The sequence below is a fragment of the Benincasa hispida genome, chromosome 9 (genome assembly GCF_027475165.1).
Source record: "Benincasa hispida cultivar pf3 chromosome 9, pf3_genome.v1.1, whole genome shotgun sequence".
Lineage (NCBI taxonomy): Eukaryota > Viridiplantae > Streptophyta > Magnoliopsida > Cucurbitales > Cucurbitaceae > Benincasa > Benincasa hispida.
Window position 1 is genome coordinate 76768065 of NC_143486.1, and position 72089 is coordinate 76840153.

Sequence of the window (72089 nt, forward strand, 5' to 3'; positions counted from 1 at the left end):
ACCTACTTAATTAGAATTTAATATCCTACGAGTCTTTTAGGCATACATGAGACTAGTCAGGTGTGCACAAACTATTTCGAACGTCCACAAATATAAAAAAGAAAAAAATTAATTTCATAAAATGTGAAAATTGAGGACCAAATTCTGAATTTGTTTGTAACTTTTATATAACGTGTGGATTAAGAAATTCTCATGAATGGAAAACAAGTAAACCCAACCGATGTAATAAATACAGATTTTACTTATTTTATTGGATTACACAAATATAGCTAATTAAGTTAATGACCAAATATTCCAACTTGTATTTTTTAATCCATGTATGGTAACTACGAGGTTGTTAATTTGGTTTTGGTCGTTGATTCAAACATGCAGAGAAAGAATGAGTTGAAGTTGATTTTGGTTTAGTTAATGCTGCATTGACGGGAAATTAAATGAGCCTCCACCAAGGAAACAACAGTCAACTATTTGTAAAATGACCAAACAGAAACAAGTTGCCATTTATTGCAAAAAAAATTTCCGCTGCTTCATCATGCTTACCACCCACATTGTTACTTCACCATATGACTTCGCTCTAATCTAAATCTTTTGGTTTTTTGGACAACTTTAATTTGCATTCTTAATCACACATAAAAAGAAAAACGCTTCGATAAATGACAAAATTTGTATTAAAGGTCAACTAAGGGGATGCAAATACCTTCTTTTTGTGTTGAAATGCAATTATTTAAATTGTATTCGTATTTATGTTATTTACATTATTTACGATTATGTTATATAAACCCTTTAATTCTACTAGTATCTATAAATTTGTAATATGATATTCTCTCTAATAAGGCTCTCCCCCTCTACTCATAAACGTAACTAATACACTATTAGTGAACCACATAAATTTCTATATTGATTCTCTACTGCTTATATTCGTCAACATCATGACAACTTATTTGAACATTTTTCATTTAAAGTTCATTTTAAGAATAAAACATCTAAATTCATGCACAGAAGAAAAATTAGCTTTCAATTATGAAATGAATTAATGTTATTTGATATTGAAAAAGGTATATCAGTAAAGATTTGAAATGATGAATTAGATAAAATTCGATAAAAAAAAAAAAGAATTATTAATTTAACATTTGGTCAATAGAGTCAAGTTACTAAGATTAGCTTCCGCAATTTTCAAAACTTAATAGCAAAATCATTTGGGAAGTGAGTATCACTATCATCATGAGAATAACAAAGTTCTTGCGCCTATCCTAGTGGCGGACCCCTACATTCCACTTAATTAGATACGATTTTAACCATAATAATTTTCCACTTTCACTTTTATAAACCCTTTTTGAGACCCTTTTTTTCAGCTTTTAATACACTTTTCTTTTTCTCTAATGATTTTGTAAAAGAAAATATATATAGAGAGAAAAGAAAGATTCTGCTGGACGTGTTGGTGCTCCTAATGCAAGCCTTTATCCCATTTCCTAGATGGAGAGAATCATAATTCCCTACTACTTGACATTATAAACTACATTGACTCGTGTATCGCACAATTATAAAGTCAAACCTACTGAGTTTCAACTTTGGCATGCTTGTCCTATATTTGCATCTCTATTTTCTTCGAGAAGAAAAAGAACATGATAAACTAAACTAATCTTTGAAGAAAATGGTATTACACTAGGATTAAATTATGTCTTTAAAAGTATCTAATTCGACAATACACATTATGTTTCATATTCTTTTCTAAATATTCATGTATATCCAACCAAACCAACTAGTGAAAGGTTGGCAAACTCCATCGCATTTAAAATGCATAATTCGATCCTACATAAACCTCAATTTATGATGTCTTTGGTTTTTCTTTCTAGTAACGGTATATATATATACATAAATCAGTTGTCCTATAAATTATTATTTTAAAAATTATATTAAATACATACTCTATTATCCAGATTTCGAAACCTATCAAATCTTTCATGTTACCTATTAAAAACAAAAATTAAGAAAGAAACATACTCATTCCATGTGCGAGGTGACATTTGGTTATATACGGCAAATGTCCCCATTACTAAAACGGGCTTCAGTGCGTAGTCAGAGAAAATACTTCACAGCAAATCAAAATAACAAGTCATTAAAAGAATCCAAAAGCTCCTTTCTTTATTGCTGGAAAAGGTTCATTGACATACTAAATCTCATTCCCGCAGTCATCTTGAACAGAGTGTCATGGTTCCATAACGGCATGTGAAAGAATATGCAGTTTCCGTCGGGTACCCAAATTTAGAAGTTATCACAGTATAAAATGTCCAAGAAGTTCGTTACAGCAAGAATGGTGATAGTGTCAAATAAAAACATCTTTCAACTTAATTTCGGCCATACAATATGCTAGCTTGTATTCTGCAAAAACTTATGGACAACAGGAAGTTACCTAGGTTGTGGTTGCATTGATGTTTAACCTTGAGAATCTTTCATGACAGCTCAATTATGTTCCTCTCCGAAAGAAACCCATAGCTTGATAGACATTATTGACAGTAACATCTGCAATACTTGAAGCTTTCCTAGCACCTTCGGCCAGGACTTCATCCAAATACGCTGAATCAGATATAATTTCCTCGTAGCGGACCTGCATAGTAGAAATTCAAATTGAAGATAAAGAATGAATCATTTATGCTGACCATCACGGATAAACTTAATACTCAATAGCATCCGAGGAAGGACTTGTAGTGCAAAGGTTCGGGATAAGTGAAAGAAACGGACGCATCGACTGGAAAGAAAAAAATGTAATAGTAATCATCTTTGGCACGTAGGAATAAGTTCAGACAGCATAAAATCAGTTCTGAGACTGGCATGTTCTATAGATTTTTAAATAGTTAAAATCACTTTTTTTTCTTGGTCAAAAGGGGTGTTTGAGGTAAGGAGTAGAATAGTGAGGAGTAAGGAGTTATGAAGTTTAGGAAGTTGTGAACTCTCGGAACCCACAGTATATAGAGTTGATAAGGTATAAATTTGATGTATTTAGTGGTGGGACTCACAAACTCCTTGGGCCCAACAAGGAGTGGAGTTCACAACTCCCTACTTCTCTACTCTACTTCCAAACTCCTTGGACCAAACACACTCTAAAAGACATGCATCTAATCCTTCAAAATCATTTTAATGTTTGGTTTTACACTTTTAACATGATTTACATGTCACTAAAGCTGATTTTGAATGATTAAATGTGTTCTGAAGTAATTTTGAACATGTTAAAAGTGATTTTGATCATTTCAAAATCATTCTCAAATATGTCCTAGGTCTATGAGTCTATCCCGTGCATTGTATGAATATTACATGATAAATATTTTTTAAAAAATCAATAAAAAGTGCAACTTTTATTGAGAATAAATGAAATAGAATACCCTAGGAAAATTTAAATAAAAGAATGCAAGAGGTAAATATAACCAAAAGGAAAGCTTAGGCCGAGAAGAAGCCAAAAAGCAACAGAAATTAAATGACATTGAAAAATAGAAGTTATTAACAAGGGGCGCCAATTCAAAATAATGGGAGTAAAGAATAATCGCTATATGGAAAGCATTGAATCTAGCCAAGGCCCAAACCTCCCCTCTGAGGCAACCCTTACATAATCGAAGACTCTTATTTCTCAAGCCAAATGTGTTATATAAAGTAAATACAACAAACATCATTTGGTTAAGCTCGCAAAAGCAAATACCAAACTTATCTATTAATAACTCGAAATAGTTGAAAAAATAGTCATGGGTTTATAAGAAGAGAAGGTAAACATTATGATCAAAAGAAAAAAAATTCAATTCAAAGTCATTAACATTCTGAAATCTGATATAAAAAAAGTAGTACATTTGAGTAAAGAATTTGGGATAATGCTAGTTAAAATTTACACTCATCTATATAACAATAACACAGATTTTAAAGTTCCTATCCACATAGTAATCACCAACTTCAAAATATTAGTACTAGGAAGAGTTAAAAAATAATTGGTTCACAATTATCGTTACTGAATGGAAAAACGTAAACAGGGTAACATACTTTTTTTTTCCCAACTAATAAGAAACATACCCCTTTTTTTTTTTTAAACTAATAAGAAACCAAACATTTATGGCCGAAAGGTACAAAGGGAGAGTGATATCCAGTCAATCAAAAGCCAAGAGTGCACAAAAAGTTTTGCAGTTGAACACGAGAACCTTCTCTCTCTAAGATGATAGCCAAATGGCTTTCGCATTTCTCCTGAGCAAAAATCTCTTTGGAACAGGGTCATTGCCAGTAAGTATGATCATCATCCTTTCGCGTGAGGTTAAAGACACATGTTGAAACCTATGGAAGGATATTTCTAGGGAGCTCCATTCTTTTGTCTCCTTTGTTCATTGTGTCGTACGTGAGGGGAAGGAAACATATTTATGAGAAGATCTGTGGGTGGGGAATAGACTCCTCTGCTTATGCTTCCTCGTCCTCTTTCCTTAAAAAGCTGTCTATCTTTTTAGTTTGGACAAGGAGCTCACTTTCATTTTCGTTCAAGTTTTGTCATTCTTTATCCAATACGGAAGCAGCGAATGTGGTTTATCTTTTGTCTTTGCTCGAGAGTATAACTCTAGGCTTGAGAGAAGTGATTTCCAAGTGCGGAATCTCAACCCTACATAGGGATGCTCGTGTAAATTTTTTTTCCATAGTTCGATTAACCCTTCCCCCTTAGGTGAGTCAATCGTTTTCTATTCTTTAAAGGATTATGACCCCAGGTAAAGGAAGCAGCGAATGTGGTTTATCTTTTGTCTTTGCTCGAGAGTATAACTCTAGGCTTGAGAGAAGTGATTTCCAAGTGCGGAATCTCAACCCTACATAGGGATGCTCGTGTAAATTTTTTTTCCATAGTTCGATTAACCCTTCCCCCTTAGGTGAGTCAATCTTTTCTATTCTTTAAAGGATTATGACCCCAGGTAAAGTGAAGTTTTTTACTTGACAAGTTTTCTATTAACCCTTCCCCCTTAGGTGGTCATGCTAACACGATGGATCAGCTTGCGAAGAAGCTACTTCACTAGTTGGATCGTTTTGTTATATCCTCTGATGAAATATGTAGGAAGACTTGGACCATATTCTCTGGAGATATGATTTTCAAGTTTCGTCTGGGATTACTTCTTTCACATGCTTGGTTTCTTACTGACTCGACATCAGGACACCAATGTTATGATCAAGGAGTTCATCCTCCATCGTCCCTAAGTATGGCTTGACGAAGTGTGCTATTTTATGAGTTCTTCGAGAGGGCAAAATAGCATGGTGATTAGAGGGATGGAGAGGGATCTTAATGATGTTTGGTACCTTGTTAGATTCTATTTTTCCCTCTAGGCTTTATCATTATTTTGTATCATTGAAACCCCTTTCTTTATTGAGGTTCCTTCTTTTGTGAGCTTGGTTTTTTGTATGTCCTTGTATTCTTTCTTTTCTTTTTTCTCAATGGAAGTGGTTGTTTTTATCTAAGAAAAGTGTTTGCAGTTGATATGGACCAAAAATTAATTTAATTAGATAAGGTAGAAATACAGCTCTAAAAAGCCTTTGGAGTGAAGAACATCCCAACAATCTTTGAAGTCTCTTGCCACATTTTTTATGATAAATTGAACTTCTAGTGACTTGACCTTTCTGCAACACCCATTCGAACGGGTTTGATTGCTGAAGAGCTGGACTAAGGAAAGTAGCATATTTAGAAAGAGATATATTGGGGTTGGGGCATCTTTTTTGCATCACTTCGAGAATATTATAAATATGATACATAATTTGGGAGCAAATATTGGTCACGCTTAAAGATTAGAACATAACAGTTTCAACATGCGAGTGATCTGATCTCCCAAAGTAATACTTATGTACGTAATGACCAACAATATTTTCCTCACTTTTAAACAAAAAAAGGGTGCAGTTGTGGCACATGCAATACAAACTATACCCTCCAACCTCTAACTAGCCTACTCTCCTTTAGGGGTGTAATCGGCTTGGTTCGGCTCAGTTTGAGACTCAAACCGAACTGAACCGATTAGACTACTATACATATATTAAGAATCGGAACCAAACCGCCCATTTATGTAGACCAAACCGCTCAAACCGAGATTTATCGATCCGACTGGTTTGGACTTGCAGTTCACCGGTTATTGAATCCTGCAGTGTTTGCCAATGGTTATGCTGGAATGTGCGTCTGGTTGTTGTGGGCCTCTATCAGATGCAGCCCGCTTGAAGTATATTGCAAATGAAAAAAAAATGTGTGAGACAAGCCTCGAACTCGCGACCCACTAACTTCAAATAAGAGGGGCTCCATCCAGCTGCGTTACGAGGTAGCTTTGAATACGTGTCTTGAAATTTAATATAAATAATATCGGCCAGTTTCGGGTTTATCCGGTTTGGGTCATGCAACCCTAAAATCGGCCGAATTTCATCGGTTTTTTTTCTATATGCAAACCAAAACTGCAAATCTGAACCAGTTTCAAACTTAACCGACATTGGTTTCAGTCAGTTTGAGCAGTTTTTTCGATTTTCAGTTTTCGCCGTGCACCCCTACTCTCCCTTAAATAGATTCCTTCATATCCCCCTTATATGCATAAAGCAAATGGGAGGTTTCTTATCGTACTAAGCCATCCAGTACCAAATTTGAGTAGAAGTATCCTATTTGCTTCAGGAGGGTGGAGTTTTATTTGTCAAAATTTTGACAGTTTGCACTTAGCTGCCCTCCTAAGAATATCGAAGATTGTCTTCCATAGTTGCTTTCAAGTTGGTGGTGTGGTAACAAAGAAAGATTAATTTAAATTTTTTAAAAAAATCCAGTAGAGCTGTTCCTTGGCTCCTTCAAAAGAAAAATCTAAAATATTTTCAGATGGACCAAATTCTTTTTTAACTTTGGACGTGGCAAAGTACACATCCTCAAATTAAAGTGATTTACCCAAGTTTTTTGCAACTTCTCTAGATTGGAAGAGCCTTTCATAATTTCATGGCACTCCTCTTCCGCAACTGACCATCTTGTCCTCAGCCTCTTCTTTGTCTTCAAATACATTTTTCTTGTTTCCTATCAAAAAGAGCTTGAGATTTGAAGCAATCAAGTCTTCCTGGCATCTCTTGACCATACTACTTTCAGGCAGAGTTCATACTTCATAGAGCCTATTTCTGTGTTCCTTTCAACAAATTTTACCTAATTGCTTCCTTTATTTGCTTCAAGGTCCGGTAAAAAAATTCTTTCCAACATTTCCATGCCACTAAATACATCAAGATTCCGAGAAGCAAACTCAAACCTGGATAGGATGGAGATGATCGACCAAAGTATCAGTGAGAAGTGTTTTAAATGTTCCCCAGTTCATATTTTCGCACTCCTGCTTAACATCCTGAAATGGAAAATCTTATGAGAACAAACTTAGAGAAGGTTCAAATTTCAACAGCTTGTCTAGATAGAACACCTCTTTTGCTTTTCCAGAAACAAGTTGGTAAATTGTAAGAAGATTGTTGCATTCAGGTCTTTCAGGATTGTCAAATTCCAACCTGTGCAGTCCACCAGAGACGAGATAAAAGTATTGTAGAAAATTTCAATACAGAAACATGTCAAAGAAACAATTTTTAATAAATTGTAGGAAGCAAAAAAGAGCATTATATAAGCAATCACACAATAATATTTAAAGCTTTTGGACTAACCCTGGAAAGGAGTCAGTTTTGCAACGTTTTATCTTGTTGACTATTACCTACATTGTAAAAAACAATTCACATCAAATTAAATCAAGGAAATAGAGAATAAACGGACAACCAAAGTTGCATTATACATCAGAAACTTAATATGGTAATTTCAGCTTCAAGGATTAGAAAATTAATATTGCACCAAACTAAAGTGCAGCAGTAATTTTGCATGTCCAGTACCACTTGAATTGAATGAATTGAAGTGTCAGACAAACAATAGTCAAACTGTAAGCAACAAATCCAAAAAATAGAATACCCCTGAAAGCACATAACCGGATCAACTTACGGTATTTTCAAGAAATGAGAAATGAGTGGAAGATAAAAAATGAACTGTTGGCATTGAAATGTGAACTAAAGAAGGTATACATTATAATTTGTAAAAGGAAATAACAGCCTATAAAAGATGATGCTCATGTATCAACCATACTCTAGAAAAAAAAGAGTCCCAACACGTCATCCAAGAACTATTTGATGTAGATATAATTTTGTTGAAAATAGAGGATTTCACCATTTAATCCTAAGGACATTTTAGTAATTTTATCTTCGTCCTAAGTTGTATTAGGGTCTCCTACCAGTCTACTTATATTTGTGCCCTCTCTTGTACGTATTATCATAAAATAATAAAAAGTGTTCAGTATCGTGGTTTTTTCTCCCTATTTTAGGGTTTTCCACATAAAACATTGTGTGTTCTTTTCTTCTTTTATTTTCATCATGGTATCAGAGCATGGCGATGAAACCCTAACCGTCATCGATGAAAATCAACCAGGGGAGTCACAATCACCACCAGCAGGCAACAATGGCATCACTACCGTCGACATAGCCACCGTTGTACAGGCTACCGTGGAACAGTATTTTCAGACGATGCTTCCACCACTCCTCTAACCTGCGCAACAGCCAAGTGAAGCCTAGTCCACCGCATTCCCAGTCAAGCCAATCCAGCCAGCCATGCTCCCGGTCGAGCCGAGAAGCCTTCAGACGGCGCCGACCCAGCCAGCTACTGTTCCGATCGAGCCGAGCTACCTCCAAACAGCGCCAATCCAGCCATTTGCCTCAGCCCAGCCGGTTCCACATGTCGATGCCTTCGAACAAACCCAACTCCAGTTGATCCCAGCCAAACAGACCTACCCTAGCCAATCCATCACCCAGCCAATCCATCACCCAGCCGAACCCTGACTTTAGCCAATCCATCACCCAGCCGAACCCTTCAGACTTCAGCCAATCCATCACCCAGTCGAACCCTAGCTTCAGCCAGTCGCAGCCCAACCTTCAGACTACTCCAACCGTCTTCAATCAAGGCTTCAACCAGCTACGCCGTTGTTGGTGGTCTGGTTCCGATGGCTCTAGGCGATAGTAGCTATCCCCCAACGGTGTCGAGCGGCGGCACCAATAGTAACCAACGGAGTAGTTTTGAGGGTGGAGAGTCCTCTTCACCATATCTCGGACAGCAACCCGTGCAGACAACCACCATTGACCATATGGGTTCCATTTCAGGAGGATAGGGCACTACAAGCCCCATGAATCACAAAGATCTAGCAATAGTTCACCCATCTTCAACAACAGATAACAGCACTCGAGGCAGCCCTCAGGACAACCACAAATATTCAGTCAACCCTAGTCCACTCAGACCTTTCTTCCAATCTACCGATATATTCCAAAAATCTGGTAAATTCTTTCCCTTCTTTACCCACAGCAAATATCTTGTCTGGTTCAATGGGAAATTCTGCAAGATTTACTATTGGGGAAAAGTTGAATGGCCAGAACTATTTCTCGTAGTCTCAGTCTATCAAGATGGCTCTTGAGGGACATCATAAATTTAGGTATTTAACGGGGAAGATACCAAAACCTAGGCTTGATGATCCTCAAGAACGTATATGGAAAGGAAAAGACTCATTACTTTGGTCCGTGTTAGTGAATAGCATGGAACCACAGATAGGCAAACCCTTGTTGTATGCTGCAACCGCTCGAGATATCTGGGATGCTGTGCAGAGGCTATACTCAAAAAGACAAAACGCGTCACGTTTGTATACGTAACATAAACAGGTCCATGAATAAACATGGAATGATGGACGTGATATTTTATTTCAACAAGTTGTCTCTACTCTAGCAGGAGATGGATCTATGTCGTGAAGTTGTCTGGGACTCTCCCAATGGTGGAGTACATTATTCAAAGATTGAGGAAACAGATCGAGTTTATGATTTCCTTGTTGGTTTGAATTCAAAATTTGATACGGTGCATGGTCGGATATTGGGACAGCAACCAATACCCTCCCTCATGGAGGTTTGCTCAGAGGTTCGTCTTGAAGAAGGCAGGTCCAGTGCCATGAATAACCTTCTTATTTCTCCAACAGATTCCGTTGTGTTTAATGCAAAGTCATCTGGACTTAATGGTGATAAGCAGAATAGTAAGCCTCCTCCAGTGGGTGAACACTGCAAGAAGCCGTAGCACACTATAGATCAGTGTTGGAAGTTGCATGGTCGACCACCGAATAGTAGACGACGTCAATCACATGATAAGTCAAACTCGGGACGAGCACTTATGGGTGATTCAACAAATAGTAATTCTCAACCTCAATCTCAGATGAATAATCAGTATGATTCTAGTGTTGTTGGTTTCAGTGTTATTGCTCAGTCAAGTACGATTCAGTCTTTTGGTCTTATTAGTATTAATAGTAAAAAGTCGTGGATTCTTGATTCGGGAGCTACGGATCACCTAACCAACTCATTTGATCAATTTATTTCGTATCGTGTGAATGCTGGTAATGAAAAAATTGGGAGTGCAGAAAAGGTCATCTTTCCCCATTTGAGGGTTTGACCTTGCAAGATGTGTGTTACATGACCCAAAAATATCCTACAATTTATTGTCTATCAGTAAAATTACAAGAGACCTGGGTTGTCAAGTTGTTTTCTCACCTGATACTGTTTTATTTCAGGACTTGAGCTCGGGGACGACGATCGGCGACACGATAAGGGGCTCTATTTCCTTAATGCTGATGCTTCCTCTAGGAACAGTTATAGGGCTAGTTTTGTTTCTTCTTGTTATTCTACTTCTGAAAAAGATTTTATGTTATGGCATTTTCGTCTTGGTCACCCTAGTTTTCAATATATGAAATATTTATTTCCTCATTTGTTTCATAATGTTGATGTTATCTCCTTGAATTGTGATGTGTGTATTCGTGGTAAACAACATCGAGTCTCGTTTCAATCTCAGCCTTATAAACCATCCAAACCATTCACTCTTGTCCATAGTGATGTTTGGGGTCCTTCACCCATCACCACCTCTACTGGCAAACGTTGGTTCGTGACCTTTAATGACGATCACAATCGTCTTACTTGGGTTTTTCTTCTTACTGATAAGTCTGAGGTGTCACTGGTGTTCCAACGGTTCTATACCACTGTGGAAACTTAGTGTAACATGAAAATTGCCATCCTTCGGAGTCACAACGGGCGGGAGTTTTTTAACAATACCTTTCGTGAATTTTTGGCATCTAAAGGAATTGTTCATCAAAGCTCTTGTGCTTACACTCCACAATAAAATGGGGTCGCTGAACAGGAAAATCGCCACTTCATTGAGGTTGCTCATTTCCTCATGTTGTCTACCTCCCTTCCCTCTTGCTTGTGGGGGAATGTTGTCTTAACTGTAGCGCATCTGATTAAACACATGTCTTCACGAGTTCTAAAATTTCACACTCCTCTTAAGTGTTTCAAAGAGTCGTATCAAACCACACGTCTTATTCCTGATGTTCCTCTCCATGTGTTTAGGTGTGTTGTCTTCGTCCATACTCATGGCCCTGATCGCACTAAATTTACCCCTCGTGCCAAAAAATGTGTCTTTGTCGGATATCCCCTTCATCAACACAGATATAAGTGTTACCACCCATCATCCAGAAAGTATTTCGTTTCGATGGATGTTACCTTTCTTGAGGATCAACCCTTCTTTCCCATTAGTCATCTTCAGGGGGAGAGCTCTAGTGAAGAAACTAATTGGTCCAACTCTTCGATTTCATTAGAATCATTCGAGTCACTCCTTGAACCTATCCTGAGTATTAACTATGTCCTACCTACCAAACAAGTCCCGTGGATAACATCAGGAAGAATCTCAGGAAGGAAATGGTGCCACCTGTTGTTTCTCCAGTTTCAGTCCATGAGCCGGACCCGACATCAGCTCAAGGTACTCATACCCCTCTCTAATGATATTGATGTTTGTGCTGAGAGTGATATGTGTAATAAGGGTGAGAATGGAAAAATCTCTAACAGTACCGACGCTTGCACCAAGGAAACCATGTGCGATGCTGATGCAGTTGAAAGTGACAGGTCTAAGGAAACAACCCCAGAAAGTGATACTGTTGCTGGTGAGGAAGAGTGTGGAAAAAGTACCAGAGGGTGAAACTCTACAGCAAGAGGGTGAAACTCTACGGCAGGAGGATGGATGTAGGGTTATTGTTGAAAAGTCAGACAGAATAAAGAGTCATGATGCCTCTCTTGATCTTCCCATTACTATGAGGAAAGGTACTAGATCTTGCATTAAGTACCCTATGTATAGTTATCAGTCTTACTGTAATTTGTCCCCTAAGTTCAAGGCTCTTACTACAAGCCTAGATACGATAATAATACCAAACAGTATACATGTGACAATGGAGATTCCTGAGTGGAAAGTTGCGATTATAGAGGAAATGAGAGCTCTTGGCAAAAATAATACTTGGGATTGTGTTTCTCTTCCTAAAAGGCATAAGACAGTTGGATGCAAGTGGGTGTTCACTATAAAATATAAGTTTGATGGAACTCTTGACGGGTACAAGGTTAGGTTGGTTGCTAAAGGATTTACTCAAACCTTTGGGATAGACTACTCAGAGACATTTTCTCCTATAGCAAAGCTAAACACCGTCTGTGCTCTTCTGCCAATGGCCGTAAACAAAGACTGGCCGCTCCATCAGCTCGATGTGAAAAATGCATTCCTTAATGGTGAGTTAGAAAAAGAAGTCTACATGAGTCCCCCTCCGAGTTTTGAGGCTCAGTTTGATCGCCGGGTGTATAAACTAAGAAAGTTCCTGTACGAGTTGAAACAATCTCCAAGAGTGTGGTTTGACAGATTCACTACCTTTGTTAAGCCCTAGGGTTATGCTCAAGGGCATTTTGATCACACTCTATTCACAAAAAGGTCGATATCAAGGAAGATTGTTGTTCTTATTGTGTATGTAGATGATATTGTTTTGTCAGAGGATGATGTCACTGAAATTGTCAGGCTTAAAAAGAAAATGGCCAAGGAATTTGAGATTAAAGACCTTGGGAATTAAGGTATTTTCTAGGAATGAAAGTAGCACAGTCAAGAGAAGGGATTTCAGTTTCTCAACGGAAATATACACTTGATTTACTAAAAGAAACGGGTATGACTAGATGTAAGCCTGTGGATACTCCGGTGGAATTTAACACTAAGCTTACTGACGCTATTGACAAAGTTCCTGTCAATAAAGAAAGATATCAGCGTCTAGTAGGGAAATTGATCTACCTATCCTATACTAGACCGGATATATCCTACGTTGTCAGTGTGGTGACTCAATTTATGCAAGCGCCTTACAAGGAGCATATGAAGGCTATGGAACGCTTCCTGAGATACTTGAAAACTACTCCTGGTAAGGGTCTGATGTCCAGAAGGACCGACAAAAGATGTATTGAAGCTTACACTGACTCTGATTGGGCAGGCTCTGTTGTAAACAAAAAGTCGACGTCTGGGTACTGTACCTTTGTGTGGGGTAATCTTGTTACCTGGAGAAGTAAGAAACAAGGGGTGGTTGCTAGAAGGAACGCTGAAGCAGAATACAAAACTATGAGTTTGGGAATATGTGAAGAAATCTGGTTGAAGAAAGTTCTCTCAGATCTCCATAAAGATAGAGATTGTCCGATGAAGCTCTATTGTGACAACAAAGCAGCATAAGCATAGCAAATAATCCAATTCAACATGACAAGACAAAACACATGGAAATAAATAGACACTTCATCAAAGAAAAACTGGACAGTGGCAGTATCTGTATTCCATACATTCCTTCTGGTCAACAAGTCGCAGATATTCTCACAAAAGGATTATTCAGGCAAAGCTTTAATTTTTGTGTTAACAAGTTGGGTCGTATTGATATCTATGCCCCAACTTGAGGGGAGTGTTGAAAATAGAGGCCTTCACCGTTTAACCCTATGGACATTTTAGTAATTTATCTTTATCCTAAGTTGTATTAGGGTTTCCTACCAGTCTATTTATATTTGTGCCCTCTCTTGTACATATTATCAGAAAATAATAAAAGGTGTCCTGTATCGTGGTTTTTTCTCCCTGTTCTAGGGTTTTTCACGTAAAACATTATGTGTTCTTTTCTTCTTTTATTTTCATCAAATTTAATGAAGCAACATGAAAGATCGGTTAATTAATTATCCATTGCAAATTACATCATCCCTAGACAATAAAAGGTTACAGCATTAACAGGTAGGATATATCTAGTTAATGGTCATGTAACTTTATTCATGTATGCAGCCAATGGCTTTCGTTATATCTACAATTAATTTATTATCAACTAACTAAATCAGTTATTGTCATATATATAACCATAGTAGGCTCCAAATCAAGAATAAAAATTAGGGAAGAGATCTTGATCCAAGAAACCAACTTCCAGGCAAGAAACATAAAGAAAAAAGATGAGCTTAGTTACATCTTTTGGGTCAAGAAGATTGATTCTGGATTGATCAGAAGGAGCAGATTTTGACATCTGCAACATGAACCATAAGGGACTTAAATAAGTTAACAGGGAGTAATACTATCCTACTCGTTCAAATAAAATTAATCATAACCTCAACAGAACTTTTTCCAAACGTACCTTAGAGAGACCATCGGTGAGGGACATAATTCGTGCACCAGCTGGAGGTATAAGTGGCTCAGGAACCTACATTAGGATAACAATTGAGGACCATTTCTAGTTGCACGAGGTATCATGTTATCAAGTAGAGGAAGGGAAGAAATCCACCTTGAAAATAACCCCACCTCTCCTGCATTAATTAGACAAGAAGCACAAGCAATCAAATAACTTTTCTTTTCCATTTGGTCCCCCCTTTTTGTGGGTTGTGAACAGAAATAGTCCAGTATGAAACTTAGATGACTCTCACCCTCCTAATTTCTTCCACTTCCTTCCACCATATAGATAATTAACACGCTCAGCCAGCTCACGAGTCAACTCAAGATGCTGCTTTTGATCCTCGCCAACAGGAACATAGTCTGACTGCAGAGATGTTTTTAGAAATTACATTACACACTAATATGCTCCTCTTTATTTGGATAAGGATATGAAGTTTCAAGAATATGGTGAAAGTAGACCCCTGTGCAATGGATGTTACACCTATATACTCCTTGTCCTTGTAGTTAAGAGTATATAGAAGACATGCTTAATTGATCTTAACAAGCTTAACAATATCTAAAAATCTACCCAATTTGAAATAGTTATGCATCATCCCTGCATGATATGCTTTTTGGTAAAAGAAATATTTTGTTGATAAATGAAAGATCCCTACATGTTATGCAAATAGGTAAAAGATAAGAATATAAAATACAATGCAATACAACAAGATGCTTGATAATACATATGGTAGAATTATGCATTTAAAAGACATGAGAAAAGATAAGATAAACATCAGAATAATTGGCAACCAAAAAAATGGTAAAATTTCTTAATGGCTATTATCTATGGAAATGCAGAAACAAGTTTCACTCTTCTGAATTTCACAAATTAACATACAAAGGCTATATGTCAAGGAGACCACCTGATATAGAAGAATATCAGAAGCCATAAGGACAGGATAAGTGAGAAGGGCAACGCCAACATTTTCATCCCCCTACAAAATCCAAACCAGATCAGTGGTATCAGATACATTGATTTTTGAGAAACCACTTCCCAGTAAAAACATGAGGAAAGCATGACAATTATAAATTTAACACACAGCTGATAATGACTAAGGCATCAAATTTTCCTTTCCGTATTCCAAAGATGGTATAATTGCTAGTTTTTATTTTCTCTTGCTTTTCAGAGAAACTTTAAGTTTTTGGGCTTTCAGACAAACTTTATACATCAACCTCTTTGAGAGGTATAAAGTCTGTCAATACGAATCTCTTCTTAGTGCTTGTAAGCCTTCCACTGACAAGCTGTTTTTTCATTATATGCACAATGAAGACTTAAAAGAAACACCCGTTTCTAAGCAAGTAATTTGGAAAAGATGACAGAAATATCATATAACCATAGACGCACCGCCTTGCGTGATTTCTCCTTAAACTGGATCATCCTGTTCAGCCAACCAATTGGCGTGGCTGAACTAAGTAGCCACATCAGCTCTACATGAGCACGAACATGAGACTGAACAAAGACAGAAGCCTGCAATATAATGCACTTTCAATTTCATTCATAAATATTCCATAGCTATACGCATTCTAAATGCTTTACAAAAGAACCACATAAGAATCCCTTATGTGTGAGACACACACACACACAACTTCGACATTTCTAGTCATAGACACACGCACCCTACACACCAAACCTTGGAGGTATCTACACCACATGCTAAATAAATGGCGGCTGTATCTCTTGTTGCTTTATGTAATTGCTGAGTATCATAAGGTAATGTGATCTGGAAACAATGAGAAGTATAAAATAAAAAATGTAAGCTACAATTGTCGAGCAGATGAAAAACTCAAAGATCGATATAAAAAAGTTCTTTACTAAAAGAAATACTAAATTCCATAAAGATTACAATTAAGTTTTGTCTTGATAATGAACACATCTTAAAATTAAATCTGAATGATAGGCATTCCAGTAACAACCATTCATTTTCTAAACAACCTTCTAAAAAAAACTCCAAATTAACTACTAGGCTCTATCAAGAAACTTATTCCTTTTTAATTAGAACATAAATGATGTTCTTTTTTTGACCAAAATGATGTACCCAATTTGAAAAAAGAGAATATGAGGATTATGAAAAAGGTGTTTTTCTTTTTTTGACTTTGACATTTGCAAGGATGGGGAATCAAGTCATGGACCTTTGGGATGATAATTAGTACCATATCCACTGAGCTATGCTCAGATTATGAAAATTGGCATTTGTTTAGAATTGCACTATTCCCCAATGGTTCGGTTTTCGATCAATGGGATGGAATTACTCAAGCTCGGAACCACACTTTCAGAAGAGCTCTTAAGGAAGAAAAGATTTCAGATTTTCAAATTTTGTTGAGTAGGTTACCGCACAAACAGATCTCGACTTCACTTGATGCCAAACGATGGTCTTTGGACTCCCTCAGGTAAATTCTCAGTTAAGTCACTATCTAAGCAACTTATTGCAGAAACTCCAACGGCTAAGGATGTGTCTCGGGCTCTTTGGAAATCCAAAGCCCCAAGCAAATTAACATCCTTGTTTGTATAATGTTTAATGGCTCCCCCAATTGTTCTTCCACGCTTCAGCATAAGCTTCAGCATCACTATTTATCTCCCTCTATTTGCCCGTTGTGTATGGTTCAAACTTCAGAGTGAGGATTTGCAGCATCTGTTTTTTTTATTGTGTTTACTCTCAAGCATTATGGCAGAATTTATTCTCATATTTTCAGATTCAGTGGGTTTTTGGCAACTCTTTCTAGGAGAATATCACTCAAATTTTGGTTGGTCCTCTTTTGGCCAATGCTTCTCAGATTTTATGGTCCAGTGCAGTTAAAACTCTCTTATCTTAGATATGGTTTGAACGTAATCGGAGAGTTTTTCATGATAAATCTCTCCCTTGAACTTGCTCACTTGGTGTTTTCACGATATTAGTTTGGATTGGATTGCCTTTATTTTCTCCGTTTAATCATGTTTTATCCTTTGATGTATTTTCCTTTAAAACATGTTTTCTGTATTTTTTTAGCATTAAACTCTTTTCATTATATCAATGAAAGTCTTGTTTCCTTTTTTTAAAAAAAATGGAATAACAATGAAATGAGATAGCACCTTGCATCTCCCACTTGACAAGTTTGGGTATCATATAAAGAACTACAGGCCCAAGCATTATGTCTCTTTCAATTGCTTGCTCACAGCACATTCAGTCCTTCCCGATAGCTGAACCCACCCTAAAATCATTCCCAACCTCATTTGATTTTTAAAATAATGCATTCAACCACTTTCATCAACTTCTTCAAGAAAGTAAAATTTCTTGAAGTAGAAGTTCTGATAATTTGTAAGTAGATACCATACAGAGAGAATCACATGAAGTATTGAATGACCACTCAGCCAACAAATAAAACCCCAAGTCACAGCAAGACCAACATGCACGAGGACAGACATTCTGCTAAAACCATGTGGCGCTAAACTGAGGTAGCCAAAGAATATGAATCTGTGCATAATTCACAGATATGAAAACAGTAATTGTCTTAACATACCGCGTGGAGATCCACAATGAAGAAGAGAGTATCATATGTGTCCTGCAAAACAGAACGGAAATGAATAGGGTAATTCTACAACAATATGAGAACATATACATTTTATGTTTTTTTTTTTTTTTTTTTGCCTAAGAAACAATTTCATTGATTAAATGAAATATCCAAAGATACACAAGGACCCCCATCATAGGGTGTACAAAAAAAAACCATTCATAGGAAGTGCAAAAGGTGTTTCCAATTTGTAACGAGGAAAGAAAAACTAGGACTGTGTATAGCCTGTAAATCTTTGCACCAAAAAAAAAGCATTGTGAATGATGGTATCAATAATATCCTTTATTGTCTTGGCCTTGTCCTGGAAGATTCTAGCATTTCTTTCATCCCATATCTTCCACAAAACAGCACAAATGATACTTAACCAGAGATGTTCTTTACCAGCTTTGAAAGGAGTCCAATTGATTAGTAGGTGAGGCCAACTTTGTAAGTCATTTGGAAAAGCCACAGACCAGTTGAAGGCAAAAAAGACTTCCATCCATATCCCTCTAGAAAAGGGACAGTCAAAGAAAACATGCTGAATAGTTTCATTGTTTAGTCGACAAAGGCAGCACCAAGAGGGAGATAGGTTGATCCATGGGCAACACTTTTGTAACCTGTCCAAATGATACTTAACCAGAGATGTTCTTTACCAGCTTTGAAAGGAGTCCAATTGATTAGTAGGTGAGGCCAACTTTGTAAGTCATTTGGAAAAGCCACAGACCAGTTGAAGGCAAAAAAGACTTCCATCCATATCCCTCTAGAAAAGGGACAGTCAAAGAAAACATGCTGAATAGTTTCATTGTTTATTCGACAAAGGCAGCACCAAGAGGGAGATAGGTTGATCCATGGGCAACACTTTTGTAACCTGTCCATAGTGTTTAGACATGAATTTATGATTTCTCAAAGGAGGAATTTAACTCTCTTCGAGTAGGGACAGCTCCACAATTTTCTACAAAAGATGGCCAAAGATGAGTGCGGGTTGGACATGAGGGATGAGTATAAAGACTTTGTATTGAAACCAGTATGGTTGAGTTTCCATGTCCAGTGGTCCTTTCTACTAGTAAGGTTCAAACTTGGAAGGAGATGGGTAAGAGCAACCCATCCCTCTATCTCATCGTCTTTGAAATTTCTTCTAAAGTTTAGGGACCAAGAACAATTTGTAGCATTCCAAGCCTCTTTAATAGAAGTATTTTTGGAGTTAGATAACCGAAAGAGTATGGGAAAAGTCTGTTTTAGTGTGGAACCAGCAAGCCAAATGTTTGTCCAAGAAAACTATAGAGAAGCCATCTCCAATAACACATTGGATATTCCCATAGATAAGATCCTTTTGATGCAAAATGTATTTCCAAGGGCTTCTAGTTGAGATGCGTTTGTAATCGGCTGCGTTGAGATCAATATGATGTGACCTGTATTTGGCTTTGATTAAAATCCTCCAAAGGACTTCTTTCTCCAAATGAAAACGCCAAATCCACTTGGCAAGGAAGGCTTTGTTTTGTTGTTTAATGTCAGTGATCCCCAATCCCCCTTCATCCAGAGGTTTCTTCAATTTATCCCATTTTAACAAATGAGATAGCTTGTTGTCCCTATGACCCAACCATAGGAAATTTCTAAAACATTTGTCAATGGCATCAATAATTTTTCTAGGGGCACGATAGAGGGATAACTAGTAGATAGGTAGATTGGATAAAGTTGCTTTCAAAAGGGTTAGTCTACCTTCTCTGGAAATTGTGTTGCCAAAAGTGTAGTTTTTTGTCTATTTTGTCCAAAATCGGTAGCCAAAAGGTTATTGTAGTTGGTTTTCCATAAAGAGGCAGACCCAAGTATGTGGTAGGCCATTTCCCCACCTTACATTCTAATCTTGTTGCAATAGAATCCACCCATTCATCTTCAAAATTGCTACCTAAGAATTCAGATTTGTACCTATTGATGTTGAGTCCAAAAGCATATTCAAAAAGGGTGATCAAATTGAAGAGGTTTTCAATCTTCCTCTCATTGTTGATGGAGAAAAGTAGTGTGTCATCGACAAAAAGGAGGTGATTGATGTTTAGAGGTGAACTTGGGATAGAGTATCCGCTAATGAAGCCTTTTGCATCTGCCAAAGTGAGGTTTCTACTGAGACTATCCATGATGATGATGAAAAGAAAGGGTGATAATGGGTCATCTTGTCTAAGGCCCCTAGTTGCTTTAAATTTCCCTCTAGGTTTGTCATTTATAATGATAGAGAAATTTGTGGAGGATATGCAACCTTTGATCCATTATCTCCATCTTATGCCAAAGCCTTTTACAATTAACAACTCATCAAGGAAATCCCAATCCACTTTGTCGAAAGCTTTCTCAATATCAAGCTTGATGGTCACCCCTTTAATTTGCTTTGCATGCCAATCTTCGATGATTTCATTAGCAATCAAAGATGCATCCAAAATTTGTCTACCTTCCACAAAGGCTGATTGGTAGACCGTGATCGTAGATGGGGGGATTTTCTTGAGGCAATTCGATAGAACACATGCAATAATCTTGTAGAGTCCCGTAGTGAGGCTAATAGCTCGATAGTCTCCCACCTTCTTGGCATCAATTTTCCTAGGGATAAGGCATATATAAGTTTCGTTCACATTGATATTGATGATTCCATTCTCAAAAAAATCTTGGAACACTCTAATTAAGTCAAATTTTAGAATGTTCCATGATTTTAGAATTCTAATGTGAAACCATCAGGCCCCAAAGTTTTGTTAGTGCCCAATGCCTTTATCGCTGTCCAAATCTCAATTTCTATGAAGGGGGCTTCCAAGGATCTAGCTTGTTCCTTGCTAATAGGATCCCACTCCAGAGGATTTGGAATAAGTCGATTACCTGGTTTTTTGGTGAAGAGATCCTTGTAAAATGTAATGAATTCAGCCTCTATGTCGGTATCTCTAACCAAACTTAAGTTCTGGTCATTGAGTCCTCTTCTTGGCAGCAGCGTATTTGTGAAAAAAGGACGTGTTTTCATCTCCATTGATCAACCAATTTGTTTTGCACTTTTGTCTCCACTTGATTTCCTCGTTTGCATTTAAGAATAGGAGCTGATTTCTAATCAAATGTCTTCTATCAGCAAGATTGCAAGTGATGGGGCCATTTTTAGAAATGATGGCCAATTCCTTTTGTAGAGTATCTCTGTGTTTCAATGATACCAAAAGAGGATAAATTCCATTCTTTGATAGCCAACTTCAGCCCCTTTAACTTGTAGTTAAAGCCATAGCCAGGGTGCCCCATTAAAGGATGGTTGTTCCACCAAATTTCAACAAATGGGAGAAAACCTTTGTGGTTTAGCCACATATGAAGGGTGCAAGTCCCCATTTCTGGTTTCCAAGTGTCAAAAGAAGGGGGAAGTGGTTTGATGTTGGCTTGTCCAATCTTTTCATGGATGCATCAATGAATTTTTAGATGATAGAATCAGAGCAAAGAAATTGGTCAATTCTTGTATGTGCAGGAGGCATGTGAAAATCAAACCAGGTAAATCTTCCATTAGTGAGATGTATGTCAATGAGTTCCCAATGATCAATAAAAGAGTTGAAGGCCAGTATATCTCTATTTGGCCTGCAACCATTAGAGTTTTCGTGGGGCCAACGAATGAGGCTGAAATCGCCCCCAATGATCCAATTTTCATCCACAAGGAAGAAGAGATCATAAAGCTCATGAATAAAATACTCCTTTTCAAACTCATATGGAGGGCCATAGACACCTGTTAACCAAAATTTGTAACCATCAGCTAGAGTGAAAAGGATAGTGAGAGAGTATGCACCTTTTGTAATTGATGAGGCACTAAAGGATGGAGCGTTCCACATAATGAGAATGCCTTCGAAAGAGCCATTAACATCCACTGAAGTCCACTCAATCCATTTGGAGCTCCAAAGAGATTTAATAAAAACAAGATCAATATTGCGGCTTTTGGTTTCTTGGAGGATAACATTGATGGGTTGTGCTCGGTGATTAGTCTCTTGATGATGGCTCTTTTCCTCCACAATCTGAGGCCTCTGACGTTCCAAGAGAGAATTAACATTAGGATGATTGAGAACTCTCCCTCATCAAGGCCTTAGCCTTCTTATCATAAGAAATGGAGCATTCCAATTTCTTGATTTCACGTTAGCCCCTTTTTTGCTTTTTTGTAAGTTTATTCTTGTTCTTTCTTGTAGGTATCGATCGGATACAGAGGCTACAATCTTCAAACCAAGGTGCCAAAGCAGCAAGATGAGTCCTAGGATTCATGGGAAATGAGTTATAATAAGGTGGTAGGGAGGAAAAGAGGTCTTGCCAATGCAAATCCTTGTGACTGGGTGATCTAGGGGCACTCTCATGAGGACTAATGAGGTAGCAATCGGAATCAATTTCAGAAGAATGAGGGATGATAGTTGTGGAGCATTTGTTGCCAGCAACGAAGGTAGTTGGCTTATGGTTGATAGTAACATTTTTTGGGTCAATGTGTGGGATTTCGGATGGGGATGGTAGGTCAAGGTTTGGTTGGAGTGTGGATGAGGTGGGATCTATTGCTAATTTTCCAAAATTGGGGATAAGATGTGGGCTAGTAGGGTCCAAAAGCGTGGAGGTTGGGACAGAGGATTGTTATGTGGGACCCGAGAGAGAGTTGGAGGGTGTTGGGGCCAAGGATGGGTTCAACGGAGGTGTTGGTGAAGGACAGGTGGGTCCCATCTGCTTGATCGAAAAGGGGATAGAAGGGTTGTAGTTGAAGGACAGGTGGGTTTCCTCTAGTAAGTATTATTAACCAGTGGTTTATCAAGCGTTTGGTTGGGTTTGGAAGCAATGTCAATAAGCAGGGCAGATTTTTGGTTGATAGTAATAGGTTGTTCTGTATTGTCAACATCACAATAAAACCTCTGTGCGTCTTCTCGGTATTGTCAACCTCACAAGAGTACTTTTGCTGTGTAAGATTATCATCAACGGAAAAATTTGAAAAATCCTCTTTCTTTGTGCCCTTTTTTGCCGGAAGTTTGGCCCGTGTGACATGGATTCCAACAATAACCCCTATATGATAATCTGCATTAAAATACAGCTAAGGCCGGAGATAAAGATGAGAGGAGCAACACCTTAGCCTAAAGGAAACCAGAGTGGTTTTTTTTACTTTGAGACTGATCTCCATCATATCCATTCTGTTGAGGGTCATTTTTGCCACATCAATTAGTCCTCCACAAGCTTCCCCAATATATTGAAAAGTTTCCATGTTCCATTTATCAATAGGGAGGCCTCTCACTTTTATCCATCCTCCATAGGAGGGGACAACTGTTCACCGTGAAATTCATTATGTCTCCAAGGAAAAAAGAGGATTTTGTAAGAGTCAATCTTCTGCCATCCTTTGTAATTCCCAAGGATTTTTGCTTGTTCCATATCTTCACATCTCATAATGGCCTTGTTGGGTTGAAAAAGGGAAAGAGATCCATAGGCCATGATTTTCACTTGAATGGCTATGAGAATTTTGTACCGTTCATCATGAAAGTTTTTCCTTATGATGACCACAATGTTGTGGGTAAAGAAAGGTGCCAGGGTCGAAGAGGACTTAGATGGTAGAGAAGAAAAACGGTGGTAGTTGGTTGGTTATTCAATGCTTTTGGCATCTTTTCTTTCTTTCCTTTGTTCTCTTTCTTCTCTTTGGTGTTCGCTTCAGTCGTTTTAAAGAGGGCTCCCTTGTAGGTGGGTTGTTGGCCAACGTTAATGTGGTTGGTAGAGTCAAAGATATAAAAAGAGGTGAGACCTGAGAACTGTTTCCAACCTTTATCCTGTTCACCAGAAGGTATAACAACGCGATTTTTCCCTCCATTGTAGTTTAGTTTCACCAGTCCGAAGGAGAAGCCTCTCTTGCTCGTGATTTTTCTACCTAGATGACTTGATCATCAACTCTGATTTCCTTGAATTTTTGGTTCAATTGTGCAATAAGGAGGGCTTTGATGGTCTCTGTGATCCATCGAAGAGTGCTCCAGTGGACAAAAATGGAGAAAGATTTGTCTTTTGTTTTCTCTGTTATGTAGATTTTGGTGCCTCGCAATGATGGGTCAATATCGATAAGGAAAATTTTCTTTTCAGTGAAAATCTTTTGGGCAGGCTGCGGGAGGGTCATGTTGAAATGTTGGTCAATGGCTAAACAGGAAGAGCCTGGCAGCAAACGCCGTCGTTGTATGCCAACATTATTTCCTTAAAATTTTTTGCATCTCCTTATTCCATATTCCAGTTCAGTATTTTATGTTTTTTTCCTAGGAAAGTCATGAAAATAAATAGCAGGTATTAAGAAGAAAAAGAAAAAAACCTGTGCACTTCAATAATGTATTCAAATTTCACTATAACTAATATGTGGGAAAAATGAATGATGACAAGATCGAAATAAATTTCTCAGGCTATTTCTCAGAGGATCATAGAGCTAACAAATTTATAAGTTATACATTGTTTGCATATAGATATAATTCTTCATTCTCTTTTAATCCTTTTCATAGATGAATCATTAAAAACCTAAACCTAGATTCAAGGTCCTGAGTACGTTTTGAAAGCTCAAGACAGAAGGACAGTTGGTATTGATTTAACTTGTTCGAGGGAGGAAAAAAAAAACCTATCTTTAGCCTTACGGAATTTTATTCAAAACCAAAAGAAGGAAAATGTGTATGCACATCATAAATTCCAAATATAATTTCAAGAGGTAATTAGGTTAAGGAAGTAGCAATGAGCAATGGTAATACAAGAACTAAGTCTAACCATTATTACTTCAAAAGTCACATTCAAATAAAGTCTTTCAGGGAGCTATACATAAAGATAGTAACATTATTCTACAAAGCATTGGTGGAGAATACAAGCAAGAGATATCATAGTAAACTTGCAAATATAAGGCCATGTGAGTATGGGAAGTAATATAAACCTGAAGTGAAATCCAATTCTTTATTGCACCTAGATAATTACCAAGGTGAATAGAGCCGGTTGGCTGAACACCAGATACTATCCGCTGTCTGACAAAACAATACTCAACTTGGTTTAATTGCACGACAAGGCTAAGTACTCCCAAATAAGTATATATACACGACATATACATCGATATGTACAACATACTAAAACCATCCATAAACCAAAAAGAGACAACGAAAAATAAGGGAGCAATGTGAAATGAAGAATATTAGAAAGACTGCCAATGGGATGTTACAACTCCTAAGCACCTACATTATATTGTCCACTGGTTTTGTTTCTTGAATCCCCCAAAACGCCCCATACATATGAAGATATTGTCCATCACGTACCCATGATCTTCCCCTTTCCTACCCCACATGAGACTTTGGTTGCACTCCAAAACATTATGAATCTCAAACTTGATAAGGCAGAAGTCAGAAATCTGATCAGACTTGGGACAAGCAACACTCCTCCAAAAGTAATATCCGATGCAACCCTACAGCAGTTTGACAGTCATTTTCCCGAAACCAGCAGTTTGACAGTCATTTTCCCGAAACCAGCAGTTATCTGGTGCTTATCTTACTCCTTCTACGAAATTCCGTAACAACTTGAAATTTTATACACTCTGGCGAACAATGAAATCTCAAATAACACGGTAGATTCAATTCTCTATCCACTACCAATACTTAGTATTACAAAAACGAAAGAAATTCGAGGTCGAATATAAGAATGCAGTATAAGTAGAAATTACTTGATGGAACTGGGAGGACGCTCTGGCGCAGCAGGTTCGTTGAGGGAGATACCGCAACAACATCGAGAACTATTTCCAATTGAAGACCGATGAAGCGGAAAGATTGAATGAGGCTTGGTGTATTTGCTCCCAAAAGTAGAAAATGTTCTGCTCGAAAGATGAATCCGACTAAGAAATCAACATTCGCTGCTACATTTGATATTGCCTGTATATGTGTGCGATAAAGAGAGCAGATAAGAGAAGAAGTACGTACAGAGAAGGTGTAAAGCGAGGGGACGACTGTGAGAGGACGAGAAAGTGAGAGAGAAGGGAACGACCCATCCTCGTCTATGTGCTTCAGTCTTCACAGCTCAGGGATGAGGTCCGTACTGGTAGTTTTATACTGCACGTTGGCGTAAGTACCACGCGCTTCAAAAATTCTCTCTTTGGCGTGGGTGTGTCTTTTTCTTTTTTAAAAATAAAAATAGCACAACCGGTGCTAAAAGAATCTGAACTTTCAATTATATCAATTGTTTTTTTTTATAGTTTTCTATTAGTGTTGCAATCAACCTCTTTTATTAAAAGAATTTTTTATTTATATATAACTCACATAGGTAAAAGATAGCAAATTTATCCAAGTTTATCCTTTTTTATCAATGTGAGTTATATATAAATAAATAAAATGATTTAACAAAAAGGGATGGTTGTAACCAATAAAAAACCATTCGAGAGATAAATTGATCAATTTGAAAGTTCAAAGATATTATTGTAACTAACCTTATAGTTCAAGGGTGGGTTGTGCTATTTCCACTTTTTTTTAGAATAAGAATTGGTTTTATTATACCACTTATGCTATATCAAAAGCATTCTTTACAATTAAAGTTAGAGTTGACAAGAGAAATAACAAATTTTAAAGTTTCATTTGGAAAAATGGCAAAAAAGTTTCAAAATTATAAAAATAGCAAAACGAATTTATATAATAAAAAATACTAATTAATAAATGACAAAACTATCCTAAAACAACAAAATTAAGTACAAATGAAAATGCAGCTGCTTCAAAAACAACACGAATATCACAAATACACTCTATCTAGACATTCTATAATCATAAAATACATGGTATCTAAACATTCGCAAAATTAAAAATCACCCAATATGGTCCTTTATGCAAGGGAAGATGACGAGCAGTCGATAAAGGTCATTAGACACTCATGGATGTATACAACAATGGACTTCCTCCAAGGTGAGAAAGAGCAAAGTTGATTTCACTAGTAAAGTTGTTGTTAGCAAGTGAATATGTGAAGGAATTGCAACTTCATGACGATGTGACCATTGGAAGTATGATTGCGTTTGACACCAAACCAGTTGTAGAGAGTTTCATCATCTTCATTCCATGTGACTATTTTGCTCATTTGATCTTGAAAATCAACTTTAAACATTATCCATCCCATAACATCATTGTTGAAAATGATGTTTAAAGTAGAAACAAAAGCTAGAAAAAATGTGTGTAAGCGAAAAAAAGGTCGGCAAGCTAGGGTGGTTGTTAAAAGCTAGCCAAGATGATGAAATTCAAGAAAGAGTTGCTGAACCAACGATCAAAGACACGAGATTGCAAAGGAGAAAATGAGATTTTGGGGCGCTGATAACTGGTAAAAATGCAAGTTATTGTAGCCCTTTATTTAGAATTATGAGGCTAACAAGTAGAATATGTGGTAATAATTCTAAGAATTCACGTGAAAAGTGAGCTTGAATCGATCAACATTGAAAATCTCGGTTAACCCAATATTATTCGTTATTCTGCGTCCAAATGTCTATTTTTGTAGCTATCACAGAAATCAATCGCATGCTATGAATCCCAGTCCATCGCAAGGGTGATCGCGTACGCTCATCGCATGGACGATGCGGCTATCAACTGCATGCGTCCATCACATAGAGGTTGCGGCTACAAAGCAATAACCATAATAGAGGGATGAACGTAAGGGTGGTGGAATGCAACGACACTTCGGAAACCAAGCATGAACGCATACCTTGGGAGTATCAAAAAGATGATGTTGACATTTCACCTACCACGCCGTTAGTGTTGGTTTTTTGGCCCTTAATCTCAAATTAATTAATTTTAATTAATTAATTAATCAATGTTTTGATGATAACAAACTCAATTTTTAATTACTGAAAATCTTAGTGTTTTAATATGTCCATAGCATAGAGCTCGGAACAACGACCTCTTCAATCACTCAAATCGGAGCTAAAACGAAGACGATATGATCGAAACAAGTCTATAGAGAAAATACCGTGGTGGATGACGTGGCATAACCAGACCATTTGCATGTAGATATGTGGCAGCATATTGGTTGAATGGTGGATCATTAAGAGATAAACATATGATGAATTTTTTATTTTTGGATTGATTTAAAATTAAAAAAAATTGAAATTAAAAAGAAATTTAAAAGGAAAATAAATTTAATATTATTTTATGTTTATGTCTAACGACTAGTTTTTTACACCTGGTATGTTTTTTATTTTTGGATTGACTTTAAAGAGAATGAATTTAAAAAGAAAATGAATTAAGAGGAAAATGAATTTAATATTATTTTATGTTTGTATCTAACGACTAGTTTTTGACACATGGTATGTTTTTTTTATTTTTTGGATTAACTTTAAAAAGAAAATGAATTTAATACTATATTTTGTTTGTATCTAACTACTAGTTTAGTTTAAAATCTCTACCATTGATTTTCTTTTACAAAATCCAATGGTCCAAATTAATTGTGGTTTCTAAAAATTTTTCCATCTCTATATAAACCATCTTACTCTCCAAATTTTACATTTCATAATCCTCCAAAACTCAAAAGTTTCATTTTTACTCTCTCAAAGTTCCCAACTTTTTTTTCATCTTATTCTTGAGTGAGTGTTATTGTATTGTGAGGATAAATTTGTTGAGTGCTTAAACTTATAAATCTACCCTAGTGAGAGTTGTATTGTGTTCTTCAAAAATTCCAACATTTGTAACGGTTTGATCCTAAACCGTGGAAAGGATCGGATTTGCTCTTGAACCCATAAAAGGAGCGGTGGTGTAACGGTTGGGCTCTAATCCGTGGAAAGAGTCGGAAAGGTTTTATTCAAATTCCCAAGAGGCGCTTGGGGAGTGGAGTAGGTCGAGTTTGACTGAACCACTATAAAAATTACGTTGTCTTCTTCTCTAACTCTTTCTTTTTTATTTTTGCAATTAATTTAAGCAATTTATTGTATGTTTTAGTTTGTTCTTATTTATTTGCTAAAATTTGATAGAATTAAATTATCACATTTTTGTCATATTATTTGTTGCATAAATTGAATTTTTCTTACTATTTATAAAAAGTGTATTAATTAGTTTAATTGGGTTAATTTAGAAAAAAAAATTAATTAAACCCTATTCACTCACCCCCTCTAGGGTTGCCATATTGATCCAACAATGATATCAGAGCGAGTTGCTCTTCTTGAAATATTTATTTCTTGATAAACTTAATTGTTTTTTAGCTATGACAACTTTAGATTTTATCCCTTTTACCAATAGATTGATTATGATTTATGGGATATTGTTGAGGAAGGTTTTAAAATTCTAACAAAAGATGTTGATGGTGTTAGCACTATAAAACCTAAGGAAGAATGGTCAATAAATGAAAAGAAAGCATGCTCTTTAAATGCCAAAGCTATTAATTGCTTATTTTGTGCTTTGAATGAAGTTGAGTATAATAGAGTGTCTATTTGCAAAACCGCTAAAGAGATATGGGATAAATTAGAAATTACTCATGAAGGAACTAGTCAAGTAAAAGAAACAAAGATTGACATGTTAGTTCATCAATATGAAATGTTTAAAATTGATGAAAATGAAACTATTTCCGATATGTTTATTAGATTTACTAACATTGTCAATGCTTTAGAAGGACTTGGGAAAAAGTACTCAAATCTTGAGAAGATAAAGAAGCTATTGTGGTCTTTGCCTAAACAATGGGAGCCTAAAGTCACCGCCATTCAAGAGGCAAAGGATCTCAAATCTCTCTCCATTGATGAACTCATGGGCTCGTTGTTGACGCATGAGATAAAGATCAAGAAAAACATGGAGGATGAGAAGAAAAAGAAAGAAAAGAGTATAGCTTTAAAGACCATCTCTTTAGAAGTTGACTCCCAAGATGAAGATGACCTTGATGAAGATGATGTTGCCTATCTTTCACGTAAGTATAAGAACTTCATCAAGAGAAAGAAGCAATTCAAGAAGCATCTCTCCAACCAAAAAGAGTCAAAAGGTGAAAAGAGCAAAAAGGATGAGGTAATATGCTATGAATGCAAGAAGTCGGGTCATATTAGAACCGATTGTCCTTTTCTCAAATCATCCAAGAAATCCAAGAAGAAAGCAATGAAAGCTACTTGGGATGATAGCGATGAAAGCGAAAGTGGGAATGATAATGAAGAAGTGGCCAATTTTTGCTTCATGGCTCATAGTGACAAAGAGGATGAACAAAATGATGAGGTAACTCTAGAACCTCTTTCTTATAATGAATTGTTCGAAGCTTTTGAAAATATGCAAAATGATTTAGAAAAACTTAGTTCTAAGTATGTTGTGCTTAAAAAGAAATACAATGTTTTATCTAGTAAAAATAAGTCTTTACTTGAAGAAATTGCTTGCTTAAAAGAGAATGAGCATGATACTATGCATATTGATGAAATGAATATCTCTTATGACAATAGTGCTTTTGATTGTGATGAGAAAAATGCCTTGCTTGACAAATTTAAATTTCTTGAGCATGATAGTTGTAAAAAAGATAATTTGATTAAATTACTCAAAGAAAAGAAATTTAGCGCTTTGCAAGAACTTGATAAGGCTAAAGAATCTATTGAAAAGTTGACAATAGGTGCTCAAAGATTAGACAAGATAATTGAAGTAGGCAAGCCTTTTGGTGATAAAAGAGATTTAGGCTATATTGATGAATGTTCTACTCCTTCAAGTTATAAAACTATCTTTGTTAAAGCATCTCATAATATGCCTAAGCTTAATATGCCTATGGTTGTGTCTAAGCATGTTAAATCTAACTTTGTGCCTATATGTCATTATTATGGTGTTGAATGTCGTATTAGACTTAAGTGTTTTAAATTGAAATATGCTCATACTACTTTTCCAAGAAGAAATTTTTCTCAAATGGCAAAGTTTCACAATACTCCAAGGAATAATTTCTCCAAGAAAAGTAGAGTGCATAAATTTGTTGTAAGAGATAAATCTTTGCATAATGTTGTTTGTTTCTCATGTGACAAGTTTGGACATACAACTTATTCTTGTTACTTGTCTAAATCCAATGCCTTAAATGTCTATGCAAAAATGAAATGGATTCCCAAGTTTGTCAATGCTAACCATCTAGGACCCAAACAAGTGTAGGTACCAAAGAATCAAACTTGAACATTTGTGTTTGTAGGTTTGTTTGAAAGCCTCTAAGAAAAACAAGCGGTACTTGAATAGTGGTTGCTCGAGGCACATGACGGGAGACCTATCCAAGTTTGTCTCTCTCTCCAAAAAGGATGGAGGTCTTGTAATCTTTGGTGACAACAAGAAAGGTAAAATAATTGGTAAAGGTAGTATAGATAATGAATCTTCTATTTTAATTGAAAATGTACTTTTGGTTGATGGTTTGAAGCATGATTTACTTAGTATTAGTCAATTGTGTGATAAAGGCTTTAGAGTTGTGTTTGATAAAAAGAATTGCATAATTGAAAATGCTAATGATAGAAAAGTTATATTTGTTGGAAATAGAGATGAAAATGTTTATACTATTGATTTGAATGATTGTCCTATTCATGATAAATGTTTATCGACTTTGCGTAATGATTCTTGGTTATGGCATAGAAGACTAGGACATGCTAGCATGCACTTAATTTCAAATATTTCTAAGAATTCTTTGGTTAGAGATCTTCCCAAATTTAAATTTGAAAAAGACAAAGTTTGTGATGCTTGTCAAATGGGTAAGCAACCTAAGTCCTCTTTCAAATCTAAAAATATAATCTCTACAACTAGACCCCTTCAACTATTACACATGGACTTATTTGGCTCTTTTAGAATTGCTAGTTTTGGAGGGAACTATTATGCCTTTGTGATAGTTGATGATTTTTCAAGATTTACATGGGTTTTGATGCTAAAACATAAGGATGATGCTTTGAAAAGCTTTTCTAGTTTTACAAAAAGAGTTCAAAATGAAAAAGGTTTTTTTATTTCTAAAATTAGAAGTGATCATGGAGGAGAATTTGATAGCAATGCTTTTGAAACTTTTTGTGAAGAAAATGGTTTTTCTCTTAGTTTCTCCGCTACAAGAACTCCTCAACAAAACGGTGTAGTTGAAAGGAAAATTCATACTTTGCAAGAATTTGCTAGATCAATGTTGCATGAGTATGGTTTACCTACATACTTTTGGGCGGAAGCCATTAACACCGCTTGTTATGTTTTAAATAGAGTTTTAATTAGACCTTCTTTAGATAAAACTCTTTATGAACTTTGACATAACAAAATTCCAAATATTGGGTATTTCAAAGTTTTTGGTTGCAAATGTTTTATTTTGAATAACAAAGAAAAACTTGGAAAATTTGATTCTAAGACAGATGTTGGTATTTTTCTTGGTTATTCCTCTACTAGTAAAGCTTATAGAGTTTTCAATAAAAGAACTTTAATAATTAAGGAATCTATGCATGCAGTATTTGATGAATCTTGCAATGTAATTTCTAATGAGCCTATTTATAGTGATGTTTTAGAAGGAAAATTTGGAGATTTACTTGTTAGTGACAAAGGCAAGGAAATTGTTTCAAGTAAGAGGTGAGCTTAATCGAAAAGAACAAAGTTGGTTCTTCATCCATGCCTAAAGAGTGGAGGTATGCTCCTTCCCATCCCAAAGAATTAATTCTTGGTGATCCCGAACAAGGTGTGAAAACTCGTTCCTCTCTTAATATGTTTAATAATCTTGCTTTTGTTTCTCAAATTGAACCAAAAAGTGTTAAAGATGCCGAAAATGATGAATTTTGGATTTTCGCTATGTAAGAAGAATTAAATCAATTTGAAAGGAATAAAGTTTGGGAGTTAGTCCTTAGGCCCTCTCATGCTTCTATAGTTGGAACTAAATGGGTCTTTAGAAATAAAATGGATGAAAATGGAAATATCATTAGAAATAAAGCTAGATTTGTAGCTCAAGGTTATTGTCAAGAGGAAGGAATAGATTATGAAGAAACTTTTGCACCCGTTGCTAGATTAGAAGCTATTAGAATGTTGCTTGCTTTTGCTTCTTATAAGAATTTCATTTTGTATCAAATGGATGTGAAAAGTGCATTTTTAAATGGTTATATCATGGAGGAAGTTTATATAGAACAACCTCCAGGGTTTGAAAGTTTTGATTTTCCTAATCATGTCTATAAGTTGAAAAAGGCTCTTTATGGCTTAAAACAAGCTCCAAGAGCTTGGTATGATAGACTTAGTAATTTCTTGCTTGAGAATGGATTTAAAATAGGTAAAATTGATACTACTTTTTTTTTATTAAGGCTAAAGAAAATGATATGGTTTTAGTACAAATATATGTGGATAATATTATTTTTGGTTCTACTAATCCATCTTTGTGTGAAGAATTTTCTAAGTGTATGCATAGTGAATTTGAGATGAGTATGATGGGAGAACTTAGCTTTTTCCTTGGACTCCAAATCAAACAACTCAAGGATGATATTTTCATAAGTCAAGAAAAATACACAAGGGATTTGCTCAAAAGGTTCAAATTTAATGAAGGTAAAATTACAAAAACTCCTATGAGCACATCCACTAAGCTTGACAATGATGAAAAAGGTAAGTGTGTGGATATAAAAACTTATAAGGTATGATTGGATCTTTACTTTATTTAACCGCTAGTAGATCCGATATTATGTTTAGTGTATGTCTTTGTCCTAAGGAATCACATTTACATGCCGTTAAAAGAATTTTTAAATATTTGCTTGGTACTATTGATTTAGGCTTATGGTATCCTAGAATTGTTGAATTTAATTTGGTAGGATATTCCGATACAGAATTTGCGGGTAGTTTACTTGACCGTAAGAGTACTAGTGGGACTTGTCAATTTCTTGGTAGTTCCTTAGTTTCTTGGTTTAGTAAAAAGCAAATTCGGTTGCCTTATCCACTACCGAAGCAGAATATATTGTAGTTGCTAGTTGTTGTGCTCAAAATATTTGGATGAAACAAACTCTTTGTGATTTTGGATTAAAGTTTGATAATGTGCCTATATTTTGTGATAATACTAGTACTATTAATTTGACTAAAAATCCTATACATCATTCTAGGACTAAGCATATTGATATTAGGCATCACTTTATTAGAGAGCATGTGCAAAATATAATATTACTCTTGAATTTGTAGCCTCTAATAATCAATTAGCGGATATTTTTACCAAGCCTTTGAATGAAGAAAACTTTACAAAAATAGGCTTGAGCTCGGTATTATTCGTTGCGATGCCTCTTGATTTTATAATTTTACTTGTTAAATCTTTTAGAAGGCATTTTGATAGGGGGAGATATGGAAAACATGTGTTAATATTCTTAGGGGAAGTTGTGCTAAATTTATGTTCATGTTTTTAAGGGAAACATTTATGTAGTTCTAAATTTTTCTTAATTATTCTTTTTGATAATTCCAAAGGGGGAGAAGTTTAAGAAAAATATGCTATAAATTTGTTATGATTTTGATTGTATTAATTAGGGGGAGAACTTATTTTTTTGAATGAATTTCAAGAATGATTTTTATGGTGATATGTTGAATTTTATTATGTGCTACATATGATTTATATGTATTTTAAGCTATTTTTCTTGAATGGTTTTTCATCATAAAAAAGGAGGATTGTTAGCTTTTTGGCCCTTAATCTCAAATTAATTAATTTTAATTAATTAATTAATCAATGTTTTGATGATAATAAACTCAATTTTTAATTACTGAAAATCTTAGTGTTTTATTATGTTCATAGCGTAGAGCTCGGAACAACGATTCCAACACCTTTTGAATTACTTAAATCGGAGCTAAAACGAAGACGATATGACCGAAACAAGTCTATAGAGAAAATACCGTGGTGGATGACGTGGCATAACCAGACCATTTGCATGTAGACATGTGACAGCATATTGGTTGAATGATGGATATTAACATATGATGGACTTTTGATTTTTGGATTGATTTAAAATAAAAAATTGAAATTAAAAATAAATTTAAAAGGAAAATAAATTTAATATTATTTTATGTTTGTGTCTAATGGCTAATTTTTTACACATGGTATGTCTTTTATTTTTGGATTGACTTTAAAGAGAAGAAATTTAAAAAGAAAATGAATTAAAAGGAAAATGAATTTAATATTATTTTATGTTTGTGTCTAACGGCTAGTTTTTGACACATGGTATGTTTTTTTATTTTTTGGATTAATTTTAAAAAGAAAATGAATTTAATGTTATATTTTGTTTGTATCTAACGATAGTTTAGTTTAAAATCTCCACCATTGATTTTTCTTTTCCAAAATCCAATGGTCCAAATTAATTGTGATTTCTAAAAATTTTTCCATCTCTATATAAACCATCTTCCTATCCAAATTTTAATCTAACAAATTTTACATTTCATAATCTTCCAAAACTCAAAATTTCAATTGTTGCTCTCTCTAAGTTCCCAATTTTTTTCCATCTTATTCTTGAGAGAATGTTATTGTATTGTGATGATAAATTTGTTGAGTGCTTAAACTTGTAAATCCACTCTAGTGAGAGTTGTATTGTCTTCTTCAAAAATTCCAACATTTGTAACGGTTTGATCCTAAACTGTGGAAAGGATCGGGTTTGCTCTTGAACCGTAAAAGGAGCGATGTAACGGTTGGGCTCTAATCCGTGGAAAGAGTTGGAAAGATTTTATTCAAATTTCCAAAAGGCGCTTGGGGAGTGAAGTAGATCGAGTTTGACCGAACCACTATAAAAATTATGGTGTCTTCTTCTCTAACACTTTCCTTTTTATTTTTGCAATTAATTTAAGTAATTTATTGTATTTTTTAGTTTGTTCTTATTTATTTGCTAAAATTTGATAGAATTAAATTATCACATTTTTGCCATCTTATTTGTTGCATAAATTGAAAATTTCTTATTATTTATAAAAAGTCTATTAATTAGTTTAATTGGGTTAATTTAGAAAAAAAAAATTAATTAAACCCTATTCACTCCCCCTTCTAGGGTTGCCATATCGATCCAACAGTTAGTAGCAGAGATCCATAACAGGTCCATCACGCCGTTAGCAGTAGAAATTCAGAGCAGGATCATTAATGCTGTCGGCGATTAAGCTCTATAAATAGAGCCTTAGAGCCCAACTTCAAATCATCTGAGCTTCTACTTTAAGGCAAATCCTTATGGTCATAGATGAGGGCATGAAAAGACATTCTTTAAGAGTTCTTCATTCCTTCACCCATTCCGAGTGACGACCGGAGCTTTACCAGAGATAGATCTCGAGAAAGACTATTCCACCGTCCATCCATGGCACCACCGGTAGCCTTGACACACATCTGATGGAAGCAAGACATTGCCTACATCTGGCCCTCCATCTCTCTTCTATCTCTGTATTGTACTACATTTTGACTTAAGACATTAATACATTTTGTAATCAATGCATCTCTTTATTTCCTTCGTTTCCATCTTCATTTACCTCTTCTTTATCATCCTTTACTTTCATTGCAACGACTAAGTAAGATTGCTAGAGTATCGCATACTTAATCATGTGGCATAAACATATGAAGCATGTAGCAAACCACCGAGAGGTGTGCGTTACGCGAGTATATGAGTAAATCCTCTTTGCTTAGTGTGAGACTGTAGCAACGCTTGTCTATGAGCGGTCGCAATGCTTGTCTATGAGTTGATCAGCGGCGACTGTCACACCCCGCCCTAGACTACTCTCTGAGCCTAGGAAATGACATGATTGCAGCAGTTATCGACCCTTTTGTTGACACTTACTGCCTAATAACTCTTGCGAAAATAACTCTGATACCAATGAACAAATTCAATAATCATTGTTTAAGTCAAGGAGGCAAACAACAACTGATTAAATGGGCCCATTTTATATTACAACAATGTAACGTTTATACAACTCCAAGACTTAATTACAAAGTTACAACAATAACTGTAAAATCTCGGAAGTGTGACTGTGGCTTGTGACAGACCTTGACCTTAGCAGCACCCTGGAACTCCTCACCTTTCACTACCTGGGAAGAAAAACATGAAATAACAGATTGAGCTTCACAAAGCTTAGTGAGTAGTAAGTAACTTCTAGAGTCTATTTCAACTCATAAATAACAAGCATGTCATAAATACGAGGTTACATTCAAACCTCAGCCTTGAATGAGTCTGTTCTCAACTCTATCTACACGCACGGTAGATAGCTAAACTGATAACTACTTAGAATGAGTATGTTGTCTACCTACGCACACGGTAGATAGTTAACTATCACTAATACAACGCTTACTCTTTTGCGTTTCCTTTGTTCCCTATGTCTCCTATGTGCACATAGCTCCCTGCGCATGGGCTCAGAAGCTAGGCCCGTCGGCCCTCTGACCATCCCATATGAGGATTCTCCCACAGGCTCAGGAACTAGACCTCTTGCCAATACTTTGACCAATCATGCGTCCAACCTTACAAATGCATGGTTGCCTTTTCAACTTATGCGTTAATGTCTCCTAACTCTTAACGCATGGGTCCTTTTGACCTTACACTTAGCCTTCATCAATTAAAGCTTAACTCAAAACTACTTAAGAAAAATCTATTCAACACTTAGAAATTTCCTTCACTTCAACATAGAATTTAACTTCCACTTAGTTAATTCCTTTTAACACCTACTTAAGTAGGAAAAATGGAAATCCGGGTTTCACAGTGACTAACTGCCCGAAAGGGTAAGTAGTGGAACTCACTGAGCAAAGTAAGCAATGTTCCTAGAGATAGGAATAATCTTATGTCAACCATGTGGTATGTGATCATCTTGTCTTATGAGTGCATCATTCATCATTTGGACATACTTGAGAAATTAGTCTAAAAACCAAATCTAGGCTTGAGAGAGTCAGATTGGATCGCATGAGCAAGAGTAAAGGCTTAGGAATAAGTTCTATTTGCTATTACACAGCGCATGCGCTTTAAAACAAGGATATGGTGGTATGCGGTCTCCTTGTCTTATGTGTGTTAGCTCGCATAAGCAAGAATATTGACTTAGACATAAGTCCTATCGACATTATCGCATATGCATCGCATGCGTCCTAGACAATTGTGTATAGTATGATCGCATAACTTGTGTTGGTTGGGGTTACCTTTGCGATCAAGCTTATTGATGCGGTGAAGTCATCCCCTCCACCATTTTATCTATTTTTCCACACATCTTATTATACGTTAAAAGTTGTCGTGTCTCTACCAACTCTCATAGTCATACTTCCATTGCTTCACCTGTTTAGTTAGGAGTAGGAGTAGCTCATAGTCCTTAAACTTAATTATTCTTTTATTCTACGCAGCAAACACATCACTTCGCAACATTTAGCTACAAGTACCTGAGTTCGACCTCGGATCACCCTGAGAAACTTGTGATTCGTTATACTTGGCGAAATAACAAGAAAACTTGTGGCAGGAACATATGGTCATCACATAAATTCTTAGACACATATTGCATATCCCTTAGTTCAACGCATGACCAGTGACACATGGAGAACAAACGCATATAATAAGATGAACACATATTTATTTACTTCATTTTCCATGAACAAACGCCTAAGTGGAAGATGAAGAAGATGAGATTTAGGTTTTTTGTTATCTTCTTTTAGAAGAAGAATAAGAATACTAATACTAATATTAATATTAATAATAAACTGAAAAATATATATATATCACACCCACATGTTTCAAACATTTAAAATTTAATTCTCATTTATATGTTTCTTTTTAGGTTCAACAAGTCATTTTTACATGTTTGTATATGAAAAAATGAAAACATAAAAAATATAAAGGAAAAAAAGATCAAATTAATTTGATATCAATGTGTATATAAAAAAAATGTAGATACAATTGAATTTGTAACAAACATATAAACAAATCAAAAGTTGGTTGGATAAAATCAAATTTGATAATAAAAAATAAATTCAAATATTAATTGGAGAGGAAAACTAGTAAGTTTTTGTTTATTCTGATTAAAAAATCGATAAGTAGTTAGATAAAATCTAATTTGATAATAACATATAAATTCAAATATAATTCGAGGAGAAAATTCAGGAAGGTAGTTCGTTTATTTACAATTACACTGTATTCATAATTCCATTTTCATAAGCTTCAACAATATTTATAACTTCATCAACCACAAAAACCTATGAAAAAGCCTTCGTCGTTGCAGAGACATAGCAAAAATAGCAAGATTGCAAAAGTGAATACTTATTTGTTTGTCAAAAAGATAAATTAATGACATAATAATATGATAAGATGATAATGAATAAAAGGTAATTAAAAAATAAAAAAAAATAATCAAATTAAAATGAAATATATAGTTTATTAGATGATAATATATATAAAATATTCCGTAAAATCCTAATTAAAATTAAAAAAAATTAATCCAAATTTAGAATAATAAAAAATGAATAAAATAATATAAAATCTAAAGATGTATTATAATTAAAATCCAAATGGTGATAAAAAAATTAATCTTCTGAATGATTGTGAAGAGTGATTAAATCAAATCAAAATAAATAGCTAATTTGAATTAATTAAGGGAGAAAAATGAGGAAGAGATTGGTTTATTTTAAATCAATTCGTGAAGTAGTTATCAAAATCTAATTTTTGTATTAAAAATAAATTTAAATTTCAAAAGAGGAAAAAATGAAGAAGAGATTGGTTTATTTTAAATCAAATCCTAATTGTAAGTTATAGCAAAAACAATAGTTTGTTAAAGATATCACAAGAAAACCTAAATTGATGAAACATTTGTGTAAATAACAAAAGTTATGACAATGTATGGAGCAACAATTCAACTGATTTATGTGCAATCAACACATGACCATTTTTTTAGGAAGTGATATTTCTTTTCCCAAAACATTAAAATAATATCAAAAATAGCATATACAACTAATTTATTAAAAATGTGAGAAATATATAGCTAATTCATTAAAAATCTATGTGTACAATTATGAAAAACAATATAGAGATTTGAATAAAATATATGGATAAGAGAAGTTTTAATAATATATGGATATTTCAAATATAAATTTGGTAGAAAAATCTTGATATTTTATTAAGGTGAGATAAATTCGAAAAGTAGTTAAATATAATCTAAAATGATAATAAAATATATAAATTGTGTTAACTACATGAGTAAAATTAGGAGGGTAGTTGTCCTTCACAAATATCAACAATTACCTTGTATATATGCCTCATCCCTGTTTTCTATTTTGGAATTACCTGGTATTTGTAGTTTCATCAACAACAACATCTACGAACAAGGCAAGGGCAAATCAGGAATTTAAAAATTTCTGGTCATGTGCATGTCACACGAGTTGCCATAATTCTTGTTCTTCGACGGTTTTGCCATTTTTCATAATGAAATCTCAAATTCCTCCATACACTCCAATTCCCCTTAAAGTTACCATCCATCGGGATAGGCCCAACCCAAACACCAAATAGGCTATTAGACCAGGCCTTAGCTACACAATGAGCAAGTTTATTACAATTACGAGGAATATGAACGAAGCAGATAACATCAAACCAACTTTCCATCTCCCAAATATTGGAGAAATAAGGTGATTTTTTAAGTTAATTAGGAAAAAATGGTTGATTTTAAACTATTTAGGAAAAATGGTGAAAATTTTGTCCTTATTAGGAGACACATTCCATATTTTTTTTTGTTACTAACAAAATAATAATAATAAACGAACAGTCAAATCGATGCAGGTCTTGTTGGGATTGGTGTCCTAATTCTCCCGAAGTCTCATTGTTTTGTAAAGATACACATTGTTTGATGAATAAAATAATTACTATGTTATTTTGGCATTGACTGATATCCAATAAACAAAGCTCCATGGTTATCTTATGTGAACTTAAGCATATATATGTGATATACAAGTGGATCATGCCTTAAGTGATGACCTAAATAGGTCTGTAGTATAAGGATTAAGGTGGGATACCTGATCCTGGTGACACTACGGATACGACCCGCTTTATAGAGATTTGCAAATGTTATAAACTACTACAGATGGTAAGATCATGACCATTCATGTGGAGAGACGTGCGAGTAGAGGTGTCCTATACAAAGAGTTTGTAAAAGACCTGGATCATGATGGCGGGAAATTAGAGGTCAATTTTACTCGACAGCCAAAATCCCGTGGACGTGTTATGCGATGCATGTTCCTAAGATATGCGTTGATAATCATGCGTCGATGGTTATGCGTTAACGAATGTATGCGATGACCATGCGTCCTGCCACAAGTTTTCTTGCGTTCATGCCAAGTATAACATGAACGCAAGTTTCTCGGGTAATCCGAGGTCGAACACAGGCACTTGTAGCTATATGTTTGCGGTGATGTGCATGCGGCAGTTTAAATAAAAGAATGGAAGGGATGTTGCTAAGTTAATCCTACTCCTACTCCTATCTAACAGATAACGCAATGAGAATATGCATGAAAGGTAGAGATACGAAAAATCTTGACATGAAATAAATGTGTGGAAAAACAGATAAAATGCGGAGATGATTTCATTGCAACCCTTAAGAGTGACTGCGAGGGCAACCCTAGTCAACGCAAGCCAATGCGCTCATGCTACACTCATGCACGACAAGTCATTTTCCATTGGAAATGCGGTGCTCCTAAGTCTAGGATGCATGTACTAATGCAAAGTGTCCATAGAGCTTATTCCTAAGTCTGTACTTTTTTTCCTAAACGATGATGCAAAATGCACATAACGCTGTGGTGACGGCATTCAATCATATCGTATCTCTAGGATGCATGCGATGGGTTAATAGAAAATAGTGCTTATTCCTAAGCTCCTATCTCTTGTATTATGTGTTCTAATCTGACTCTCTCGAGCCTAGATTCTAACCTGACCTTCCCAAGCCTAGATCCTGTCCTTAGACTACCCTCCCGAGTATCCCTAATGGACGAATGAAGCATACATACGACAAGACAATCACATGAACATGGTTGATGCAAGGTTGTTACTATCCCTAGTGAACAAAACATACATTGCTTAATGCATCCAACCACTTACCCTCTCGGGCAGTTGATTGTTGCTGACTTTACTCATAAACAAGTAATGCATTAGCCTATAGACAGGCATTACAATAACTTCTCACTAAGCAAATAAGGTTACTCACACACTTGCGCAACGCACACCTCTCGGTGGGTTGCTACATGCTTCATATCCCTAATCCACATGACTAAGTATGCAATACCCAAGCAATCTCACTAAGTGTTGCAATGAAAGTAAAGATGCTAAGCCAAAAAGATGGAGATGGAGTTGAAGGAAACAAAGAAGTGCATTGAAAACAGATTGTATTAATTCCTTAATTCAAAATGTCATACAATACAATATAGAAAAAGAAAGGAAAAGAAATGACCGGCTGGAAGTAAAGATTTGCTCCCAGCGGATGTGCGTCAAGGCTACCGGTGGTACCATGGATGGGTGGAAGAGCTGACTCTCTCGAGATCTAGCTCCGGTCGAAGGCTGCGATCGTCAATCAGAATGGATGAAGGAGGTGAAAAACTCTCAAGCGTCTTCTCACGCATTTTGTCTGGATCACGGAGAAAATCCCCTGTTGAGGGATAATCTCTAGATAACTTGAATTTTAGTTCGTCGCCTTCTATTTATAGAGCTTGGGTCGCCGATAGCATTAATTGGACTACTCTGAGTCTGACATTCGACGCGTTAGTCCTTTTCTGAACCTCTGCCACCAACGACATGGTAGGTGAAATGTCAACATCATCTTTGGATTTTCTCGTTGTAGATGCGTTGATGCGTTCATTCCACCTACCTTGCATTGATCCCATTAGTTTGCGTTGTCGCACAGCCGCAATCATTCAATGACCGCATTCGCTTAATACCGCAACTCTACATGATGACCGCAATCGCCTGACGAGCGCAATTCTCATGCGATGAATGCATGCGACTGATCACCCCAACACCCATGCATTGATCTAATGCGTTTGCCTTGCGATGGAGTGCTTCTTCGCATGCGGTCGTCTATGCGGTGGTCCGGTTTCTGCGTTTGCGTTCATTTCCTACATTAACTACAAAGATAGAACATTGAACGCATAATAGCAGGTTAGCTGAGATTCGGCATGCTGATCGATGCAAACTCATATTCTCGTGAACTCTTATCATGATCGACGCATATTTGCCTAACAACCTTCATAATTTTAAGTAAAAGGCCTAAGATGACATGCATTTCTACATGTCATCAGACCACGATATGATTAGACTCTGTATGTAACGCCGTTGATACTAGAGACTTACATCTCACCTAAACGACCATAGGTGACACGACCTCAATCTTGAGTGTTTTGGAAACTTCTGCCTTTAAGGGCGGTCCTTTGATTAGTATGGGTGAGAGTAGCCAGATTGCCAGCTCAACATGCCTACCTTTTTGGTGACTTGTTTGATCTAGGAGCTGGAAACTCAATCTACAAGATGGAATTCACTCCTTTCCCAAAGCAAGGATAAGTAGAGAGATTGATCCTTTAAGGGCTGATTCCAGGGCTTGAACATAGTGGCCACAACTTCTCTTTGGAAGAGAGGACTCAGACATAGCAGAACTATGACTTATGTTTATTAGAGAGATCAGTGGTACTTAAGAAGTTAGATGTAACTATAGGGGCATAACAGTTATTGGCCCAGCTGTACTTACTAGCAATCTGTGAAGGGTTGTCGCACTTCTGATTAGTTAAGATGGACGCATAATATATCTGTGGTAAGGAGAGTTCAACTATCGGTCTTTAGTAGAGTGTCTGACAGTTAACGGATGGTAGATCCCATGACTAAAGAGTTTAGTCAGTTATTCACGTACCGGTTGAGCTTCGAGCTACAAGTCCATAAGGTCCCCTTGGTAGCTCAATGGATTCAGTCAAGGATTAGTTCTTGGTGTTGATTTAAAATATTCAAATTGACAAGAGGTAATTTGATTATATATGATGTGATCGGTATGGTGTATGAGATACATCTAGTGGAGGATTAATGTAAATGAGATTTACATTAAGTACCATGGAATAGAAAAAGAACTATAATTTATATGTTTCATGAGATGAAATATTAAAACTATAGGTTATAAATATAGTATGATAAGTTGGTTATCATTTATATTCATAAAATATTAATTATTGGATAATTAAATCTTTTTCTCTAATAACAAATTAAGTGGGAGGTTATTGGCGATTCATGATAACCGTGAGATAAAAAGAAAATTATTTTCCTAATTTTAGTAAATTTTTGCTAATGTTGAATTAGTGAATTTTCTCTCAGAAAAGAAGTTGTCAAGTAAATATGATTTACTAAGCGACAACTTAAGTGAGCTAGACGGTCGTGTAGTGATTGCAAGCGATAGACACACTGTTAAGCGATGAGCTAAATGATCGTTTAGTTTTCACTAAATGATTAGGCATCGACCTATACGATAGGTTCAGTCTTCTCCCACTTGCCCAATCGTGTACAGAATTGTTGATTCCTCCTTCTCCTACCTCAATCCAAGTCCACACAGAGCCCACCCTCTGGATTCTCACATCGAGAATACCGAGACGTAGCCTTCTAGTGATTGTGAAGCGATAGACTCACTCGATGCCATAAATGATCGTTTAGTTTTCACTAAATGATTAGGCATCGACCTATACGATAGGTTCAGTCTTCTCCCACTTGCCCAATCGTGTACAGAATTGTTGATTCCTCCTTCTCCTACCTCAATCCAAGTCCACACAGAGCCCACCCTCTGGATTCTCACATCGAGAATACCGAGGTAGCCTTCTTGGTAGTGACATACTCAACTCGATGCCATCAACATTCTATGGAGGCTGTTCATGCTGTTGGGGTGTTCATGACCGAGGCGATCGCGGAGTTCCAGTGCGCGGTATCTGTGCTATATAACGGTCGTGTTGTTCGAGCATTCGAGATTGTTGTGTTCGAGCGTTCGTGAGAAAGAAGTGTGGAGACGAGTCTACAAATGTTCGTAGCATTTCTCTTCTTGATCATTTGTAGTTTCCATGCTGTAATTTCTTTTTTTTGAATGCATAACCAGTTGTTTCTGTTTCAATTGTAGTTGTAACGTTCATACATGATTGTAATTTGGAATGAATTATTCCGTTGCTCATAGAAATCCTCGTGATTGATTCCTTCAGGTCTAATGGGTCTGTGATCAGACACATTTAGACGACCCTTTTCAAGGTCTGTGGTCGCAGCTGACCTCGTTGACCGTGTCAGTTTCTACCATTTTTGTCCGTTTCCACTCCATTCCCCTTTAAAAAATTCAATCACTTTTTACAATTCCTTCATCTTCTTCACCCTTTTCTCCCCAATATCCGACACCATCTTTTCTTTTACCATTTCCTTCATATATTCTCCCCCAAACAGCCATCTTTTTATCATCTTCATCATGTTTCTCCCCACAAATCCGACAGTCATCTCAATTTTTACCATCTTCCTCATCTTATTCATATTACTACTATATTTCAATTACTAAACAATTTTGGTGCAACATTTTTCTTTTGGTAAGTTGCTAAATTTTTGTTATTTAGTCGAAAATTAAGTTTTCCATGATTTTGTATTAATTTATTATTATTTTTTTTGCAATTATTTACTTTTATTTGAAATGATGTATATTATTTTTTACATTGGTTTAATATTGGATGCTTTTTTGAAAGAAATAATTACAACACTTGGTGTGAAAAGCTTTGGGGCTTTGTGTTAAAAAAACAATAATATAAATAAAAGTTATGGAGATGTTGGTGTGCAGTAGTGTGACATATTTCAACTATCTTTATCATTGATTTTTCTAGAAATATTGAATGTTTGAATATCAAATTTATTTTGGATTTTTTTGTTAGATTTATTTTGTGTTATATGCACTCTTATGTTAGAATAAGTTGTAAATCTAACTAAAAGTTTAACTAAAATGTTGTAATATTCATCCCAATATTTAAAAGTTTATGATAATTAACAAATTAAGTTGCATGTCTATATAAGAGAATCTTTATCATTTATTTTTAGAAATATTGAATGTTTGAATATCGAATTTATTTTGAGTTTTTTTTTGTAAGATTTACTTTTTGTTATATGCACTCTTATGCTATGATAAGTTGTAAATCTATTCAAAATTTTAATGAAGGACTAAGTTTAATTTTTTTTTTTAAAGTATAGAGCCAAAATAAAATAAGACTCAAACTATACATAATAAAATAATATTTTAACACTTCATTTATGTTTTAGAAAATATGAAATAAAAAATGATCACATAATCCCAAACTTGTTTTATTTGGAATTTTTATGTCTTGTAAAATTAAATTATGAAACATGATTCGTTTAAAAAAGGTAATCTTAGTTTTCATGAGCAGCGGAAAGGATCGTTCCAAATTCCATTCGAATTGAACACAACTAATTACAGTCTAATTGAAAACTAACAGATTATGCATATACAGAAATTACAACATGTTATGAGTAGAGTATGCGTACCTTTGAAGAACTATTCTTCAAGTATCCCTTGATTAGTCTACAACGTGTCTACAGCAACACTCGAATGCAATGAACAACACACGAACAGCCACGAACATCTGAATGCTCCTCGAACCCAATCGAGTCCAACTCAATTCATGAACAGAGTAATGACACTACCATAAGTGTTACCTTGGAATTTTCGATGTGAGAATCCAAGAGTTGTGGGCTTTGTATGATCTTGGCTTGAGGAAGAGAGGAGGTCTACGATCAAGTAGACGATCGAATAAGTGGGAGATATGAAACTGTCTATCGCATAGACGATGTACTTGACGTTTAGTAAATGAAGCCTATCGCATAGATTTTGCTACTCGATCGTGTAGCAACGATCAGGTGAATGACTATCGTATAGTCAACTCTACATGATTGTTTAGTCGCTGTCAACGCTGTCGCTTAGTAAAACTCTTTTACTTGATAGATTTTTTTGTGAGTACTTTCCGAATGGAACAACTTCTAAATTTAGGAAAACAATTTTCCTTTTATCTCACGGTTACCATAAAACTTCCAATAACCTCCCACTCAATCGGTTATTAGAGAAAAAGAATTAATTATCATATAATTAATATATTATAAATAAATATGATAACCAACTTATCATATTATATTTATAACCTATAGTTTTAATATTTCATCATATGAAACATACAAACCATAGTTCTTTTTCTATTTTATGGTACTTCATATAAATCATATTTATATCAATTCCTCCAATTAATGTATCTCATACATCATGCCAATTATATCACATATGATTGAATTTCCTCTTGTTAATTTGAACACTTCAAACTAACCCAAAATCTGATACTCAACTTGAACCCATTGAGCTACCAAGGGGACCTTATGGACATGTAGCTTGAAGCTTCAACGGTACGTGAATAACCGACTAAACTCTTTAGTTACGAGATCCACTATCCGTTAACTGTCGGGTACTCTACTAAAGACCGACAACTACACTCTTCTCACTATAGATATATTTATGTGTCCATACTAATGAATGAACTCTTATCAAAGAGTACATCTGAGTGGAAGCAAGATCGTTCCAAACTCATTGTGATAGAATTACCGCATTCACAATCTAACAGATAAGTTATGCAATATTCAACAAATTACCGGTATGCTTTGAAATCAAATAACAAAGAGAATGAAAACTTACCAGTTGATGAACTCTTCTTTGCCTTATAACTCATTCTCGTACAAGGACTCCTCCTCTCGCTCTCATTGAGAATGTCCACTCTAGTCGTTCACCAAAATACGGTCGTCTACCTACGAACAACCTCCACATGAACACAACAACAAAAGGAACCACCACTTAGAACCCTCGGGTATTCTCGGTGTGAGAATCTAGGGGGTGTGGGCTTTGTTGGATTTAGCAGAGGGAAGGAGGAAGAGAAGATTGTATACCCCGACCAAAAAAGTGGGAGGAAGAGAAGATCCAAATCCGCTCATGGATACTCATGTTTAAGAGTTTCTTCAATGGGTATCAGAGCAAGGTTTTGATATTCCAATTTCATTAATGCAACGAATTGCATATACATTCGCGGTGGGTGTATATCTGCTCTCTGTTTAATTATTAAATTATTTGTGGATGTATGGATTCATGGAGTTTTCTGGGATGTAGTCTTGGTTTGATTAATTCTTTTGCTTTTCCGGTTAATTGTAAAGGCCCCTGCATTTTTTGGCACAATTAATTGTTATCGAGTCTATAATTCAAGGTTAGTTTGAGTCTTGAGTCGTTCGTGAAGAAGTTCGGAGCAAGGGTTACTGTTCTTCGAGGGAGAAAACTATCAAGGGTTGATCGGGTCGTGTAGACGATGAGGTAAGTGATCGCTGAGTATCGGATGCTCGAGTGTCATTTAACGTGCACACACTAGACGATCATTTAGCTCAGCAAGCTTCATCGCTTAGTAACTGACTAAACGATCGCGGAGTAATGCACGGTAAATCGTTAATCTTTTGTCGCGTTAAGCGATCGCCTAGACAATCAGGCTTCGCAGCCTCGTTATCGTTTAAGCGATAGTTTAGCTTTTTCGCGCTATCTTCTAGTGTGCGCTAAGTGATCGTTTACCTACGACGTTTATTAAACGATGGAGTTCCTCCTGGCGGTTCAAGACTCGGTTTGCCTGTGAACCGGTTTACTCGACGGAAAATGTAATAGATAGAGTTATTTCATTCAGATTTTTGTAAAGGTTCATCCCGATCCATTAATCCTTGATTTATTACATGAGATATATGGTTATTTATATGTCATATGGTATACACATATAGTAAATTCCACCTTAGGTTATGCATTGGTCATGCATCATCTCTTTATTGTAAATGTTATAATTTAGAGAAGCATGATTTAATTATGTAAGAGCATGCTCATGCATCCTATAATATAAGAGTTATATTTTTGCATGCATAAAAGCATTGATATGCATCATCTTTATATATAATTTTTATAGTATAAGGGTGTATGGAAAGCATGTTTTCTTGGTTATTACGCATATCTAAAAGTTATGTATAGTAATGACCGGACATTGCATGAAGCATGACACATAGGTTTCTTTATAATCGTTCTAAACATCTAGTTGTCACAATGTGTTTTAGTTGTTTCTTTTTAAAGGTTAAAGAGAAATTAGAACTAAAAACAATAAGAAAGACATGCATGCTCACTTAGGTTTAATTCATGGTTTTAAAATGTTTAAAACTTGGATGACATCGACCTAAGATCATGGTTTTAATATGATTAGCAACCATTAGGATTTAATATTTTAATCAGTTTAGTAGGATTAAATTAACCAATAAAAGGTTAAAGTATAGCAAATCTATCCATAAGGGACCTTTTGTTTAAGGCGGGTTCTATCTAGGCTGAGGTATTTAAGTTGACGGAAACGTAACACCCCTACCTGGGAACCTACCTGGAAAGGTGAATTAGATAGATTTGATGCATGCATGCATGTTAAGGACAGTCCATTAAAGTGTTTAAATGTGACTACATGAAATTATTCATAATTCATTGACAAAAGTTGTTTATGAACGGACTTAAAAAGATGACTTAGACTAAAATTAGTAGTCAAATTGTCTAGATTAATGAACCCCTAGGTAAAACATTCACTAGGAGATACTTGGGGCATATGATGCTTCATTTAAACCTTTCACGTTTCTCCTATATAGTCCACACCATGAGATCTACCCTCAGCCTCGTGGCACCTTGAGAGTGTCCCCTTAAAGCATGGTGTTTGGGTAGGTCAATATCGAGGTGGATGGAGAGAATTTTCATAGTAAGTGGGAGTAAGAAGTGCGACAATGTATCCCTCAGTCTCCCTTGTTGGATTGAATAAAGTTTCTGCACATCGCCTCGAGGCACCCTTGAGGTGTCCCCCTATAGGATGATAGGTTTGCGCATTTCTTTATTTGATCTCCAATAAGAAGATAAGGTTACTTAGTCTCTTGTCCTAATCTGCTTCTTTCATACGGTGGGCTCATTAGGGCGGGACTCTGGCACTGAAAGCGAGGGCTCACACTTATGCGGAATTGTTAAAGGTTAAAAGTTCTGGACCAAATAAATGGTGGCTGTTAGGTTCAATTCCAAGAGTTAGTTCTGCCTAATGGTTGAAAATGTCTCATCCTAGTGAAAGGGCATCTGATCACCCCACCGTTGACGTTTGTCCTGCCTCGCTGGGGCATCATTGCAAAATAGAAGTCTTTCACTTAGGGTACTTGAAACTGTTTTGCAAAAATTAATTGGTTAAAATGTGGTTTAGAAAAATCTAATAAAAGTTTTGTTAATTTTTCAGCAACAATCTTTTGAAAATGGCCACACCCACAATTGCTTTGCTTAGCGCTAAAAAATTAACTGGCCCTTATGGAGGTTTGTCCTCCTATTCCAGCTCCCAATGTCGCTCGAAATGTTTGCGAGGCATATGAGTGATGGATACATGCGAATGAGAAGACCCGAGCCTATTGCTTGGTAAGCCTTAATGACATCTTGGCCAAAAAGCATGAGCCCATGGTCTTAGTACGTGAGATCATGGAGTCCCTGCGGGGGGAAATTTAGACAACTGTCTGAATAGCTTAAGCACGAGGCTTTAAAGTATATATTCAACTCCAAAATGGAAGAAGGCACCTCTGTTCGTGAACATGTGCTTAACATGATGGTTCACTTCAATGTGGCGGAGTTGAATGGGTCTACCATCGATGAGGGCAGCCAGGTTAGCATAATCCTGCATTCTTTGTTGGAGAGCTTCCTGCACTTTGTTAGTAATGTGATTCTTAACAAAGTGAAATACACCCTTGCAACTCTCCTCAATGAGTTGCATACCTACCAATTTTTACTGAAAAGTAAGGAGAGGAAGAAGGTTGAGGCAAATATTGCTTCATCTTTTAGGACGTTCCATAGAGGTTCGACCTCAGGAACGAAGTATGCACCTTCTATTTCTAACTCTGCAAAGGGGAAGAAGAAGAAGGGTGGTAAGGGGAAAGGAAACACACTTGCTAACTTGCCACCTATCGCCCCAAAAAGGCATCCGTCTCCGGTTGAAAAGGGAAAGTGTTTTCACTGCATCCAGGATGGACACTAGAAGAGGAACTGTCCTCCCTAGCTGAAGGAAAGGAATGCCACCAAGGCTAAGGCCAAGGTAGATAAAGGTAAATATGATTTACTTGTATTTGAAACTTGTTTAGTGGAGAATGATGATTCTGCCTGGATAATTGATTCGGGCGCCACTAATCACGTTTGTTTTTCTTTTCAGGGGATTAGATCCTGGCGACAGCTGAAGGCTGATGAGATGACGATGCGAGTAGGCACTGGGCATGTCGTCTCAGCTGTGGCAGTGGGAGGGATCCAGTTATCTTTACAGAATAGGTTTCTAATTTTGAATCATGTATATATTATTCTTGAACTTAAGAGGAACTTTGTTTCTGTAAAGTGCTTGCTACAATGTAAATACACTATTTCATTTAATGTGGATAAAGCATTTATTTATCAAGATTGTGTTAATATTTGTACAACGTATCTGGAAAGTAACTTGTATGTGCTAAGACCGTTAGCCATTAGTTCCCCCCATAACACAAAATTGTTTAAAACTATCGTAGCTCAAACTAAACGTCGGTGAATTTCTCCTAATGAAAATGCCCAACTTTGGCACCTTCAATTATGGCACATCAATCTCAATAGGATTGAGAGATTGGTGAAGAATGGACTTCTAAGTGAGCTAAAAGAAAATTCTTTACCGGTGTGTGAATCCTGCCTTAAGGGTAAGATGACTAAAGAACCTTTTACTGGAAAATTTTATCGAGCCAAAGAGCCTCTTGAGTTAGTACATTCTAACCTTTCTGGTCCAATGAATGTGCGAGCCCGAGGTGGCTATGAGTATTTTATCCGTTTTACTAATTATTACTCTAGGTATGGGTATGTTTATCTCATGCAACGGAAGTCTGAATCCTTTGAAAAGTTTAAAGAGTTCAAGGCTGAAGTTGAAAACGCATTGGATAGAAGGATTAAAACACTTCGACCGGATCGATGTGGAGAGTTTTTGGATTCAACATTCTAGGACTATTTGATTGTGTTGGGGTTGATGCCCTAAAGTCTCGTGTCTTGTAGTTTATAAACAGTTTGTACGAATGCTTGTTTTGTTAATATATGATATTTACTTCACATCTTGTGTTTTTGCTCAGTTGCTTATTTTATTTGCTTTACCACAAACCAAAAAACATAAAATCCCTGGTTATATGTATGTGACTCAAGCATGCATGTGGTGACATATAAGTGAATCATGTCTTGAGTGATAACCAAAATGGTCTGTAGTATATGGATATAGGAGGGAAACCTTATCCTGGTAACGCTACAGATAACCCGCTTTATGAAAGTGTCACAAGTGTTGTGACTTGTCACAGATGGTCTGATCTTGATCATTCGTGTTGGGGACATGCGAGCGGAGGCGTCCTATAAAAAGAGTTTGTATAAGACTTGATCACGAAGTGTTAACGTCTCGTTATATAACACCATTCATGACAGAGACTTCATTTCACTATGATGACCACAGGTAACATGACCTCAATCCTGAGTGAATTGGGAAATCCTGCCATCGAGTGTGGTCCTTTGATTTGTATGGGTGCGAGTGGCCAGGTCGTCGATTCAAACCTACTATTTTGGGGATTCGTTTGATTTGGGAGCTGGGAACTCAGTTACACAAGATGGAATTCACTCCTTCCCCGAGGCAGGGGTAAGTAGATAGATAGCTCCCTTAAGGGCTGATTTCGGTGCTTGAACGATATGGTGCCACACACCTTCTCTTGGACCGAGAGGTGTTCACACATAGTTGGACTATGTTGTATTGTTTATTAGAGGAATCATTGGTACTTAAGGAGTGAGATGTAACTACAGGGACAAAACGGTAATTTAGCCTAATTGTACTTACGAGCATATGTGAAGGGTCATCATACTCATGATTGATTATATCCGCTGGACACAGAAATATATCTGTGATAAGAAGAGTTCAGCTATTGGTCTTTAGTGGAATGCCTGACAGTTAACGGATGGTGGATTTTGTGGCTAAAGAGTTTAGTCAGCTATTCACGGACTGTTGGAGCTTCGAGCCACAGGTCCATTAGGTCCCCTAGGTAGCTTGGATAAAGTCGAGAACTAGTGTTTGGGTTAATTTGAAATGTTCAAATTGAGAGGAGGAAGTTCGATTATATATGATATAGTTGGACTAGTTAATTATATATGATATAATTGGCTAAATGTATGAGATACATTATTTTGGAGAAAATTAGATATAAATATGATTTATATCAAGTAGAGGAGAAAACACTATAGTAGATGTGTGATATCAAACTATAGGTTAAAAATATATTATGATTATATTTATTAATATTTTAGTTGGTTAATTATATGATATCTAACCCAAAAATCACGTTTGGATGTGGGTTATTATAACCGATGAAATAAAAATGAAATTGTTTCATTTTGAATCGTGAGTTCAATCGCCCGTCCAAAAGAAATCATGAGAAGCACGTTGGTGAAAGTAAACGATCGCTTAAAAGAATCGAGAGCCTATACGATAGTCACTCTGCATTAAAATGATCGTCTACCTCGCGCCTAAACGAACATACACTAATTCCTACACAATCGCATAGCTTCTCTAAACGATCATAGGGTGTGCCGAGTTTGCTAAACGATCGTATACCATTTCCTAAACGATCGTTCAGTAAAACCTACACGATCGTGTAGATTCTCCTAAATGATAAGCATTTTGCTATGCAATAGCGCTTGTTCCTTCCCACTTGCTTATCGCCTACACAATCCATCTGTCCTCCTTCTTTTACCAAATTCACCAAAGACCACGCTTTAGGTTCTCACTCTGAGAATACCTGGGGCTCTTTTTTGGTGGTGTTGTACCTACAGCGTTCAGATTTGCGGTTGTTCGTGCTGCTGCAGTCGACGCTTCTACTGGGCATTGGTAGATCGTGTGCAGGTTTTCTGCTGCTTTGAGTTCCGAAGTTTGAAGTGTTGGGGTTGATGCCCTAAAGTCTCGTATCCTATAGTTTGTAAACAGAATATACGAACACCTGTGATTGTTAATATATGATATTTACTTCACATCTTGTTGTTTTGCTCGGTTATTTGTATTATTTGCTTTACCATAAACCAATAAACATAAAATCCCTGGTTATCTGTATGTGACTCAAACATATATGTGGTGACATACAAGTGGATCATGTCTTGAGTGATAACCAAAATGGTTTGTAGTAAATGGATACAAGAGGGAAACCTTATCCTAGTAACGCTATAAACACGACCCGGTTTGTGGAATGGTCACAAGTGTTGTGACTTGTCACATATGGTCTGATCCTGATCATTCGTGTTAGGGATATGCGAATGGGAGCGTCCTATACAAAGAGTTTGTATAAGACCTGACCACGAAGTGTTAACATCTCGTTTTATAACACCATTCATGACAGAGACTTCACTTCACTAGGATGACCGTAGGTAACATGACCTCAATCCTGAGTGAGTTGGGAACTCCTGCCATTGAGGGCGGTCCTTTGATTTGTATGGGTGTGAGTGGCTAGGTTGCCGATTCAAACCTACCATTTTGTTGATTTGTCTAATTTGGGAGCTGGAAACTCAACTACACAAGGTGGAATTCACTCCTTCCCCGAGGCAGGGGTAAGAGAAAGATGGCTCCCTTAAGGACTGATTCCGGGGCTTGAACGATGTGGCGCTACACACCTTCTCTTGGCCCGAGAGGTGTTCACACATAGTTGGACTATGTTGTATTGTTCATTAGAGGAATCAGTGGTACTTAAGAAGTGAGATGTAACTACAGGAGTAATACGGTAAATTGGCTCAGCTGTACTTACACGCATCTGTGAAGGGTCATTGTACTCATGATTGGTTATATTCGATGGACATAGGAATATATCTATGGTAAGAAGAGTTTAGTTGTTGGTCTTTAGTAGAATCACTGATAGTTAACGGATGGTGGATCTCGTGGTTAAAGAGTTTAGTTAGCTATTCACGTACCGTTGGAACTTCGAGCCACAGGTTCATTAGGTTACCTGGGTAGCTTGGATAAAGTCGAGAACCAGTGTTTGGGTTAATTTGAAATGTTCAAATTGACAAGAGAAAATTCAATTATATATGATATAATTGGACTGGTTAATTATATATGATATAATTGGCTAAATGTACGAGATACATTATTTTGGAGAAAATTAGATATAAATATGATTTATATTAAGTAGGGGAGAAAATACTATAGTAGAATATGATATCAAACTATATGATATAAATATAATATGATTATATTTATTAATTAAATTAATTGATTAATTATTTGATAATTAACGGATTAATCCACGTTCGGACGTGGGAGTGGGGTTGCGAAGGTTATGGTAGCTGGCGGATTAAACAATGAAAAACATTTTCATTTCAAATCAATCGTGCATTCGTATCGCCTGCGCCCAAAAGAATCCGTGAAAGCGATCGCGAGAGCCTATACGATAGAAGCTCGTTCGTCTAAACGATTGTCTACCTCATGCGTTCTCTAAACGATTGTATACATTTTTCCTAAATGATCCTTAAGTTTTTTCCTAAACGATCGTGTAGCTCTACTATACGATAAGCATTTCTGCTATACGATAGCAGAGTTCATCTCCCACTTGCTTATCGTCTACACGACGACTTCTCCTCTGTCCTGTACCAAACTCACTAGAGCTCACTCTTTGGGTTTTTGTCGTCGAGGATACCCGGGTTTCTCTTGTGGTGGTGTCGTCCTTCACTGCATTATTCATGTACGTTCGAATTGTACTGTTGCAGTCGACATACTCGTCAGTGCTGGTAGATCGGTGGGAGATTTTCCGCTGCTGAGGGTTCAGACATACGAAGATAGTCTTCATCTGGTATGAACCCTTTCCTTGTGTTTTATTGTAGTCAGAGCATGCCGATAATGAGTTTTATATGTATAACTGTATGTATGGAATGTATGTCGTTTGTGTTTTTGTCACTGTGGAATCGAAGTGATCTAAGCCCGCTTATGGAACTCTCGGTATGAGATCCTTCAATTGGTATCAAAGCCAGGCTTCTGATACTCTGATTTCATTTGTTGCAACGAAATAACGTATACATCCATGGTAGGTGCATTTCTACGCCGTTTTAAGTGTTAATTCTGTTGTGGATGTGCCGGATTAATGGATGTTTTCGGGATGAATTGCCTCGATTTGTTTAATTCCTTTTACATTTCCGGTTGTTTATAAAGAACCCTGCGTTTTTGGGCATAAATAATCGTAATCGAGTGTGTATTCAAAATGTTTGGAGTCTTGTGTCATTCGGCGAAGTTCTGGGCAAAGGTTGCGGCTCTTCGAGGAAGGAGATGATCTAGGGTTGATCGCATCGTGCAGAAGATGTTCTATGCGATCGCTATCCATCGCATGGTGAAGATGAAGGATTATGCGATCGTGCTTGAACGTTTCGGTTGAACGATGGGGTATGCGATCAAGAGTTGGTTGTATCGGGTTAACGATCGGGCTCGCGATCGCTGAGTATCGTTTAATGCGTGCACGAGCTAGATGATCATTTAGGTCAGCAAGCTTTGTCGCTTAGTAACTGTCTAAACGATTGGTTAGAATCGCAAGGTAAATCGTTTACTAAGTTGCATGCATTGGTTAGACGATCAGACGCTCGCGTATCGTTTAAAGCGCGCTAGACGATCGTTTAGGTCAGCAAACTTTATCGCTTAGTAACTGACTAAACGATCACTTAGTAACTCAAGGTAAATTGTTTACTTGTCGTTGTGCTACACGATCGCATGGACGATCAGGCTTCGCAGCCTCGTCGTCGTCTACGCGATCGTTTGCTAAATTTTCTATTGCCTAGTTCGCACTGAACGATCGTCTACCTACTGAAGTTTGCTAATGATGAAGACCTTCTGGTGGTTCAAGACCCGGTTTGCTCGATGAAAAATGTAATAGATAGGGTTTTTCATTCTGGTTTTTTGGTTTAAAGGATCAGTCTCCCTTGTTAGGTTGAATAAAGTTACTGTGCATCGCCTCGAGGCACCCTAGGAGTGTCCCCCTAAAAGATGGCAGTTTTGTGCGTTTCTTTATTTGATCTCCTGTAAGAGGATAAGGTAACTTAGTCTCTTGTCCTAATTTGGCTTTTCTCTATGGTAAGTGCATTAGGGCAGGACTCTGGCAGCGAAAATAAGGGGTTACACTGTAACGTTAAAATGTGTCTTTTACTTACAGCATGCGAACAAATATGAATATGGATGAATGAACAACAAGCTCATGTTGCCATAAACTTGATGACGTAAAGATGGAATTGGACTGTGGATGATGTGTTATGCATTACTACTTCTAGATATATGCATTGTTAACTATATGCTTGTAGTATGCTATGGAGTAATGCGTTGTCACAAGTTTCCTTGCACTGGAACCAAGTATAATTCCAACGCAAGTTTCTCAGAGTAATCCAAGGTCGAATACAGGGATTGTTTTCGTTAATGTGTTACTTTCGTGATATATACGACCGGTTTTACAATTAATAAAAGATTTCATTTGTACATGAATTTGAATTGCGATAAATATAAATTGCGTTGATAAAATAAAAGTGCGATAAAAGTAAAGTCCTCAACTATTATGATATAAGATACAAGATTCATGATACATGATACTAAGTTCGAGATTGGCTGTGAAGTTATACAAAGGACAGTGGTATGCGATGGCAAGTCTTTATGTATGAATCAGAAATAGAAAGAATAACTAGTAAAAACATCGCAAGTTTTTTAATTGCGTTAAAGATGTAACTAAGGTTCCGCTTTCCCTTGGCATACACCTCTCGGTGATCATCCGCGTTCCTATATCTCTATAGTGAAACAGGGATGAACGTGATGAACGGAAGGTTGCTTCCATCTCTGAAAGTACTTCTCGCTTTAGTTAACGCATTCTTTCAACCCTCTCTCGATAGGCGGAATGACATCTTTACTTCTGCTCTGAAAGGTGAAGATGTCGTCTAGCATGCTTTAGCTAAACATAATTATTTTTTTAACACAGATTCACTTACTTGCTTAATTCTTATTAATTACCCAAGGAATTAAGAAAACATAATGGAGAAAGTGAATCATGGATGAATGGAAATAGACAGAGAGATGATAATGGAAATGATCATAACAATTAATACTAAGATTAAGCGTCTGATACATGGTGTGAATGATAGAGTAAAGAAGATGAGTACAAGTGATGAAAACGAGATAGAAAAAATACAGAAGAGTGTCAAAGTCTTGACATAGATCTGGATGGAGGTTTTGCTTGCCGGCGTGTCGAATGGATGAAGAGAAAAGCTTCCCTCTCAAGCTTGCTTGTATGGTAGAAGTGACCTTCTTATAGAGCTTCAGCGACGAGGATTGAAAGGATTCTTTGCCCAGAGACGCACCTCTCGGTCTTGTCTCTTGATTATCTCGGATTTACTCTAATCAGGCGCTCAGACCAGTCTCTCTCTCAGATCAGTATATACACGTCTCCCTGTATCGAGTATCTCTTTCTATGGAATTGCAGAAGCTATTTATAGGCGAAGCTTTGGCTCTTTGCAGTGTGGTCCCCACTTTATTCTTAAGGCAGTTCCTGAAATGGTGGAGTGAATATTCCTTCTGTTACACAATCAATCCCGTAAAAAATGCACAACTGAAAGTTATACATGTGTTAGAATCCTCCACAATTGCGTTGCTCTTTATATCTTCGATATTTTGCCCGCATGCGGTGTTATTTTTTATTACCGCTTGCGGTTGAAATTGCATTGATCATAAAGCTCTTGATTGATTGTCGCATGCGCCGTCATTGCATTCATCGTCTCTTCATTATTGATTGATGGGCGTAATGCAACATAAATGCGTTGTTCAGTTTATCTTTGAGCCATGAACGCATGCGGTGACTTGATTTCCTGCAAAACAGAACTGAAACATTCTTTTCTACCATCGCAATGGTGTTAGTGGGTGTATTGAGGACAATTTATAATTCTCGCATTTCTTAGCCAATTTCTATACTATTGACGCAACTTTTCTTTCTTTTAGCCGCAATATCTATATAAAACAGTATAAATAACTTGTATTTCTACAAGTTATCATACACTTACACGGAATAGTTAAATGTTAATGATTCTGGACCGAAAAATGGTGGCTGTTGGGTTAAGTTCCAAGAGTTGGTTCTGCCTGTTTGAGAATGTCTCATCCCAGTGAAGGGGCAACTGATCACCCTACCGGTGGCGTTTGTCCTTCTTGGATTTTATGTCCTAAAACTCATAGTTTGTAAATTAATAAACATGTTCTGTTTTGGTTTTCGATAAAGTTGTTATTGAAATTGTAATCTTGAATCCAATAAACTAAGGTCCTGAGGCTATTTAATGTAGTTTGAGTTTTATTTAGTGACATAAAGATGGATCACGTTCAAATATATAGCCAAAATGTTCTATAGTATATGAATAAGGTTGGGCGCCTTATTCTGGGGATACTATGGATGCGGCCCACTTTGTAGTTAGTACAAATGATGTGATCCTGAATAGTTCATATAGAGATATATGAGTGGGGGCATCCTATGTAAAGAGTTTACATAAGACTGAACCATGAAATAGTCACTTTTTACGTTCTAAATGCCGTTTTATGTATAAAACTGACTATTTCGTTAATTGATGACCTAGGTAACTTAATCTTAATCCTGAGCTAACTATGAACTCCTGTCACTTGGAATTATCCTTAGATCTGCTTAGGTGAGGGCAGCTCAATACCGCTGGCCCAATAAGCCTCCCATTTCAGGGGTAAGATCGGGTGGATAGTTGGGAACATAGGGTGTAAGACGGAATTCACTCCTACCCATTATAGGGATAGTAGGTAGGTTGTTCTTTTTAGTACTGAATCCAGGTCTTGAACAAGGGGCCCCATCCTCTCCTTGGCTCGAGAGGGATTCGGTTTATAGGTTGGATCTTAAACCAATTGTTCATTAGAGGATCAGTGGAACTTAAGAAACAAGATGTAGTCTTGGGGGTAAAACTGTTTTTATGACCCAGCCGAGATTACGAACAACTTGTGAAGGATTAACTTACTAATCATGGTTATATCAAATGGACATAAATATATCTATAGTGAGGGGAGTGCAACTACGGGACTTCAGTGGAATGACCCGTTAGTTAACGAATGCTGATTAGCTCTGTCTAAAGAGTTTAGCTAGCTAATCTCGAATCGTTGAAGCCCATGATCTATAGGTCCATTAGGTTCCCCTACTAGCTCATATGGAATAAACTTAGAACAATATGATAGAATAATTCGAATTGTTCGAATTATGTAGAGAGAGAGAAAGCTACAACCACCTTATCATTGTTAAGCGCCGAATAATTAACTAGCGACAAGTTTTCAACATGGAAATACATGATCACGATGATCCTAATCATCGGGGATCTCATGTTCACTCTCACGGAGGCTTGTCCTTCTATTCCAGCTCCAAATGCCGCTCGAAATGTTTGGGAGGCATACAAGCGATGGACAAAGGCGAATGAGAAGGCCCGAGCCTATATCTTGACAAGTCTTTCTGACGTCTTGGCCAAGAAGCATGAGCCTATGGTCTCTGCCCATGAGATCATGGAGTCCCTGTGGGGGATGTATGGACAACCGTTTGAACAGCTTATGCATGAGCCTCTTAAATACATATTCAACTCCAAAATGCAAAAAGGCACCTCTGTTCGTGAACATGTGCTAAACATGATGGTCAACTTCAATGTGGCAGATGAGGGCAGCCAGGTTAGCATAATCCTACATTCTTTGCCGGAGAGCTTCCTACACTTTGTTAGCAATGTGATTCTTAACAAAGTGAAATATAACCTTACAACTCTCCTCAACGAGTTGCAGACATACCAATCTTTACTGAAAAGTAAGGAGAGGCAGAAGGGTGAAGCAAATGTTGCTTCATCCTCAAGGACGTTCCATAGAGGTTCAACCGTAGGAACGAAGTCTGCACCTTCTACTTCTAACTCTGTAAAAGGGAAGAAGAAGAAGGGTGGTAAGGGAAAAGGGAAGGCACCTGCTAACCCACCACTTATCGCCCCGAGGAGGTGTCCACTAGTAGCTAAAGGAAAGTGTTTCCATTGCAACCAAGATGGACATTGGAAGAGGAACTATCCTCGGTATCTGAAGGAGAGGAAAGTAGCCAAGGCTAAGGCCAAGGTGGATAAAGGTAAATGTGATTTACTTGTGCTCGAAACTTGTTTATTGGAGAATGATGATTCTACCTGGATAATTGATTCAGGCCCCACTAACCATGTTTGTTCTTCTTTTTAGGGGATTAGATCTTGGAGACAGCTGGAGGCTGGTGAGATGACGATGCGAGTAGGCACCGGGCATGTCGTCTCAACTGTGGCAGTGGGAGGACTTCAGTTAACTTTACAGAATAGGTTTCTAATTTTAAATGATGTATATATTGTTCCTGAACTAAAAAGCAACCTTATTTCTGTAAAGTGTTTATTGCAATGTAAATAAACTGTTTCTTTCAATTTTAATAAAGCATTTATTCATAAAGATGGTGTCTTTATTTGCGCAGCAAATCTGGAATCGAATTTATATGTGCTAAGGCCGTTAGTCATTAATTCCCTCCATAATACTGAAATGTTTAGAACTGTCATAACTCAATCAAAACGTCAATGAATTTCTCCAAAAGAAATGCCCAACTTTGTCATCTACGTTTAGGACACATTAATCTCAATAGGATTGAGAGATTAGTAAAAAATGGACTTCTAAGTGAGTTAGAAGAAAATTCTTTACCCGTGTGCGAATCTTGCCTTAAGGGTAAGATGACTAAACGATCTTTTACTGGAAAAGGTTTTAGAGCCAAGGAGCCTCTTGAGTTAGTACATTCTGACTTTTGTGGTCCTATGAATATGCGAACCCGAGATGGCTATGAGTATTTTATTAGTTTTACTGATGATTACTCCAGGTACGGGTATGTTTATCTTTTGCAACGGAAGTCTGAATTTGTTCCCTCCAAGAGTGTTGCAAGAACACCTCTGGAGTTGTGGAACGGGCATAAAGCTAGTTTACGTTATTTTCGCATTTGGGGTGTCCCTCACATGTGCTTGAGGCTAATCCCAAGAAGTTGGAACCACGGTCAAGGTTATGCCTCTTTGTAGGCTACCCCAAAGGTACATGAGGTGGTTATTTTTATGAACCAATGGAAAATAGGGTGTTTGTTTCAACAAACGTTACTTTCCTAGAGGAGGATCATATCAGGGAGCACAGTCCACGAAGCAAATTCGTGTTGAGTGAGCTTTCCAATGAAACTACTGAAACTTCAACAAGAGTTGTTGAAGAACCTGGTACATCAACAAGAGTTGTTGATGGGAGTTCATCCAGTAGGTCGGTTCCACCTTAATAGATTAGGGAACCTCGACGTAGTGGGAGGGTTGCGAACCCGCCCGTTCGCTATTTGGGTTTCACGGAAATCCTTGCTGTGGTAGCAGATGGCGATGTTGAGGATCTGTTGTCTTATAAGAAGGCAATGGAGGATGTTGACTAGGATGAATGGGTTAAAGCCATGGATCTCGAGATGGAGTCAATGTACTTCAACTCGATATGGGATCTTAGAGATCCACCTGATGGGGTTCGCCCTATAGGTTATAAATGGATCTACAAGCGCAAACGGGGTGTTGATGGGAAGGTACATACCTTCAAGGCTCGACTTGTGGCAAAGGGTGAAACCCAGGTAGAGGGAATCGACTATAAGGAGACTTTCTTACCTGTTGCCATGCTAAAGTCGATCCGCATCCTCCTATCCCTTGTAGCTTATTATAATTATGAGATCTGGAAAATGGACGTCAAGACGGCCTTTCTAAATGGCAATCTTGAGGAGACCATTTATATGGTGCAGCCCAAGGGATTCATAGCCTAAGGTCAAGAGCAAAAGGTTTGCAAACTAAATCGGTCCATTTATGGACTAAAACAAGCGTCTCGATCTTGGAACATATGATTTGATGTTGCAATCAAATCATATGGCTTTGACCAAAACGTTGATGAATCTTGTGTCTACAAGAAGATCATCAACGCTTCAGTAGCTTCTTAGTGTTGTATGTAGATGATATCCTACTCATTGGGAATGATGTATGTCTACTGACTGCAGTTAAGAACTGGTTAGCTACCCAATTCCAAATGAAAGATTTGGGAGAAGCTCAGTTTATTCTAGGTATACAGATCTTTCGGGATCGTAAGAACACAGTGTTAGCACTGTCTCAGGCATCGTACATTGACAAGATGTTGCTCAAGTACTCGATGCAGGACTCCAAGAAGGGCCTACTACCGTTCAGACATGGAGTCACTTTGTCTAAGGAAATGTGTCCTAAGATGTCTCAAGAGGTTGAGGAGATGAGATGGGTCCCATATGCGTCTATCGTTGGTAGTTTGATGTACGCGATGCTCTGTACTCATCCAGACATATTCTACGCTGTGGGCATAATCAGTAAGTATCAGTCTAACCCAGGCCAGGGGCACTGAACCGCAGTGAAGAACATCCTAAAGTATCTTCGGAGAACGAGGGACTACATGCTCGTGTATGGTTCGAGGGATTTGATCCTTATAGGATACACGGATTCTAACTTTCATACTGATAAGGACTATCGGAAGTCCACATCAGGGTCAATCTTTACTCTTAATGCAGGAGCTATAGTGTGGCGAAGTACTAAGTAGGGGTGCGTCGCCAGCTCCACTATGGAGGTGGTACGTAGCGACTTGCTAAGCTGTTAAGGAGGTCGTCTGGCTCACAAAGTTCTTGACACACCTGGAAGTTGTTCCAGATATGTCTAAGCTCATTACCCTCTATTGTGATAATATTGGGACAGTGGTGAACTCCAAGGAGCCAAGGAGTCACCGCACGGTAAACACATAGAGCGGAAGTATCATCTGATCCACGAGATAGTGCATCGAGGGGACGTAATCGTCACACAGATCGCTTCATAACATTATGTTGCTGACCCGTTTACGAAGGCTCTCATGGCTACAGTGTTTGAGAGTCACCTACAGAGCATGGGTCTACAGGATCGCCCATGGTTGAACTAGGGCAAGTGGGAGATTTTATTGTACTGGGCTTTTATGCCCTAGTTTATTGTTTTATACTAAGTTTTTGTACACCCCACTTCGCTTTAGGATAAGTGGGAGATTGTTAGGGTTGATGCCCTAAAGTCTCGTGTCTTGTAGTTTGTAAAGAGAATATATGATTACCTATGATTGTTAATTTATGATATTTACTTCACATCTTGTTGTTTTGCTCGGTTATTTATTTTATTTGCTTTACCACAAACCAACAAACATAAAATCCCTGGTTATATGTATGTGACTCAAGCATATATGTGGTGACATACAAGTGGATCATGTCTTGACTAATAACCAAAATGGTCTGTAGTAAATGGATAAAGGAAGGAAACCTTATCCTGGTAATGCTACGGACGCGACCTGCATTGTGGAATGGTCACAAGTGTTGTGACTTGCCACAGGTGATCTGATCCTGATCATTCGTGTTAGGGACATGCGAGCGGGTGCGTCCTATACAAAGAGTTTGTATAAGACCTGGCCACAAAGTGTTAAAGTCTCGTTATATAACACCGTTCATGATAGAGACTTCATTTCACTAGAATTACCATAGGTAACATGACCTCAATCCTGGGTGAGTTGGGAACTCCTGCCATTGAGGGCATTCCTTTGATTTGTATGGGTGCGAGTGGCCAGGTCGCCGATTCAAACCTACTATTTTGGGGATTCGTCTGATTTGGGAGCTGGGAACTCAGCTACACATGATGGAATTCACTCCTTCCACGAGGCAGGGGTAAGTAGAAAGATGGCTCCCTTAAGGACTGATTCTGGGGCTTGAACGATGTGGCGCCACACACCTTCTCTTAGACGGAGAGGTGTTCAGACATAGTTGGACTATGTTGTATTGTTCATTAGAGAAACTAGTGGTACTTAAGGAGTGAGATGTAACTACAGGGGCAAAACGATAAATTGGCCCAACTGTACTTACGAGCATTTGTGAAGGGTCATTGTACTCATGATTGGTTATATCTGATGGACACATAAATATATCTATGGTAAGAAGAGTTTAGTTGTTGGTCTTTAGTGGAATAACTGACAGTTAATGGATGGTGGATCTCGTGGCTAAAGAGTTTAGTCAGCTATTCATGTACCGTTGGAGCTTCGAGCCACAAGTCCATTAGGTCCCTTGGGTAGCTTGGATAAAGTTGAGAACCAGTGTTTGGGTTAATTTGAAATGTTCAAATTGACAAGAGGAAGTTCAATTATATATGATATAATTGGCCAAATGTATGAGATACATTATTTTGAAGGAAATTAGATATAAATATGATTTATATGAAGTAGGAGAGAAAAATACTATAGTAGATATATGATATCAAACTATAGGATATAAATATAATATGATTATATTTATTAATTAAATTAATTGAATAATTATTTGATAATTAACGGATTAATCCATGTTCAGACGTAGGAAGTGAGGCTGCGAAGGTTATGGTAACCGGTGGATTAAAATGATGAAAATCGTTTTCATTTTAAATCAATCTTTTATTCGTATCACCCGTGCCCAAAAGAATCCGTGAAAGCGATCGTGAGAGCCTATACGATAGAAGCTCGATCGTCTACCTCACACGTTCTCTAAACGATTATATACATTTTTCCTAAACGATCGTTCAATTTTTTCCTAAACGATCGTGTAGCTTTACTATTCGATAAGCATTTTCGCTATATGATAGTAGAGTTCATCTCCCACTTTCTTATTGTCTACACGACGTCTTCTCCTCCGTCCTCTACCATACTCACTAGAGCCCACTTTTGGGTTTTTGACTCTGAGGATACCCGAGTTTCTCTTGTGGTGGTGTTGTCCCTGCTGCATTATTCTTGTACGTTTGGATCGTGTTGTTGCAGTCGACATATTCGCTGGGTGCCGGTAGATCGGTGGGAGATTTTCTGCTGCTGAGGGTTCGAACATATGAAGACAGTCTTCTTCTGGTATGAACCCTTTCCTTGTGTTTTATTGTATTCAGATCATGTCGATAATGAGTTTTATATGCATAACTATATGTATGGAATGTATGTTGTTTCGGTCACTATAAAATTGGAGCGATCTAAGCCCGCTCATGGAACTCTCGGTATGAGATCCTTGATGAAGAACGTCTTCAACTGGCATGATACTCTCTCCCTTGTTATATCTTGTTCATATATGCCGTTAATTATGATTTGTTTGCTTGACTGTGTATTTGAATGTATATTGTTGTATTTTGGTCACTGTGAGATCAGAGCGATCCGAACGTGATTATGGAACTCTTCGGTAAGAGATCCTTCAGATAGAACATAAAATCATTTCCCAACTCTTAGAGCTGAGTACACCTCAACAAAATGGTGTAGTAGAGAGGGGAAATAGAACCTTGTTGGACATGGTTCGTTCGATGATGAGTTACGCTTCCTAACTGGAGTCATTTTGGGGTTTCGCAGTGGAGACTAAGGTATACATACTCAACTGTGTTCCCTCCAAGAGTATTGCGAGAACACCTCTGGAGTTATGGAACAGGCGTAAAGCTACTTTACGTCACTTCCGCATTTGAGGTTTCCCTGCACATGTACTTGAGGCGAATCCCAAGAAGTTGGAACTATTGGGAATGTCCTAGAACTCGCAGTTCGTGTTAAACATTCTATTTATCAATAATAATGACTTGTTGATTTTGCATGTTATTATGGAAATCCAAAAAATGCATCCTTGGCTATTGTCTGAATGCTATAACTTTATATAATGACATAAAGAGGATCAAGTTGACAGTATATAGCCTAAATGGTCTAATAAGTATATGGATGAAATTGGTTATCTCATCCTGGTAACACTATTGGATGCAGCTCACTCTGTAGTTGTTATAAGAAGTTGTAAGGTGCTACAAAACGATATGATCCACAAATTGTTCATGTTGAGACATGTGAGTGGGGACATCCGATGCAATGAGTTTGCATATAAACTAGAACACGAAAATAGTCACTTTTCTTTATAATGACCGTTTACTACTAAAGCTGACTATTTTATTTATCATATAACCTAGGTTAACTCGATCTTAATCCTAAGCTAACTATGAACTCCTGTTTGTTCGGGATTATCTTTTGATCTATAAACGGTGAGAGTAGTGCAACAGCACTACTCAATAAGCTTACCATTTTGGGGATAAGACCAGATGAATAGCTGGGGACATAGCATTGCAAGATGGAATTCAATCCTACCCTATTTAGGGTTAGTAGATAAGTTATTTTCTTAAGTACTGATTCTAGGATCTGAATAATTAGGGTCACATCTTCTCATGATAGAGAAAGGATTTGATTCATAGAGATTATGAATCAGAATTGTTCATTAGAGGATCAGTGGGAACTTAAGGAACAAGATGTATTCATAAGGGTAAAACGATATTTTTTACCTAGCTGTGATTACGAACAATCTGTGAAGGATCGATTTACTGATTATGGTTATTAAGTGGACATAATATATATACAGTGAGGGGAATTCAATTATGGGCTATAGTGGAGTGTCCCATTAGTTAATGAATGAGGGTTAGACCGGACTAATGAGTTTAGCTGATTAATCTTGCATCGTTGGAGCCCATGATCTGTAGGTCCGTGAGGTCCCCCTACTAGCTCGTAAATGGTTAAGCTTTAGAGTAGCTTGAGAAATTAATTTGAAACGTTCAAATTAAAAGGAACAGGAAAATATATATTTAAATATGTTTTAAATATATGAAGATGATTATTGTGCAAAAATTAATTTAATATTTGATATTAAATTAATCAATATTTTAAATTAACTTTAGAAAATCATTTTTCAGTTTTATAAAATCAAAAATGGTTTTTGAAATCAATTTTGATTTTAAAAGAAAATTGGAAAAACGGTTTTGCATGCTTTCAAAATGGAAAATGTTGTTTTTCCATTATCATCTTCTTCATGCTCACACAAAGCCCATTACCTTATCTTCATTAATACTCTAAGCCTGAGTTGCAAGCCATTCAATTCACTTCTTTGCATGTTCATCTGCAATAAATAAAGAAGTTTAGAGTGATTTGAAGGAGGCTAATACAGAAATTTTGAGAGAAAATTTCAGAGAGAAGAAAGTGTTCTTCAAAGTGAGCTGCTGTGAGTTTCTCACTGTTCTTCATCGATTCAAGTTGTTCTTGAGTCTCATAACTCTGTCTAAAGCTCCAAGAGGATAGTGTGGAAGACCTTGAGGTGGTTCAAGGTGATCTTTGGTGAAGACTGCTGCTGTACAATCAAGTTCTTGGAAAGTTCTTCAAAGGTATGATCTTAAAACCCTCTTTTTAGAAAAGCATGCTTTAGTTTCTACCAAAATTAGTGAATTTGAATGCTTATGGATCCTTGATACTTCCGTTGCATGTTATTTAACTCTTACAATTGGTATCAGAGCATCTTTTAAGCATTCAATTTAGTTTAATTTTGATGTGGTGGGTGTTTTTCATGAGATATATGAAACTGATACACTGGTATGGTTTTCTAAGTTTTGGCATCTTAATTCTCTTTAATTTCTCAATTAAATTTGTAATTAGCTCTTGTTTGATGAGATTTTATGTGTTAGTAAGAGTCCGTAATTTATTTAGAGTCATTAGAGTTGAAATTAAGATGTAATTGAAGAAACAAGTGAAGGAGGCCGAGCTGTTGTTCCAGTTTTTTCAGCTTCTGCTTAAATTCGTGGTTGAGGTTCAGTTGCTAAGCGATCGTTTAGTTTCAGAAGTTACACGATGTGAAGAAAAGCTAGACGATCATTTTGCAATGGCGTTGGTCGTTGTGATGTTGAACGCTAAACGATCGTGTATCTGCGGTAGCTAAGTAATGCATTTATTTGCTATACGATAACACTACGCGATCATTTAGCTTTGGCGTGGGAACTAAACGATACGTTGGATTTTCCAAGTGATGGCACTATACAATCACTTAGCTACATCACACGCTAAGTGATGCGATGAAGTGCTACGCGATAGCACTGAGCGATCGTTTGGATGGGAGCTAAACGATTGTGTAAACAAATGCTAAGCGACGCGATGATGTTCTATACGATGGAGCTAAGCGATCGTTTAGTTGCGACGGGTACTAAGCGATGACATGAAATCACTGGGTGATGGTGTTAAGTGATCGTGTGGTTTTATGCGATGGAGCTAAGCGATAGCAAGGCGATGGAACTAAGCGATCATGTAGTTCTATACGATAGAGCTAAGCGATCGTTTAGCTTCAGCAAACACTAAGCGATCGTGTACCTCTTCTCAGACGCTAGACGATTACCTTTAGCACTACACGATCGACCTTAGCATGAATTTGAGGTTGGACCAAGAGCAGCCGGTTCGACCGATTTTCTCAAGGTCCAATCCGGTTCAGCCTCAAAGGGTTTTGGCTGGTCCAGTTCAGGCTCATCCAGTCTGGTTCAAGATGCTTGTGTTCGGTTTGAAGCGGTTCAAAGATGATTTTGAAGTTGTTTGTAATAGTTAGACATCTGTTTACTTGTTTTTGCCAAAATGAAAACTATATCAGTTAGTATTTAATTGTTTATGCATGAGATGTATGTAATAATTAAATAATTCATGTATATGCATACAGTATGCCATGTAGATTTAAAACCCCACTGTAGGAAGCATGTTACATGGATTGAAAGTATGTTATAATTGTTATAATATATAGTATGCATGTTGGGGTTATGTTTAATATAATGGTTATATTAGATACCTTTGTTGAATGTTGTGGATGTTAAGCATGTCTTTATTTTGTAAGTTGTTATAAAATTGGTTAGACATTTAAAATCCATAATAAAGAACAGTTGCATGCTCACTTAGGTTAACAACTAATTTTAAATGTTAAAATAGATTGTTACCTTATAAAATACGGTTACAAACTCGTATCGGTTCATAAACTTGTCTAAGGCTGGGGGCACTTAAGTTGACGGTTTACGAAATACCTCCTACTTGGGGATTATAGCCGAACTATTGAGAGTTGTTAACTGATTTTATGAGCTTGCGTGAGCGATGTAAGGTAATAAAATGGTTTTTCACCTAGATATTATAGGTTAAATCCAATTATAAGAGTTATACTTGGATAAACCACTTAGACTTAGGTTGTATGAAATTAGCCATCATGCCTAAGTAAATTACTCAAACATTTAGAACACTTCAGTGGGAGATTAACAATATATTTGATATATAGTTATTAGCTCTCACGTCCTCAAGTGTTCACACCGTTAGATTCATGCTCGGCTTCGTGTCGATTTTACCTCATTGTTCTATACGGAAAGTGTTTGCATGGGTCAATAACAAGGTGAAGGAGGGAGGTGGTTCATAGTAAGTGGGTGAAGGAAATGTGTCAACATTGTCCTACGGTCTCCTCCATTAGTTTGAACTGTGAGATTCCTATGTTGCGCATGTTGTCGTTTTTATGTGACACTTGCTAGTCGTTAACTGCAGCGATCCTTACGGAGGGTTGTAACAACCCAGGCTTCAACAAAAATAAAACTCCCAAGGGAAAATATTTCCATTATGGAGAGGTTGGGCATTGGAAACGAAATTGCCTAAAATATCTGGCTGATAAGAAAAAAGAAAAGGCTTTCATATTTGTGAAGTTTCCATTCAGGTGAAGTCATTTCAGCTGAAGCACTGGGAGATGTGAAGTTGTTTTTTGGATATTCTTTTAACTTGCTCAAGAATGTGCTCTTTGTACCTAAGATGAAAAGAAATCTGATCTCCATTTCCTGCCTTTTAGAGAATATGTACAATGTATCTTTTGAATGTAATGAGTGTTTGTTTATTCAAGAGGTGTTCATATTTGTTCTGCTAGACTTGAAAATAACTTATACATATTTCAACCAACTGAAGCAAGAGCCATTTTAAATATAGAGATGTTTAAAATGGCTGAGACTCGTAATAAAAAGCAAAAAATTTCTCCTAATGCCTATCTTTGGTACCTCAGGCTTGGTGACATTAATCTCAACAGGATTGAGAGATTGTTGGGGTTGATGCCCTAAAGTCTCGTGTCCTGTAGTTTGTAAACAGTTTGTAAGAACGCTTGTGATGTATAATATATGATATTTTACTTCACTTCTTGATTTTGCTCAATTGTTTGTTTTATTTGCTTTACCACAACCAATAAACATAAAATCCCTGGTTATCTGTGTGTAACTTAAGCATGTATATGGTGACATACAAGTGGATCATGTCTTAAGTCATAACCAAAATGGTCTGTAGTATATGGATATAAGAGGGAAACCTTATCCTAGTAATGCTACGGATGCGACCCGCTTTGTGGAATGGTCACAAGTGTTGTGACTTATCATAGATGATCTGATCTTGATTATTCATGTAGGGACATGCGAGCGGGGGCGTCTTATACAAAGAGTTTGTATAAGACTTGACCACAAAGTGTTAACGTCTCGTTATATAACATCGTTCATGATAGAGACTTCACTTCACTAGGATGACCATAGGTAACATGACCTCAATCCTGAGTGAGTTGGGAACTCTTGCCATTGAGGGCGGTCCTTTGATTTGCATGGGTGCAAGTGTCGAGGTCGCTGGCTCAAACCTACCACTTTGGGGATTCGTCTGATTTGGGAGCTGGAAACTCAGCTACACAAGGTGGAATTCACTCCTTCCCTGAAGTAGGGGCAAGTAGATAGATACCTCCTTTAAGGGCTGATTCCAGAGCTTGAACGATGTGGCGACACACATAGTTAGACTATGTTGTATTGTTCATTAGAGAAATCAGTGGTATTTAAGGAGTGACATGTAATTACAGGGGCAAAATGGTAAATTAGCCTAGCTGTACAGCATCTGTGAAGGATCATCGTACTCATGATTGGTTATTCTGATGGACACAAAAATATATTTGTGGTAAGAAGAGTTCAGCTGTTGATCTTTAGTGGAATGCCTAGCAGTTAACAAATGGTGGATCTAGTGGCTAAAAAGTTTAGTCAGCTATTCATGTATCGTTGGAGCTTCGATCCACAGGTCCATA

General features: G+C 36.9%; 1 protein-coding gene across 3 annotated transcripts; it reads right to left on the reverse strand.

Moving 5' to 3' along the window:
• Positions 1-2113: 2113 nt before the first annotated feature.
• Positions 2114-26226, reverse strand: OVA4 (Nucleotidylyl transferase superfamily protein). Of its 3 annotated transcripts, XM_039042015.2 has the most exons (15): positions 26053-26226; positions 25800-25946; positions 25026-25113; positions 18104-18145; positions 16240-16329; positions 15954-16076; positions 15472-15543; positions 14821-14933; positions 14682-14703; positions 14535-14600; positions 14370-14426; positions 7642-7688; positions 7410-7491; positions 7248-7337; positions 2114-2602 (listed from the first exon to the last, which is right to left on the reverse strand). In XM_039042015.2, the coding sequence occupies exons 1-15, from the start codon at positions 26118-26120 to the stop codon at positions 2462-2464; spliced, it is 1248 nt and encodes a 415-aa protein (XP_038897943.1). In that variant the 5' UTR covers positions 26121-26226; the 3' UTR covers positions 2114-2461. The 3 variants fall into 3 exon arrangements, with proteins under 3 accessions (XP_038897943.1, XP_038897948.1, XP_038897945.1); XM_039042020.2 differs by lacking the exon at positions 25026-25113 and having other exon boundaries at positions 26053-26190; XM_039042017.2 differs by lacking the exons at positions 7248-7337; positions 7410-7491.
• Positions 26227-72089: the final 45863 nt, after the last annotated feature.

Bases quoted from the DNA above. Each gene is read 5' to 3' on its own strand.
- OVA4 (XM_039042015.2), bottom strand. From the start codon at position 26,120: ATGGGTCGTTCCCTTCTCTCTCACTTTCTCGTCCTCTCACAGTCGTCC. The intron at 14,934-15,471 runs GTGGTCTCCTTG...ACATCTCTGCAG, and splicing joins CTGATATTCTTCTATATCAG to TCAGACTATGTTCCTGTTGG. The intron at 7,689-14,369 runs GTAACTAAGCTC...TTTACAATGTAG, and splicing joins ATCTTCTTGACCCAAAAGAT to GTAATAGTCAACAAGATAAA.